This window comes from Eumetopias jubatus, unplaced genomic scaffold (assembly GCF_037043125.1).
Source record: "Eumetopias jubatus isolate StellerSeaLion01/CBP00866 unplaced genomic scaffold, mEumJub1_p1.0 scaffold_10, whole genome shotgun sequence".
NCBI classification, from domain to species: domain Eukaryota; kingdom Metazoa; phylum Chordata; class Mammalia; order Carnivora; family Otariidae; genus Eumetopias; species Eumetopias jubatus.
The window spans coordinates 53,823,403-53,893,920 of NW_028274816.1; the positions used below are offsets into that span (position 1 = coordinate 53,823,403).

At 37.5% G+C, this 70,518-nt stretch overlaps 2 protein-coding genes across 5 annotated transcripts in view; one reads left to right on the forward strand and one right to left on the reverse strand.

Moving 5' to 3' along the window:
- The first annotated feature begins 14,154 nt into the window (after window positions 1-14,154).
- ZNF283 (zinc finger protein 283) lies at window positions 14,155-38,544 on the forward strand. 3 transcript variants are annotated; one of them, XM_088027644.1, is made up of 5 exons: window positions 14,155-15,069; window positions 22,285-22,372; window positions 24,168-24,294; window positions 32,967-34,325; window positions 37,581-38,544. In XM_088027644.1, the coding sequence occupies exons 1-5, from the start codon at window positions 14,963-14,965 to the stop codon at window positions 37,586-37,588; spliced, it is 1,689 nt and encodes a 562-aa protein (XP_087883770.1). In that variant the 5' UTR covers window positions 14,155-14,962; the 3' UTR covers window positions 37,589-38,544. The 3 variants fall into 3 exon arrangements, with proteins under 3 accessions (XP_087883770.1, XP_087883769.1, XP_087883768.1); XM_088027643.1 differs by having other exon boundaries at window positions 38,412-38,544; XM_088027642.1 differs by having other exon boundaries at window positions 32,967-38,544.
- Window positions 38,545-52,980: 14,436 nt separating this feature from the next.
- Window positions 52,981-70,518, reverse strand: part of ZNF404 (zinc finger protein 404) — a 21,394-nt gene continuing 3,856 nt past the window's right edge. The window contains exons 3-6 of one of the 2 annotated variants that reach the window (XM_028088072.2): window positions 63,954-64,029; window positions 63,670-63,745; window positions 61,319-61,445; window positions 52,981-55,024 (exon numbers count right to left, since the gene is read on the reverse strand). In XM_028088072.2, coding sequence (XP_027943873.2) covers window positions 53,502-55,024; window positions 61,319-61,352 — 1,557 coding nt within the window. In that variant the 5' untranslated portion in view covers window positions 61,353-61,445; window positions 63,670-63,745; window positions 63,954-64,029 and the 3' untranslated portion in view covers window positions 52,981-53,501. The remainder of the gene's footprint in view (window positions 55,025-61,318; window positions 61,446-63,669; window positions 63,746-63,953; window positions 64,030-70,518) is intronic. The other variant, XM_028088071.2, reaches the window with a different exon arrangement.

The following is a 70,518-nucleotide window of genomic DNA, read 5'->3' on the forward strand; positions in this document are numbered from 1 at the left end:
TAAAGACCAAAGATCTCAAAATAATGTCTGTATTTAAGTTATTTCAAATAAATAAATAATACTTTATTTTTAAATCCATTCCCTCACCCTATGTCTTTTTATTGGCATGTTCAGTCCATTTACAATCAAAGTAATTATTAATAGGTATGTACTTATTGCCATTTTGTTACTTGTTTTATGGTTATTTTTGTAGTTCTCTGATCCTTTCTTCTCTTGCTCTCTTCTCTCATGGTTTGCTGGCTTTCTTTAGTGATATACTTGGATTCCTTTCTCTTTATTTTTTTGCATATCTATTACTGGTTTTTGATTTGTGGTTACCATTGGGTTTATATATAACATCTTATGCATATAGCAGTCTGTACTGATGGTTGCCTAAGTTTGAACCCATTCCTTACTCCACACCCTCCTCCATTTTAAGTATATGGTATCATACTTTACATTCTTTTATTTTGTGAATCTCTTAACTGATATTTATAGATATACTTAATTTTACTGCTTTTGTGCTTTCTACTTTTCTTACTCCTGCTTATGGTCTTTCCTTTCCACTCAAAGAGCCCCTCTAACATTTCTTGTAGGGCTGGTTTAGTGGTTATGAATTCCTTTAACTTTTATTTGTCTGGGAAACTCTACCTCTCCTGTTCTGAATGATAACCTCACTGGATAGAATATTCTTGGTTGAAGCTTTATTTTCTTTTATTACTTTGACTATATCACACCACTCCCTTCTAGCCTGCAGTTTCTGCTGAAAAATCAGCTGATCACCTTCTGGGGTTTCCCTTTATGTAACTGTTTTCTTTTCTCTTGCTGTTTTAAAAATTCTCTATCACTACTTTTGCATTTTTAATTACTGTGTATCTTGGTGTGAACCTCCTTGGGTTGATTTTGTTGGCTCTTTGTGCCTCCTAGATCTGGATTTGTTTCCTTTCTCAGATTTGGGAAGTTTTCAGCTATTATTTCTTCAAATAATTTTTCTGCCCCTTTTCCTCTCTCTCCTCCTTCTAGGATCCCTAAAATGTGAATGCTATCATGCTTGATGTTGTTGCTGAGTCCCTTAGTCTATTTTCATTTGTTATTATTATATTTTCTCTCTCCTGTTTAGCCTGATTGCTTTCCATTTCCCTGTCCTTAAGTTGCTGATCCATTCTTCTGCTTCCTCTAGTCTACTATTTATTCCATCTCATGCATTTTTAATCTGTTATTGAGTTCTTCATCTCTAATTGGTTCTTTTGTTTTAAAAAAAGATTTTATTTATTTATTTGAGAGAGAGAGCATGAGCGGAGAGAGGGGCAGAGGGAGAGGGAGAAGCAGACAGCAGACTTTCTGCTGAGCAGGAGCCTGATGCAGGGCTCAATCCCAGGACCCTGAGATCATGACCCAAGCTAAAGGCAGATGCTTAACTGACTGAGCCACCAGGCGCCTCTCTAATTAATTCTTTTTTATTTTGAAGGTCTCACCGAGGTCCTCCACTCTTTTCTCAAGTCCAGTAAGTATCTTTATGATCATTACTTTAAATTCTCTATCAGGTATATTACTTACCTCTGCTTTGTTTAGCTCTCTTGCTATGATTTTGTCCTGTTTTTTCATTTGGAACACATTCCTGTATTTCCTCACTTTGTCTAATTCGCTGTGTCCATTTCTATGTGTTAGGAAAGTCAGCTATGTCTCCTGCTCTTGAAAGTAGTGGCTATATGAAGAAGAGTTCCTGTAGTGCCCTGCAGTGCAATGTTCCTGTTCACCAGAAACTGACACTTCAAGGGTATCTCCTATGTGTGTTGCATGCATCCTGCTCTTGTGGCTGAGCTGCATTTGCCTTCAGTCCAGTCATTTGCAATGGCTCTCTTTGCCTGCTGTGGGCAGGGTTTGGTGTCTGTGTTGTTAGCAGACCAGTCTGGGGTTGCCTTGGCCTTGAGTTGAATCAGACCAGGTGACTGACACAGATGCAGTAGTACTGAACTGCAGGGCACTTTCCCTGTGTGGTGCCCTGAGAAGCTTTCATTGGTAGGAGGGGCCTGCAATCAGACCTGATGTCTGTCCCCAGCCCACTGCTGGGGCTCAAGTCAGACTATTGTGTATAGTTATATCCCCCTCTCTCTGGGGCAGGAGTCACTTTGGAGTGGTGCTAGCCCATTGGGACTGCTTGCACACTGCCAGGCTCTTGGCACTGCTTTGGATGGCCTCCAGCCAAGGCATATCAGAGGAGGCAGGGTCCTCCAGAGAATGCAGGGGAGGGGTGCACAGTGATAGCAAGCTCTGTGCTGGCCTGGGTGCCTCAGTCGGTTAAGCATCCAACGCTTGATTTTGGCTCAGGTCATGATGTCAGGGTTGTGAGATTGAGCCCTGCATTGGGCTCTATGCTCTGTGTGGAGTCTGCTTGAGATTCTCTCTCCCTCACCCTCTGCCCCCCACCCTGCTCGCACTTTCTCTCTAAACAAACAAACAAATAAATATATTTTTTTAAAGATCAAAATAAAGGGTTGAGTAAAAACCCCAGGTATAAAGGAAAACTAATATCTAGGAAATAAATTACTTAATATAGCAAGAGAGTTTATTTAATAAATAGTGTTAGTTGAACTGACTAGCACTATGTACGTTGGGGGTAGACACCAATTTTATTCTTTACATATAGATACATTTAAAATGGATGAAATAATTAAATGACTCAGTGAGTCATGTAAATGTATACTTAAATCTTGATATAGGCATGGAGTTTCTTTTTGGCAGGATGCTCTGCATTGCACCCTATTTAGAAGTACAAATTTCCAGGCACCTGGGTGGCTTAGTCGGTTAAACATCTGCTTTTTCAGCTCAGGTCATGATCCCAGGGTCCTGGGATTGAGTACCACATTGGGCTCCCTGCTCTGCAGGGAGTCTGCTTCTCCCTCTGCCCCTCCTCCCACTAGTTTTCTCAATCTCTCTCTCTCTCTCAAATAAATAAATAGTCTTTTAAAAAATAGAAGTACAAATTTCCATTTGTCCTATGTGATGCTAAGTTGCATCATTTGATTAGAGTGGTCCTTGCCAGGTTTCTCCACTTTACTCTTTTTCTCTTGAAATTATTAAGTATTTTGGAAGGAGATAATTTGAGACTCTGTAAATACCCTACTCTTCATTAAAACTGCATCCTCTGTTTTGGTATCTATTGATGATTATTGCCTGAAAAAATTATTACCACAGTGAGTGTCAAATTGTGATTTTTTTTTTGAAGTTTCTCATCCTTTCTACATTTATTAGTTTGGAATTCTGCTGTAAAGAAAAGTGTTACAATTGGTGGTATAATATAATGATATAATATAAATAAATTATGTTTATTTATAGTAACATAGGCTCATGGGTTCTTATTTTGTTCAGTGTCCTATAATACACTATTATCATTATTACAAATGGTCCCAGGTGAGATTAGTGAGAGCACCTTCAAGCTGGCTTCTCTTGGAGTGTACACTATACTCCTTGAACACCTCCTTCTTTACTGACACAAGATGTTCCAGGCTCATCTTGTGCTTTTCATTGTCAAGCTCTGGAAATAGCCATTTCTCTATGAGTAGAGAATGATATTTTTTTTAAAAGATTTTATTTATTTATTCATGAGAGACAAAGAGAGAGAGAGGCAGAGGGAGAAGCAGGCTCCCAAGGAGCAGGGAGCCTGATGTGGGACTCGATCCCAGGACCCTGGGATCATGACGTGAGCCAAAGGCAGACAGACGCTCAACCATCTGAGCCGCCCAGGCGCCCTGAGTAGAGAATGATATTGAGAAACTAAGATCTAGGTGCCTCTGCTCATTACTGTAGGTGGAGGTGGGTGGCACTAGTTCAAGAGGTAAGAAATATATGTATATACATATGCACCATATATACATGGTAGAAACTATGAGTTCATACCAAAACTTCCAATTCTAATACATTATAGGGTTTGTTCTAGCTTTCCTCTCTTTCATATTTGTAGCTCCTTTCTCATTCCTTGAGAAATCTGGCTCCCACTATCTCCAATATGTTTACCTATTTGGTAAGTTCTCCTCTAAGTGACTGCTATGCCACTTCTACCTCCCATAGCAACACCTGTCTTATCCACTCAATCACCAGCCTGGGCTGCCTTCCCTCCTCCCTACTCAGATGCTGTTTTTACTTTACATGGGCACTGATCCTGCACTGAGCTGGGTCATCATCGGCCATGTCCCTTCCACCCTTTTCTACCAGATCCAACTAATGGATTTTGGACTGAGAAAGGGAGGACTATTTGATATTAATAATTTACTGTTATTTATGTATGTGTGAGGAAATAGCAATGAAGTTATATTTTTTGAAAAGAATTTAGGAGATCCTGAAATATGTATGAGTGAAATATGTTGGATTTTCTTCAAAACAATAAGGGATTGGGAGAAGTGGGTGGAGGGTAGAGGTAAAGCCAAATTGCTTATAAACATAATTATTGATGCTGGTGGCAGGTACATGAGGGCTCATTATAATTTTCCATAACAAAATATATTTTTAAAAAGCCAATAAACAAATTCCCCTCCTACCATATAGTCCTCAAACTTGTTGTGGCTTTTCTTTTATTTTTTTTCTTCCATTTGAAATACAACGTTCTAGCAAATCTATGAGAAAAATATACTTTGGAATATTGTTTTGGGTGTAGTTTTAGAAAGAATTGAATGGCTCTAAATTTGAGTGTTTACACACAGGTTCAGGGCAATTCTTTCATTAATCTAAGTCTTTTAAAAAGTTTCTTTCAAAAACAATATATTTTCTGGGCCTCCTGTTCTCTGCAGCTTCCTGGCCTCTGGGGCTTCCATTCCAATTAATCCAGGGCTTCTCTGTGTGGTAGCTTCTGCTTGGCTTGTAATTCCTGCAGCCTCTTCATGTTGCCTTGCTACCTTGTGGCTCTTACAGTCTGATCACTTCTGCTGCCTCACGGATCTTGTCTGTTCAAGCCTTCTGCTGCTTTGTGGATCTCAGATTCAGGGTTTTTCCTCATGGTTTCTGTTCCTCATGGCTCCTGCTACATTGTGGCTCTTGTTGCTTCATGGCTTGTGTCTTTTTGGCCCATTGTTGTCTTGATGCTTTATGGCTTCTGCTGCCTTGTGGTCCTGCATTCTCATGATATGAGGCCCCCGAAGGCCAAAGACAAGCAAGAGAGCAGCAGAAAAAAAAAGTAGTCCGTAGTATTAGGAAGGGTATAAATATAGGCAGAAAGTTGAGTCACCACTTTGGGAAGCACTAGAATAGGGAGCAACAGATGCCTGCAGCTGAGGGGGTGACAAGATAAGCCAGGCTCTAGAGCTGCTTTGGATCATGAACCACTTTTAAGTTTCTGTTCTTCCATGAGGCTGCCTGTGTAGCTGATTTTGTCCTCCTTCTTTACCTGTGAATGCTTCAATAAATCTCCATCCCCCAAAATGAAGAAATAAATAAAAACAATATATTTTATTTTCTTAATAGAATTTCTATTAGTTTCTTATTTTTGCTTTAGGTATTTTCTATTGCAACTGTGTGTAACAAATTAACTTTTCCCCCTAACAGTTTGCTGCTGGTAGCAGAAACATTCAATTTTGTTACTTAATGTCTGACTGCCACTGAATTCTTTTTTTTTTAATTGTGTATTTATTTTATTTTTTTTAAAGATTTTATTTATTTATTTGAGAGAGAGAGAATGAGAGACAGAGAGCATGAGAGGGAAGAGGGTCAGAGGGAGAAGCAGAACCCCCACTGAGCAGGGAGCCCGATGTGGGACTCGATCCCGGGACTCCAGGATCATGACCTGAGCTGAAGGCAGTCGCTTAACCAACTGAGCCACCCAGGCGCCCTGCCACTGAATTCTTAATAATTCTAGTTGTTTTACTTGGTATCCTTGTTTCCTTTTAAGATTTTATTTATTTGAGAGAGCAAGAGAGCACAAGCAGGGAGAGTGGCAGAGGGAGAGGGAGAAGCGGACTCCCCGCTGAGCAAGAAGCCCGATGTGGGACTCGATCCCAGGACCCTGGGATCATGACCTGAGCCGAAGGCAGACGCTTAACCAACTGAGCAACCCAGGTGCCCCTGTGTCCTTGTTTCTCAGAAAAACAAGAATATCAGAGGCATAATAAGCATGACTTTTCTTCCTTGATGAAGAAACATTTACCACTTTTATTGTGAGTCCTTATATGTGGGAGCTTATTAAACATTCAGGCAGGGTCAGAGTTACATCAGCAAGATGGTGGAATAGTAAGTTCCAGCCCTTGTACCCCCATAGAAACATTACTTAACAATGATATTTGGACCAAAATAGCCTAATGAGAATTCCAGAATGCAGTTAAGAAGTTGCAGAACCCCAGGCAAGCACAAAGTTGAGAACCATTACATTAAAATCTGTAGGAAGAGCAGCGTCACTTTACCCATGTCAGCCCCTCCTCCAAGCTTGCACAGATCAGCACCTAAGAGAGAACCCCTGGCTTAAAAATTCTCCCTAGAGGAGAAAGAGGAGTTAAGCATGCATGCAACATTCTGGCTTTTTGGAGGACTGCCCAAGGTACTGGTTTCTGTCTTGTCTCACTCAGAGTGCTGATGGAATTGGCATAGTTTGGATACCTGTGGACCACTGAGAACAGAGAAAATTGGGGAGAAGCTTGCTGTTGCTGGCATAGCTCGGTGTGATCAGAAAGTGTACAATTTGAGGACTCTTCCTTGGTAGGGAGGGAGAAGAGTGGAACATGGATCCTGTTTTCTGGTTCTTCAGAGGGCTGCCCAAGGGACTGGTTTCTGTCCAGCTTCATTCTCAAGCACTTACAGAACCAGCATAGTTTGAATCCTTGAGGGCTGCTGAGAACAAAGAAGACAGGTGCGGAACAGCTTGCTGCAGTCAGTATGCTTTGGTTTGATCCAGAGGAGCATAACCTGAGGCTTCTCCCTTGGAAGGGAGGGAGAGAAGTGGAGCATGCATCCAGCTCCATGCAATCCAGCCTTTGGTGGATTGGTATTTGTCTACCTCAGGGCAAGATTGGACGGACTGGTATTTGTCTTACCTTAGGGCACAAATGGGGAGCCAGCATAATTGGGATGCCTCCTGGCCATTGGGAACAAGGGAGAGAGGATAGCTTGCTGCTATAGAACCAGACAATTTGCAGTACCACAAACATATACCAGAGTGTGTAATACACTCCTATAAAAGAAACTGGCAAGCCTCTCTAATTGAGAAATTGCACACATAGCCCTAGAGAAGTTGCACCCCTCCAAAAAAAGGTTTCAGAGGCCTCCAGAATCTCTTACCAGGCTTATTGGCAAGGGTCTTCTATATGAAGCCTGTCCGTAAAGACCAGAAAAAGTGGTTGTCTTTTGAAATGCATAGATCTTAACACAAAGTTATGACACATATAAAGAAATAAGCATGGCTCAAACACAGGAGCAAAATAAGCCTCCAGAAATTGATCCTAAAGTAGTGGAAGTATATGACTTACCTAAAAAATAATTCAAAATAACCATCATAAAGACGCTTTACATGCTCAAGAAAATGATGCACAAAATGAGGATATCAACAAAGAGACAGAAATTATAAAAAAAAAACAAACAGAAATTTTGGGAGTAAAGAATACAATAATTGAACTGAAAAATTCACAAGAGGGATTCAATAGCTGACTTGATCAAGCAGAATAATCAATGAGTTCAAAGATCACTTAAAATTATCCACTCAGAGGAATAAAAAGAAAAATGAAAAAAGAGTGAAGAAAGTCTAAGGGACTTACGGATACCTTAAAGTGGACCAATATATGCATTATGGGAGTACCCAGAAAAAAGGAAAGAGAAGGGGGCAGAAAACTTATTTAAAGAAATAATGGCTAAAAACTCCCCAAGCTGGGGAAAGGAAATAGATAGCAGATTCAAGAAGCCCTATTCAAATAGGATAAATCCAGAGAAATCCACACTGAGACACATTATAGTGGAGCCTTGAACCATGTGGGGATTGCGAGCACTGATCCCATCTTTTCAACAGTCAAAAAATTCATGTATAACTTGATTTTCCTTTAAACTTAATAGCATATTGACCAGAAGCATTACTGATAACATAAACAGTGGATTAATACATATGTTGTATGTTATCTATATTATGTACTATATTCTTACAATAAACTAGAGAAAAGAAAATGTTATTAAGAAAATTATAAGGAGTTTATAATTCCTGGGTGGCTCAGTCAGTTGAGCATCTGACTCTTGATTTTGGCTCAGGTCATGGTCTTGGGGTGGTGGGATTGAGCCCTATGTTGGGCTCTGCCCTCAGCGGAGAGTCTGCTTGGTGTTCTCTCTCTCCCTCTCCCCCTGCTTGTGCACCCTCTTTAAAATAAATAAATCTTTAAAAAATTATAAGGAAGACAGAATACATGGACAGTACTGTAGTGTATTTATAAAAAAAAATCTGTGTATAAGTTGACCTGTACAGTTCAAACCCATGTTGTTCAGGGGTCAATTGTATAATCAAATTGTCAAAACTCAAAGAAAAAGAGAATTTTGAAAGCAGCAAGAGAAAAGCAGCTTGTCATGCATATGGAAAACCCCATAAGACTCTCAGCAGATGCTTTGCAGACCAGAAGGGAGTGGGATAATATATTCAACATGCTGAAAGAAAAAAATGCCAATCAAGAACTAATATATCTGGCAAAGGCATCCCTCAAAAATGAAGGAGAAATAAAAACTTTCCCAGAAAAACAAAAGCTGAGGGACTTCATCACTGCTAGATCCACCTTACAAGGAATGCTAAAGGGAATCTTTCGAGTTGAAATGAAAGGATGCTAAATAGTAATAGAAAAGCATATGAGGTGTGCCTCGCTGGCTCCGTTGGTGAGCACGTGATTCTTGATCTTGGGGTTGTGAGTTCAAGCCCCTCATTGGGTGTAGAGATTACTTTAAAAAAAGGAAAAGGAAATGAAAGTATAAAGCTCACTGTTAAGTACACAGACAGATACAGAATATTATAAAAGTGTAACAGTGGTGCATAAATCACTTTTAATTCTGGGTATAGAAGTTAAAAGACAGAAATATAAGAAACTGTAACTACTAAAGTATGTTAATAGATGCACAATATAAAAAGACACAATTCATGACATCAATAACATAAAATGTGAGGGGAGAGAAGTAAAAGTGTTGAGTATTTCTATGCAACTGAAATTAAGTAAGTGTCAGCTTAATATGGATGGTTATAACCACAAGATGTTTTATGTAAGCATCACAATAACCAAAAGGCAATACTGATAGAAGATACACAAAAGAAAATTTGAAAGGAATCAAAGCATGACACTACAAAAAAAAAAAAATCACTGAAGCACAAAGGAAGACAGTAAGAGAGGAAAAGAGGGAGAAAAGAGACACAGGAAATATAGAAAACAATTAACAAAATGCTAACAGTAAGTCCTTCCCTATCAATAATTATTTTAGATATAAATGCATTAAACTCCCCAATCAAAATATACAGAGTGGCTGAATGTATAAACATAATCCAACTATATGCTGTCTATAAGAGAGTCACTTTAGATTTAAGGACACATATAGGCTGAAAGTGAAGTATGGAAAAAGACATTCCATGCAAATGGTAGCCAAAAGAAAGCAGGGGTGGCCATAATCAGACAAAATAGACTTTAAGTCAAAAATTCAAGCAGGACATAAAAATATAAAGTGAAAACACCTGAAAGCCTGCTATCTTGTGATAATTCTTGGTATTTTTTTTTTAAAGATTTTATTTATTTATTTGAGAGAGAGAATGAGAGATAGAAAGCACGAGAAGGAAGAGGGTCAGAGGGAGAAGCAGACTCCCTGCTGAGCAGGGAGCCCGATGCAGGACTCGATCCCGGGACTCCAGGATCATGACCTGAGCCGAAGGCAGTCGCTTAACCAACTGAGCCACCCAGGCGCCCATTCTTGGTATTTTTTAAACCATCTTTTAACATATATACATGTAAATAACAGAGATGTATTTTATACTTTTAACAAGATCTTCATTGGTTGCCTATCAGTTTCTCCTTTGTACATACACCTTCACAAGTTCCTACAGTCCCCCAATGTAGAACATATTAAAAATCTGGTGTATAGGGGCACCTGTGTGGCTCAGTCATTAAGCGTCTGCCTTCAGTTCAGGTCATGATCCCAGGGTCCTGGGATTGAGCCCCACATCGGGCTCCCTGCTCAGTGGGAAGCCTGCCTCTCCCTCTCCCACTCCCCCTGCTTGTGTTCCCTCTCTCGCTGTGTCTCTCTGTCAAATAAATAAATAAAATCTTAAAAAAAAAAATCTGGTGTATATATCCCACATCTTCCTCCATGTTCATACAGTCACATTTATATAAATACACACAGTTATATATTCAATTCTTATATTAATTTTTTTAAATTTCATCACAGATAAACTAATACTTATAACTGATGAGGAATATATCAAAATAACAGTAAACAATTGTGTAAATATAACCCAGTTTAAGAAATACAATACATGAAATAATTTTTGTTGTTGTTAGAACAACTCAGCAAAATAAAATTCCAGTTTATTGTTGGACAGCATTGTTCCACACATACATCAAACGGGTCAAAGAAAATAAACAGAAACTTCATAGGCAAAAAAGGAAAAAAAGGAAACCTTTTACCTTTGGCCTTTTTAACCATCTCATAGAAACCAACTACTTATGGTACAGCTAAGTACATACACACCAAAAAATTAGTGGAGGGCTTAGAATAAGATTTTTTGTTGTTGTTTTGCCTTTTTTTTTTTTACAAGGTTTTATTTTCTTCTTTGAGATTATAATGAATATGGTCACACCATAAGTAAAGTCAGAAGTAGGGTGGAGAACGCTCAGAAGGCTAGTTTGGTCATCCGAGATCACTAAAAATGGTTGATCCCTAGCAGTATGTAAAAATATATAAATATAAAATACAAATTTCCCCTTTTGAAATACTTTTAAGAAAAAAAGCAGGGCCTTGGAATTGTTGGTTCTTTTCTTCTTCCCTGTTTGCAGACTCCTGTTGTGATTGTGGGTGGGGGGGGTGGAGTGAGTGTATCATCTGTAGGTGGCGCAGCCCACATGGGGCGTGGGTAGGTGGGACTCTCCACTTGAAAGTGATCATGTTTATTTATTTATTTTTTAAGACTTTTTATTTATTTATTTGACAGAGAAAGAGATAGCAAAAGCAGGAACACAAGCAGGGGGAGTGGGAGAGGGAGAAGCAGGCTTCCCGCGGAGCAGGGAGCCTGATATGGGCTCGATTCCAGCACCCTGGGATCATGACCTGAGCTGAAGGCAGACAGTTGACTGAGCCACCCAGGCGCCCTGAAAGTGACCATGTTTAGAGTCTGAGATGGGAAGTGGGTGGGCGGGGTGAATAGATCATGGTAGCCTTTGTTGTTGTTAAGTTTAACTTTTTCTTTTTTGCTGTCCAATCATCCTCAGAGGTCTTGTTTCTTGGTGTCGACATCATCATCCTCATCATCTTCAGCTGCCTGTGTGCATAGCTGCCTAAGCCTCCCCATCTTCCTCTCCATCTTCTTCCTCCTCTTCCTCCTGCCCCTTTACCTCTTCTTCATCCACCTTGTTGGTCTCCTGCTCCCCATTTTCTTCAGGAGCTTTCCCATTAGCAGGTGCATCTCTGCCATTCTCTGCGTCCTCCACAATTCTGTTAAGTCCTTGGTGGTAATCTCGGAGCTGGTGTCCACGGCTGCCTCTGACATGACCTGGCACACCGGCGATCCAATGCAGTGGATTAAAAAGCAAGCAAGAGTTGGAGGGCTCTGGCGATGAAGCTGCCGGAGTCTGTGGTGGTGGAGGAGGTGTGTGGCAGAGGTGATTACCGCGAACCCGGAGCTGGACACGGGAACAATGCAAAGACGGCAGTTCAGAGCAGCCAGTGGGGTCATGAGATAACTTTGAATCCCCTTGCAAACTTATCTTTTCATGTTTCCTCCTCTCCGAACTTACCACATTCCTGAATTTTATTTACCATATCCTTGTTTTCCATTATCTTCCACTTAAGCACAAAGTATCATTTATTTTGCTTCTTTCTAAAATCTTATGAATGGAACACACTCTATATTTCTATGGCTCTTGCTCATCATGTTAGAGTCAGTAACTTTCACTGCTGTGTACTATGCCAATGTAAAAGTAGTCCACACTTAATTATCCAGCCTTTTCTTTATTATGTTATGTTAATCACCATACATTACATCATTAGTTTTGGATGTAGTGTTCCATGATTCATTGTTTGCGTATAACACCCAGTGCTCCACGCAGAACGTGCCCTCTTTAACACCCATCACCAGGCTAACCCATCCCCCACCCCCTCCCCTCTAGAACCCTCCGTTTGTTTCTCAGAGTCCATCGTCTCTCATTCCATCCTACTTTTGATGGGCATGTTTCATTTCTAGATTTGTTACTGCAATGATATGAGCAAAACCAATGTAACTGTGTTTTATGACACAGAAAGCATTCACGGATTTTTAGCTGTGATGAAGCCAGTTAGGATGAAACAAAAGACAGACATTTGGAGGAGAAACAACAAAAAAAGGTCAGAAAAAAAACATTCCCCCCGCCCGGAACATTTGGTAGGTTGTTCTGAAATTGTGATAGACAAGGAATTTTATCTTCTTCCCTCATACTACATCCATTAGCTCTTCATATATTTTTATCTACCATTTCAGGTCTGAAGAAAAAGTGTCAGAAATGTCAGAAGAAATACAAATATTTAGTTTCAAAATTGCCAACTGCAAAAGAGGAATCAGGCACTGTTCAGGAAATGGTATCCTGGTATTTGTTTACTCAGAATATGACAAAATGTAATTATCACTTTTTGAATAAGACAAGTAGTGTTTTTTTTTAAAGATATTATTTATTTATTTGACAGAGAGAGACACAGTGAGAGAGGGAACTCCCCAAGCAGGGGGAGTGGGAGAGGGAGAAGCAGGCCTCCCGCAGAGCAGGGAGCCCAATGTGGGGCTCAATCCCAGGACCCTGGGATCATGACCTGAGCTGAAGGCAGACACTTAACTGACTGAGCCACCCAGGCATCCCTATTTCTTCTTTCTTTTAAAATGTTGATTTGCATTCTTTCCGATAAACAGCATTGATTCATTATAAAATATCATAAAATCATTTGGTAAATAAATTGCAAATATTTTTCTGCATCTCAAATTTGATGCTCCAAGATGTAATAACACTATTTTATAGATAATGAAACTGTGGAAATAATGAAACTCACTATCCTAACACAGTCACAATTATTCAGGCATATATAGTGATTGGCAGTCATATAATCAAACTAACAACTCACTGTTTTTCGATCTCAGCTGGACAGTGATCCACTTTCATAATCATCATAGTATGCACACAAAAGAAAAGTCTATAAAAAAAATCTCACAGATATTAAGTCGTTCTCGGTTACTGATATTAACACACAATGTCACACATCTCGTCTCTCAGTCCAAAGAGACCTTTGCATATGATCACAATATCAATCCATGACCACGTATTGTTGCTTTTCAACAGTGGTATGTAATTTCTAACACAAACCGCCTTACACCTAAGGAAACAAAGATTCACACTAGCACAAACTATCCCATGAAGGTAAACAACTCCACTCAAGGTCCCACTCACCGAATTGGACCCACAAACTCACCCAGAGGAAGACACACCCATCTGTTCAACTGCCAGACCCTGCTCCAGTCTCTTGTAATCTAGATAAGCTCGTGGCCTAGCTCATTCCCACGGACCTTAATTGAGATGTTCCGCCTCACTGAAGCCTAAGTCCCTGGTCACCGCCCCCGTCCCCACCCCCCGCCGCCCTCCGCCCCCCGCCCCCTTCCCGTCTCCCCCTCCTCTGGAGTCCAGAATGCGTTCCTCAGCCTTCCTTGAGAAGCATTCATCAAAGACCACAACCATTCATCAGAGATGTTGTTTGACAACAACATAAAAGATGACTGAGCTGCGAGGTTCGCCGAGCCGGGACCTACCCCCCGCAGCAAAGACCAGAACGAACTCGAGGTTGACTTTGGAAAAAGCGCCTTTGCTACGCGTGGCCGAATTGCATGCTGGGAGCAGTCTAAGGGTCCAGGGTCCCAGCTTCCGGGGATTTGCCCGCCATGGACTACATTTCCCAGAAGTCCCCGGGCACAGGTCTTTTTCGGGGCGGGGCGAGTTTGCCAGCGGAGACCTCTTTGGATGGCCAGATTCCCAGCCTCCCAGGACGTTCAGGCTCTTATTTCCCATAAGCCTGTGGGTCCGTTTCCGGTGTCCTGAAGGTTTTTGGGCTCGGCGAGTTGAGGTGATCGCGTCGGAGGAAGTAATCAGCGCCGGGTCAGAACCGGCAGCGAGGCTGGGGGTGACTTCGGGAGGCGCCCGAGTTGAGGAGGCCCAGGTCGCGGACTGAGCATGTCGCGTTCGGAGCCTCCAGCCTGTGTGCGCGCGAGCGGCTGAGAAGGATGGGTGTGTGACAGCCGGCGTGGCCAGGCCGGGGTGTGTCTCCGTAATGGTGTTTGCGATTGGCAATGTGTGATGGGGTGATGAGGTGCGTGGCCTTGTGGTTTTGCTTTGGCCGTTTGTGCTCCAAGTTCCCTCTAGACTTTCTTTGGGCCTGCCAAAATTAAGTGACCGCAAGAGAAGGAGCCCTACGCGAAGCCCTAGAGTGAACGTTTCACGCAAGAAGGCATAGGTCCAGTCTTGGGATGAGCATTTTATATCCGCAGGTGTCCTCAGGACTTGCTCCTAGGAAGACGTGATGGGGAGGTCCCAGAGGTAAGATTCCTAGGAGGGGCGCGTCTAGGAACTCCTTCGGAGCCAGCTACCTGTTTCGGGGCCGCTGCAACCAGACCTCTGTCCCCAACAATTGCTGTCAACTCAGAGATAGAGTCCAGCCTTCCTTTCAGTCCCATTTGATTTTGTGTGGATGGAGGCAGATATGGCTCTAGACAGCGTTTTGGTTTTCCGTTTTTGTTTCTGTTTTGTTTTTTTAAGTTAGGTCTGTGCTCCAAGAAATGTTGGTGTCTCATGATTCTTTTTTGCCCCCTACTGCTGCCGGGTTTTTAAGAAGGACCCTGAGGAGGAGGAAAGAATTGCTGCATATTTTGAAATCAAGGTTCAGGTGAGTGTGTGTTTCTTTCTTTCTTTTTTTTTTTTCCAGACAATTACTTTTGTTTTTAGATCATGGGAATATTTGCTTTCCTTGACCTGCAATATTACTGGTAGTGTCTATCCTGGGTTTTCCTTCTGGTGAATGACCCACCCTACTCATGTATCTCGCTTCTTAGTGACCCTCTATTGCCCCTATTCTCAATCAGTAGCTAGCTGTTCAAATGGCAAATTATTCAAATCCTTCAGTGCATTCTCCTTTTCTGAGTATGTGATGATGTAGAAATACACCTCCTAGAGATTAGTGTTAGAGTTTTATTTTAGGCTATGATTACTTGAGGAGGTTGGTATTTGAGTGGTATCATGTGCAAACTATTTTCTGTCTTCTCCACAGTCATGATTTTTAAATCAAGGCAAGGTAGAAGGATTGTTTCCGTTAATAAATGACAACGTTGTGAGGCTTTTAGGGTGTGGGAATGTGGTTGGTCTTTGAGCATAGGGGTTTGCAGTTTGCACCAACAAGGACAGAACCTTTCAGATAATCTTTAGGTAGAAATCTGTAACATTGCTAAACATGAGTTATTTCAGGTCCCACTTTGTGAGTGTTGTAGAAGCGGTACTGTGTTATGGCTAAGAGTAAGGCTCTGGACCTAGAGCATCTGTATTCAAATCCTGGCTCCACCTGTTACTAGCTCTGTGAGCTTAGGTGACTCAGGCTGTCTGTGTCATTATGAAGGCAAATTAAGGCAAAATAATGCCTACCTCATGGGGGTTATAAAGATATAAAATGAGTCAATGTGTGTGAAGTTCCTTACAACGGGGCCTGCCCCATGATACAGACTTAGTGAATATTAAGATTTGCTGTCACATGGTGATTCTGGATCATTTCACATCAACTTTTTATGATTGAAACTTGAGAGAAACATGAAGATGATTGTGATGGGTGCTTGCAAGTTTAAGAAAGTGACCAGATGCTCAAATGGTCTAGTACAGGAAATCTTAACCTGAGGTCTTGTTCCGTTTATGAGCTGCCAGGTGATCGCAAACCCCTTGAAATTGAGGCAGAATTTTTGTAAATATTTGTAAATTTATTTTTTTAAGGGGGCAAAATGTCTATAATTTCATGAGATTGTCAAGTGTGCATGACCCAGAAAAGGTCTAGCTTCATTGGTCTGGAATTAAGATTTAATAGCTGGGAAGGAACTTTTACAAAATTAGCGTCCAGTGATATGGAAACAGTTAAGTAAATGGCAGTATATCCTGTAATGGAATAATGTGCACCTAATAAAAATTATGCCTATAAAGAATCAAAAGGAAAAATGTAAATAATAAAATATTAAGTACTAGTTGTAGTAATGAACAAAAGTCCCCAAGATTATGATGAGTTATATAAGAATCCCATTCAGTGAAAGAAAGTCTTGAAAGACATTTTTCAGGAATTGTATCCAAAATGTTTTTTAATTGACTCTTCAGTGAAGAAGTGGAGAGGTGTAGCCACACTTGTTGAGCATCTCTTCTGTACCAGATATTGTTCTGTTTATGTGCGTATATTTCCTTCCTCCGACTTTGAAGGTGACTTACATAATTGGTGTTCATTGTGGGGGAATTTTTTTTTTTAAGATTATTTATTTATTTATTTATTTGACAGAGACAGAGGCGGTGAGAGAGGGAGCACAAGCAGGGGGAGTACGAGAGGGAGAAGCAGGCTTCCCGCCGAGCAGGGAGCCCGATGTAGGGCTCGACCCCAGGACCCTGGGATCATGACCTGAGCCAAAGGCAGACGCTTAACGACTGAGCCACCGAGGCGCCCCTTCTTTTTTTTTTTAAGATTTCTTTATTTTTGTGAAAGAGTGGCGGGGGCGAGCTTGAGCTGGGGGGAGGGGCAGAGGGAGAAGCAGACTCCCCGCTGAGCAGGGAGCCCGATGCAGGACTTGATCCCAAAGGCAGATGCTTAACCGACTAAGCCACCCAGGTGCCCATTACAGGGGAATCTTGACAGTGAAAGTGTCTCAGTGTCGTGGTGAGCTTACAGCTACAGACGTTCAACAGCTAGTAGGTGCACTTTGTTTCCGGCACGCTGATGTTCAGTGTTGGGTCTGTTTTTTCAGTTTTCTTAATGGCTGAAAGATGCCCCTTCCCGATCATTCAATTTTTTTTTTTAAGATTTTATTTATTTATTTGAGAGAGAGCATGAGAGCGGGGAGGGTCAGAGGGAGAAGCAGACTCCCCGCTGAGCAGGGAGACCGATGCGGGACTCAATCCCAGAGCTCCAGGATCATGACCTGAGCTGAAGGCAGCCAACTGAGCCACCCAGGCACCCATCAATTTTTTACATTTGGGAATATCTTTGCATTTCTGATGATGAAATTAATATAGGTTTGTTGCAAAAAACGCAACAATCTAGGAAGCATATAGAGAAGGAAGTTAAAATTACATCCTCTAAAGTTAATCATTCTTAATACTTTGGTGTGTTTCTGTTTAAATTTTTTTGTGCATGAGCCTATGTGTCTGGTTTTGTTTCTGCAGAATAAGATAACAGTAATTGGTGATACAATTGAGTTGAAGACTCTCTAGCTCTTATTTTGAAGAAGAAATCCAACCCAGATGTGGGTTTTATTTTAGTCTTGAATATGTAGAAAGAAGAGGGAAGTGTCAGTGATTTCTTATTTAAAAACCTGAAGTATTAACAACTTTTAGGCATATAGAAACACCATTTAAAAATTAGTTATAAGGGCGACAAAGACTTTCAGAATTAGATTATTTTAAAGGTTCCTTCCATAGAAAATAATGATAATTTTCCAGTGTATATGTTCTGTCTTATGAAAATCTATTTCATAGGGGCGCCTGGGTGGCTCAGTGGGTTAAGCGTCTGCCTTCGGCTCAGGTCATGATCCCTGGGTCCTGGGATCGAGTCCCGCATCGGGCTCCCTGCTCAGCAGGAAGCCTGCTTCTCCCTCTCCCTCTGCCACTTTTTCTCTCTATCAAATAAATAAATAAAAATCTTATTCCAGAAGGTAGAATAAGAAGGTTATGGTGATAAATATTCAAATAAACCACCAATTGCACAGAACAAGATCACATCTCTGGTTAATGTTCTCTTAACCAACTGAGCCACCCAGGCGCCCTCTGGTTAACGTTCTCTTGACATCTAATTGGGTAATATTTTCTGAGCCTGCTTTATGATGCTGAGTCCTATCTCTGTTTGCTGCTTCTGGGAGGAGGGGATATCTCCTGTATGTCTTTCTGAGACCCTGTTTTGCTTATGTTATTTGGGAAGAATAGCAAGCTCAAGGCTGGGCTGTGAAACTTTAACTTTGTAAGAAAATAGACCTGAAAAGTACAGATTTTATTATGAAAAAATGGAAAGGGGTGTTAACTTTCCTTAGAATAAGGGACAATAATCTTTTGCATCTTCAATAATGGCTAGTTGTTGTACACCTGCTGTTGTTATTTTTGTTGTTGTTGTTGTTTTAACTAATCTCTGCACCGAACGTGGGGCTCAAACTCATAACCCTGAGATCGAGAGCCACATGCTCCTGTGAAGGAGCCAGCCAGGCGCCCCTGTTGTACACCAGTATTTTTTGTGGATTTTCTCACATAATCTTCAATGCAGCCCTCTGTGGTAGATAATGTTCCTATTCGTCTTTTTTTTTTTTTTTTAAGATTTTTATTTATTTATTTAACAGAGATAGAGAGCACAAGTAGGCAGAGTGGTAGGCAGAGGGAGAGGGAGAAGCAGGCTCTCCGCCGAGCAAGGAGCCCCATGCGGGGCTCGATCCCAGGACCCTGGGATCATGACCTGAGCCGAAGGCAGACACTTAACTGACTGAGCCACCCAGGTGCCCACCTATTTGTCTTTTATTGGCAAGGAAATAGAAGTGTTGAGAAACTGGTCACTGTCAAGCCCAGATTCACATCTTGAAAGTCCAACACCAGAGTTTTTATCTTAATTTCAGATACACTTCCCACATTGTGTATACTTTACAATCCTGCCTGCCTCCCTAAGGAATTGATTACATGTGTTTTTCTTCATCAGTTAATATGGTCTAATACAATCAAACTAATGAGGACATAGCAGGCCACAATCTAGCAAATCATTTGCTTACTGTTAGGTAGTTTCTGATTCTTTATCATAAATGATTTTTGGTTGAATTTTTCTTTAATTTTATTATGTTATGTTAGTCACCATACAATACATCATTAGTTTTTGATGTGGTGATCCACGATCCATTGTTTTCATATAACACCCAGTGCTCCATGCAGTACGTGCCCTCCTTAATACCCATCACTGGGCTAACCAACCCCCCCGCCCTCTAAAACCCTGTTTGTTTCTCAGAGTCCATAGTCTCTCATGGCTCATCTCTCCCTCCAATTCCCCCCGCCATTTTTCCCTTCCTTCTCCTAATGTCCTTCCTGCTATTCCTTAGGTTCCACAAATAAGTGAAACCATATGATAATTGCTTTCTCCGCTTGACTTACTTCACTTAGCATAATCTCCTCCAGTCCCATCCATGTTGATGTAAAAGTTGGGTATTCATCCTTTCTGATGGCTGAGTAATATTCCATTGTATATACGGACCACATCTTCTTTATCCATTCATCTGTTGAAGGGCATCTCGGCTCTTTCCACAGTTTGGCTATTGTGGACATTGCTGCTATGAACATTGGGGTGCATATGGCCCTTCTTTTCACTACATCTGTGTCTTTGGGGTAAATACCCAGGAGTGCAATTGCTGGGTCATAGGGTAGCTCTATTTTTAATTTTTTGAGGAGCCTCCACACTCTTTTCCAAAGTGGCTGTACCAACTTGCATTCCCACCAACAGTGTAAGAGGGTTCCCCTTTCTCCACAACCTCTCCAACATTGGTTGTTTCTTGCCTTGTCAATTTTTACCATTCTAACTGGTGTAAGGTGGTATCTCAATATGGTTTTGATTTGAATTTCCCTGATGGCTAATGATGATGAACATTTTTTCATTTGTCTGTTAGCCATTTGTATGTCTCCTTTTGAGAAGTGTCTGTTCATGTCTTCTGCCCAGTTTTTTACTTGATTATTTGTTTTTTGGGTGTTGAGTTTGAGAAGATCTTTATAGATCTTGGATACCAGCCCTTTATCTGTAGTGTCTTTTTGCAAATATTTTCTCCCATTCTATGGGTTGCCTCTTTGTTTTGTTGACTGTTTTCTTTGCTGTGCAGAAGCTTTTTATCTTGATCAAGTCCCAAAAGTTCATTTTTGCTTTTGTTTCACTAGCTTTTGGAGATGTATCTTGAAAGAAGTTGCTGTGGGTGATGTCAAACAGGTTACTGCCTATGTTCTTCTCTAGGATTTTGATGGATTCCTGTCTCACATTGAGATCTTTCATCCATTTTGAGTTTATTTTTGTGTATGGTGTTAGAGAATGGTCGAGTTTCATTCTTCTGCATGTGGCTGTCCAATTTTCCCAGCACCATTTATTGAAGAGACTTTTTTCCATTGCATGTTTTTTCCAGCTTTGTCGAAGATTATTTGACCATAGAGTTGAGGGTCCATATCTGGGTTCTCTATTCTGTTCCATTGGTCTATATGTCCTAAAATTTGTATGGAATCAGAAAAGACCCCGAATCGCCAAGGAAATTTTGAAAAAGAAAAACAAAGCCGGGGGCATCACGCTGCCCAATTTCAAGCTATATTACAAAGCTGTGATCAAGACAGCATGGTACTGGCACAAAATATTCTTTTTTTTTCTAAGATTTATTTTAGAGAGAGAGCATGAGGGGGAGGGCAGAGGGAGAGGGAGAGAGAATCTCCACACTCTGCTGAGTGTGGAGCCTGAGGTGGAGCTCAGCCCCATGACCATGAGATCATGACCTGAGCTGAAACCAAGAGTCAGACAATTAACCGACTGTGCCACCCAGGTGCCCCTGGGTGAATATTCGTGTATGTACATCTATACTTCTTTAACCGTTTAAGGATACGTTTCCATAAGGGAATTCTGGGTAAAAATTTGCCCCAATTTTAAGAGCCTGAGATAGTACTTGGGAGGTAATACAATAATTGAAAGACATGGTTGTTACCATTAAGACAAAGAAGACTAAATATACATAGGAATAACTAGGCTGCCAGCAACAAAGGCCAATAAGCAATTCAGGCAACCTGTCTTAGGAACTCATAGGAAGGTAATTATAGGAAATACTGTTGGGTCATGACCAGCTTTTTGGAGGCAAATGGAATTTGTCCTGAGTTTTATACCTTAGAGGTTTTATCCTACTAATGTTCATTGCTAAGTGAGACTGACAGAATCAGGTGATTCAGCAGTTATCGGTAGAGTATCGTCTAAAAAGACAGGTCAGATGCAAAATAAACCCATGTGTCAGAAGACGTGAAAAGAAACAGGCTTGCGATCTCATCAGTATATCCATGACATTTCTTGGGGAATTTTAGCCATTTTTTTCTAAGCAGGACATGAGTGTATATAGAAATTATATAGTTAGTATAATGCATGGCCCTTGTTACAACAACTCTACAAATACTTAAACAAAAAGAACATTATTACCACAATAAAAACTTTATTGTATATACGTGTATAACTTCCTAAACACTTTTTTCATCTATTGACATCTGATTGTCAATCTTTTCTATATTGATATACACATATACTTTATAAATATAATCACACTATACATCCTGTAGGCTATATTTTTTCCTTTTTTTATGTTCAGTTAGCCAACATATAATACATCATTAGTTTTTGATGTAGTAAGCTATATATTCTATTGACAGTGTATCTTGATTATTTTCCCCAACTTAGCATAGTTTTATAGCATTTCATTGCATGGATGTTCTGAATGCATTAAGAGGTCAGCTTTTGGGGCTCAGGCAATTGTGCATCCTGTCCACTCCTGTGTCTTGACCAACTTTCTTCAGCCCCAAGCCTGTGAAGGATGTTCTGGCTCAGACCATGTGCCTCTTTCTCAGCCCTGAGAAGTGGCGGTGGTAGGAGGAGGATCTGGTCTGGGCAGCACTCAGTAGTCCAACCTTCGGCCCATGTCAGCATTCCCAGAATTAGGCACTGCCAGGAACCTTCCGCCTGAAGGACATTTGGGTTTTAGGTGAGAGTTCAGCTTCCACAGATGGTTGTGGGGGTATGAAGGAGAAACAGGAATGGAAGAGATAAAAGTTTATGTTAGCTTACATCAGGATGGGATCACTTAAGCACACCTAGTCTAAAGCTTTTTTTTTCCTTCCCCAGCTCTGGCTTTTCTGGATTCTGTGCTTCACCAGTCGAGGAACCCTATGGATTATTAATTAGTTCTTGCAGTTCTAGAACCATGACTGATGTAAGTTGTTATTTCTCTGTCCTTGAGATACTGTGATTTTTAGGTCATATGAATCTTCTCCTTAATTGTCCTAAAGCTTTCTGCATGACAGAACCCTAGTCCTGAACCTGCTTCTCAGTTCCTGTTCCAGTAAAGAACAGTGCCAAATAGCCCAGTGTCCTCACGTGCCTTTCCAATCAGTGTCATATCATTGAACACATCATCCAGCATCTGTGTGCTCCGTCTTCTATCAAAAGCAGTGAAGGGATAGGAGTCTTTTGAGGGAAATGCTTGAGCTCCTGTCAAAGAATAACTCAAAGAAATATAATTAACAATTAGCACATTTGCACTCGTATACGAGGAAAACCAAGAGTAGATTGATTTCATCTATCAAGGCACAAACAGGATTTCTATAAGGGAAGGAGAAAAGAGAGAATGAAAGACTATAGACATTTTGAAAACAACAGTTACTCCTTTTTCAGATTAAGGTGCTGATTGGCAGGTATCTAGGAAGGAAACCAGTCAGGATATAATGCCCTTAGACAGCTGGATGGTCACCCAAGAGAACGCTTTCCGTTGCTTGTGCGTTCTCCAGAAGAGCTTTGGTGTTTACTTAGGACATATCCACAGCAGGCTGTCTTGGGTAGTGCCCTTTGTTATCACCTCTGTCTTTTTTCCACTAGGGCTGTACGAGTTCCCTTATCAGAATTTCTTATTCTTGTGTCAGGTCTGTGAGGTGATGATTCAGTGATGAGGGTCTCCTTTGACCACACAGGCAAACTTGGAACTTCTTCACAAACCTGAGTTTCCCAGAGAAGATGGAATTTGGGTTTTCTTGGGCCCAGCCTCAGTTTCTGTGAGGCTTTGCAAGGCTTTTAGGATGAGGGGCCTTGTGAGTGGGTCTTTCCAGGGAAAGTGGTTCCCTAATCGATGAATACCAGTGTTAAGTTCATTTGGTTATTGACTAGGATGCGCAGATACTGGGTGATATCTGTGTCATATACATTGTGCCCTTTCAATGGCCTCCAACTCAGGAAGGAGGAAAAGTGTTAGGTGAGGGGTGGTTGATGGTAACAAGTGAGAAGGTGATCTGGATTTCTAAATACTGGATGATAATAGATTCCTAGAATGAAGAAAATAGAATTTTTGTCCAACCTAACTGTATAAATATAGTAGAGATATTAACCTCATGTATCTATATGATGACCTGAATTGCAGCCAATAAAAACATCTTATGTATTCATCATTATAAGAGAAAAGACTTACTATGTAATCTAACAGTGATTTACTTGAGGCTTTACAGTAATCCTTAATTTAATAGAAATCATTTTTCTCAAATAGAGATTTTATAGTGCATGTGGGAAAAAGTTTTATTTGTTTTTTTGTATTCCTTGAAAGTCGGTGCAGCAGGTCACATTAATGAAGAATTTATGAGGCAGGCACATAGCAGGTTGTGTGTATGTATACACACTCATCAACAGCCTTCCCCCACCCCCACTATTTGTATTTAATAGAAGAGAAACTGGGATTATTTTATAGATTACCAGACAGGTCTAGTTACTTCCCAATATCCTAGAAGTTTTTTTCTGTTGGAGCAAGATTCTTCTAGAACACGTAGACACTCTGCTTTAGCCATACAGATTTCTTTACTCTTCCCTACCTGTACATATCACAGGCTTTCAGCCTACTTGATTGTTATATTTTCCTCTTCTTGCAGTTTATCCTTCACAATCCTTTTTTTCTCCTCTTGGAAATATTTTCTTAAATCCTGAAATTTCTTAAATTTCACAAGTAATGTATGGGTTTTTGGTTTTAGGGCTTGGTGACTTTCAGGGATGTGGCCATCGACTTCTCTCAGGAGGAGTGGGAGTGCCTGGACCCTGCTCAGAGGGACTTGTACGTGGATGTGATGTTGGAGAACTATAGTAACTTGGTCTCATTGGGTAAGGTCATCTGCCTGAAATATTTTAGTCTTTCTCTGCACCATTGGCTTTTGCTATGGGAATGATAGGGCTGTCTTTGAAGAAACCAGGTGAATCTCTTCTCCCTGTGCTCAAAGGCATGTTTTGATATTTGTTGGATTAGAAATGGGTTCATCGAGCTCCTTCCTCTTCCCATACCTTCACACCTTCCTCTGGCTTTTCCTGCAGTGGCCTCTCTTCTTTAATTACTGAGGAGCTGGATTTGCATTATGGGGCATTTAATTCATAACCATTGTCAAAGAAACCAGGTTTCATACTATGTTTAACTTTAGCATATCTAGAGATGATCTGTGACCTTGCTATTCAAAGTGTGGTTGTTTTGAGAAACCGTAGGAAGACCAGAGCAGAGTTAGTGAAGGAGATGACACCAGGAAGTTAGTGAAGGAGCTAGATAAGGCCCAGGTGATAGGCAGTTTTGTTGGTTTGGAGGAGGAATGTGGATTGTTTTCTCAGTGATTAGAAGCCTTCATTTGGTTTATGTGGGGTTTTAGCTTTTTTTATTGGTAAGTATTACATACTTTTTTAAAAAAGATTTTATGTATTTATTTGAGAGAGAGAGAGAACGAGCATGAGGGGGGGGGGAAGGGTCAGAGGGAGAAGCACACTCCCTCCTGAGCAGCGAGCCCTATGTGGGACTCGATCCTGGGACTCCAGGATCATGACCTGAGTGGAAGGCAGTTGCCTAACCAACTGAGCCACCCGGGCGCCTGTTAAGTATTACATACTTAACATCAGCTTCTTCTGGGGCTTGTTACGTCCTACCCTAGACCCTCAGAAGAGAGTCTGCAGTTACACAAGATCCCCAGGTGATTGTTATACACATTAAAGAAACATTGCTCTTTGTTATTTTTTGACCAAAATGCGGGGAGTACAGCTAGAAACAGGGTCTTGATGTACTGTGACTTTGCAAAGAGCCTCTCCATTTTATGTAGAGGAGGATTGGATAAACAGAATTCATTTTATACTAAGTGAACAAATTGCTTTTCAACATATTTGAGGTTAAAAGTTGCAATCTGAACTTTGCATTTTACGAAGTTAAATTCAACACTGAGTTAAATATTAAAAATGTCTCATGAAACTTCTTTTTCTGTTAGCAAAATAACAACAGTAATAATACTAATCCTAATACTTAACACTGTGCTTACTATAAACCAGGCTGTGTTTTAAGCAGAGCAAATACTTTAGCTTATTTAACTTTAACAACATCCCTATGAGGCAGGTAATGTTTTTGTCAAACCCTTTTTATAGATGAGAATACAGACACACATACATTGTAAGTGACTTCCCAGGGTCACACAGCTAGTGGGAGAAGTAGCAGCAACTGAGCCTGTAAGGAGCTCTGGCTCATGAGTCTGTGTTTTCAACCACTGTTTTCTATTTGCTCCAAAGAGAAGGCGCCTGAATGAATCTACAAGATCATTTTCCTACTGATGTGATCTCATGCTTTTCATTTCCATCATACTTCTCTTCTGTGAAGTCTTTATCAATATTATTTTTACTTTTTATTGCAAATTTAACCAAATGTTTTGAGCTCATCATTAAAAAAAAAAGTCTATACCATTTAGCATTTCTTTTCTTGCAAGCAGACACTCCATTTCTCAGTTGGATGTGACATTATGGGAGCAAGGACAAGAGTCCTGGATGGTTGTGAGGGGAGGGCCAAGAAATTGGAACCCAGGAAGGCAAAGGCAGGAGGGAACCATCACTGCAGGGAACCAACCTCACAGGTCACACAGGAGGAGAAGAAACAGGTGGGATGGTGTTTGGAAAACTCCCTACGAAGGACCAAGGCCTCTGGAGGGAGGAAACTGAGATCTCATTTTGGGCTGCCAAACAAACTTTCATCTGATCTCATTTCTTACTCTTTGATTTTCTTCTCGTATTACCTTCCCATTTCAGCAAGGAAGGCATTCTCTTTTGTTTCTGGTGCAACCATTCTACTTCTATGTCGGATTCAGCTGCTTTCCAGCTCTTTCACATTTCTGCATGTGTATGAATGAATAAATGCATTCATTCATAAGTTATGCAAGTATTTTGACTGCCTGCTTCTGGCCAGGCATTGTACTGGGCACTGTCAATACAGTCATGTGCAACATTGATAACTTGCCCATTCTCAAATGCAGTTTTATGTAGTCAGAAAGAAACTGAAAATAAGTTAGTAAATAAGTACATAAATAATGTCATATAATGAAACATATTGGTTAAAGAAGGTAAAGAGCATAAGAGAATAGAAAATGATAGAAATTGACAGGCCTAAGTTAGATAAGATGGTCAGGGAAAGCTTTCTTGAATAGAAACATGAAAACTGGGATCAAATTTTATGACTATTTGGGGGAGGAATATATCTGTCACAGTGAACAGTAAATGCAAAGGCTCAGTGGTTGCAAAGAAACTGTTGGAATTGTAAGAAGGACAGGGCAGAGTTAGTAAAGGATCGTAAAGAAATTAGGTTGGTGATGGGTGGCTCAGTCAGTTGGGCGTCTGCCTTCGGCTCAGGTCACAATCCCAGGGTCCTGGGATCGAGCCCCGCGTCGGACTCCCTGCTCGGCGGGAAGCCTGCTTCTCCCTCTCTCACTCCCCTGCTTGTGTTCCCTCTCTCGCTGTGTCTCTCTGTCAAATAAATAAATAAAATCTTAAAAAAAAAAAAAAAGAAATTAGGTTGGTAACATAGGTGAGGGCTCAGTAATACAGTTTTTTTGTTGTTGTTTTAGGGTTTTGGGTTATGTAGCCTTTCAGTCTGAAAGAGTTCATACATCTTTCCTTGACTTGAATTCCTGGCTGCTTTTGAAGATTATAGGCCAGTTATTTTGTAGAGTGTCCCTCATTTGCGTTTGTCTGCACTTTTCTTCATGATTAGACTTAGATTTATGTATCTTTGGCAGTAATATCACAGAATTGATGCTGTGTTCTTGCATTCTGTCAGGTAATACAAATGGTTTGTCATTACTGATGATACTTTGAGCACTTGATTAGGTTAGTGTCTGCGGGCTTCCTCTTTGTAAAAAAATTTTTTTTAAAAAGATTTATTTATTTATTTATTTGACAGAGAGAGAGAGAGAGAGAGCACAAGTAGGCAGAGCAGCAGGCAGAGAGAGAGAGAGGGAGAAGCAGGCTCTCCACTGAGCAGGGACCCTGACGTGGGGCCCAATCCCAGAACCCTGGGATCATGACCTGCGCCAAAGGCAGACTCCTAACCGACTGAGCCACCCAGGGGCCCCTCCTCCTTGTAAAATTAATAATTTTTCCTTTAATGGGTATTTTTTGAGGAGGAACTTGGAAACTATTAAATGTATCCCTCCAAATTTTCAATTTATTCATATATTTGATCTTTAGTTGGTGGGTTGTAAGCTCTTCTTATTTATTTTGAAGTTCAAAATATTTGAGCTTGTCCCAGATTTGATCTATGGGAACCCTCTCCTGAGGCTTCTGTGTCCTTTGGCACAACTCTGTTACTCATTGAGCATCTCCTTATCTTTTGACACAACAGCATGTTGGCTCATCTTGTACTTACCCTGCTCCAGTCCTAAAGTCAACCATTTCTTCAAGGTGTCCTGGTTCCTTTTAGTCGAGAATGGTAGTTAGAAGCCAATATTTTCATACTAGGGTTGCTCATTGCTGTTGGGAGATGGGTGCTCCCAGGTCTCTGAGTGGTCAGAGCTAGGGAATATACTTATATACATACATACGTGTGTACACACACATTTACATCTGTGTATTGAAAACCATGAGATGACACCCACCTCCCCTCCAGCAACCCTCAGTTTGTTTCTTATAGTTAGCGTCTCTTATCGGTCACCTCCCCCTCTGTTTTTATCTTATTTTATTTTTCCTTCCCTTCCTCTATGTTTATCTGTTTTGTTTCTTAAATTCCACATATGAGTGAAATCATGTAGTATTTGTCTTTTTCTGACTATTTCACTTAGCATATTATCCTCTAGTTCCATCCATGTCATTGGAAATGGCAAGATTACATTCTTTTTGTAGGCTGTGTAATATTTCATTGTGTGTGTGTGTGTGTGTGTGTGTGTGTGTGTGTGTACACACATACGCCACATCTTCTTTATCCATTCATCTGTCAATGGACACTGGGCTCTTCCCATATTTTGGTTATTATGGACATTGCTACTATAAACATTGGGGTGTATGTGCCCCTTCAAATCACTATGTTTGTATCCTTTGGATAAATACCTAGTAGCGCAATTGGTGGGTCATAGTGTAGTTCTGTTTTTAACTTTTTGAGGAAACTCCATACTGTTTTCCAGAGTGGCTGCACCAGTTTGCATTCCTACCAACTTACTTTCTATATTTCTAACTCCCTTCTCTGACAGTGAAAAATTTGGCTTCCATTTTCCTTAATATGTTTTTTGCTCAAACGCTCTGTATGTAGCCAATCTTCCATTACCAGTACCACCACTTTGATCATGTGATTGACCTTCTCATCCTCCTTGGGCTGTGACCTCCATGCCAGGTCACAGACACTTGTCTTTAACCTTCTTGCACATGGGACAACTCTTTTATACTGACACCCTCCTCACAGAGGGTAACAGTAGTGGTTGACTTTCAGTTTCCTACTCTGGGCTTCATTTTATTAAGTCTTGACCCTTGAGTATGCATTTTAAAAAATATTCATTGTGGTGAAATGGGAAGTATTCATTAAGCTCTTCTGTTGTATACCTAAAGTGTGATGGTTGCCTTGAGGAAAACCAGTTTTGCAGTTGTTTGAATTGTGAGTCAAACTAGGTGTCCTTTCCCCAGAATACCACTTTGTTCTTGAAAGAATGCCCAACAGACAAACTTTTATTGTTCAGACTTAGGTAGTTGGAAAAATGTTCTTATAAGCACGCCTTTGAAGACAAATAACAGTATTTGTTGCCAATGATTAATTCAGACTTTCAAGTAAAAATTAGAATTGTGTGAAACAGCTACCATTTTGAGCTTTAAAACTTCCCAACACATAAACATTTTTTTGATGCGATAGATGGTAATATTAACATATGATTTTTAATATATTGTGTAATGAAATATGTCAACATTTCAAAGATCTGCATAACTCAGTGAACCACTATTTTTCATATGACCAGTGCATGATATTACAAAATTATGCCTGGATAAAAGATCATTCATAGTGCAGTGGATTTTAAGGTAACATAATATGAAAAGTTCACGGGTATAGTTGGATATTTCACATTGCAGCTAACCTTTGAGAGACTATCCCTTCTCAAGTTTTACTACACTATCAAAGAGTAACATATTTATAGTATCAAAAAATAACAATTACATATATGTGGGAGGCTAGATTTTCTTCATATACTTCAATCAGAATAGCGTATTGCCACAGAGTGAATACAGAAGCAGATATGAGAATCCAGTTCTCTTCTATTAAGCCATATATTAAAGAGATTCACAAAAAATTAAAATAATACTTATTTTTTGTTATTTTGGGAAATATAATTTTCACAAATCTGTTATTTGTGTTAACAGGCAATGATTTATTATTTTCAAGTGAATTAATAAATATCTTTAATTTCTCAGTTTTAATTTCTAATATGGTATATCAAAAACTATAACTCACACAAAAGTTCTTTTTAGTCCTCAATAATTTTTTAATATTTAAAAAGAAGTTAAAACTATATTCCTTTACTAGCATTGTTAAGCCTTACTTACCAAGTAATTATAATACAAGTTCTTGCATGGCAATTCAGATTGGTTGAGCTAAATTCAAGTTTACTGAACTATTTATTGATGCTAGACTGCACAAAAGTGCACTCCTTTTAGTTTACATTTGACCATCTCAAAGTAGTTGTAATATTAGATTGGTCAGTTTAAATACCTTGGCTTCCTTTTGGATATACACACGGTCCTTATACCCAAATGTTAATATATACAAAGCAATAAGACATTGTTAAGTAAAACAATAGTTACTGTAGTTTAGCTATGACCAACTGGCCGTGACTAAAATTACTTCCCACAGATACATCCACAGTACTTCTCTACCCTTTAGTAAATCAACTAAAATGTTGTAAAATCACCATTAGATAAAAATACTAACCTTATGTATTTTGTATTTGAAATAAATTTATGCATGAGCAAGCAAAGAATTCATCAATAATTTTTAAGAATATAAGGATTCTGAAACCAACAAGTTTGAGAACTACTGCTCCAGATGATGGGTCTTTCTTTTTTTTTTTTTTTAAGATTTTATTTATTTATTTGACACAGACACAGCGAGAGGGGGAACACAAGCAGGGGGAGTCGGAGAGGGAGAAGCAGGCTTCCCGCAGAGCAGGGATCCCGATGCAGGACTCGATCCCAGGACCCTGGGATCATGACCTGAGCCGAAGGCAGACGCTTAACGACTGAGCGACCCAGGCGCCCCTGATGTGTCTTCAATACATGGTCTCTGTGAGGACTCAGATGAATGCCTTTTTTTTTTTTAATAAATTTTATTTATTTATTTGACAGAGAAGGAACACAAGCAGGGGGAGTGGGAGAGGGAGAAGCAGAATTCCCGCGGAGCAGGGAGCCCGATGCGGGGCTCGATCCCAGGACCCTGGGACCATGACCTGAGCCGAAGGCAGACGCCCAACAACTGAGCCACCCAGGCGCCCCCAGATGAATGCCTTTTTCCACTCAGGCTGTGTTACTCCAACTACCTTGTGGAGAGTCACTGTATAGATACATAAATTAATATTTGGTTATAGATCCAAGGGAGGGAATCCCTGCATAGATTTCTGGGACTCTGTTACATGGCTCCTTTATTTACTTAACCTTGAACTACAAATTCCAGCTACCTTAGCAGCCCTGAACTCAGATCCTTTGCCCAGTGAGACAACTGCTCTCTATTTGGAGAGCATTTCCCTGTATCTTGTTTTGGAGGATGCAACCAGGCATAAAGGGTGAATATAAAGTTCTCCTGATAATCTTCTCTAAAAGTTTCTCAGCCCTGTGTCTAGTATCCTATTTTATAGCTTTTGGTTGTTTGTGGTTTGAGAGTTAAGTCTAATACCGGATTTTTCTTCACAGCTGGGGCTGGAAATCTCTCACCTTCATTTTGAAGAAATTTTTTGCTTTATATAAAACTCTAGATTTTCTAGCTTTCTTCCTTCAGCCATTGAAGATATCATTCCATTGTCTGGTAGCTTCCATGGTTACAGATGTGAAGTCAGTGGTAATGTTTAGTTGTTCCCCTAACTTTAATGTCCCCCCTTCCCCGCCTCCTTTTACTATTTTTACTTTATCTTCAGTTTTCAACTGTTTGATTATGTTCTCAATTGTTGCTTTTCTTTGTATTTATCCTGCTTGCAGTTTGCCTATTCATACATTTCGAGAACATTTCAACAATCTTTTCAAGTACTTACTTGGTTTTGTCCTCTTTCTAGAATGCTGTTGCCTGAAGTTGGATTGTTTGATATTGTTGCACAGATCTGACACTGTTCTTTTTTTTTTCCCCTTCTTTTTTCTCTTTGTGCTTCTGTTTGGGTTTTTTAGTTGTAGAATTTCCGTTTTACAATTTTAGAGTTTCCATTTCTTTGCTGAAATTTCCCGGCTGCTCACTGTCCATCTTTTCTTCTAGAATCTATAAAATACAATTGATTGGCCTTGCCTGTTGATTCTAATATCTGTGTCATCTGTTCTTTGTCTCTTTGGTGGGTTTTTTTGGGGGGGGTGATTATATGTTGTACTTTCCCTGTTCCTCACCTACCTCATAATTTTTTATTATGTGCCAGACATTTTGAAGAACAGTAAAGAATAGATGGTTCCCTGCCCATAAAAGTATATGCTCCTTTCTCAGTTATTTAGGGTGAGGGGATGATAACTCAGATCCCACCAAGCATGGAGCTGAGCTGGGACTGAATCATAGCTTTTATTAGTTTCAGTTTATTTCTGGCTTCAAATTAGATGTAAAAATCTTTCTTTGCCATAAACTTCCCACATGACCATGTGCTTATCTCTTTGATTGTATCAGGATTTGAGTGAAGTGGAGGTTGTATTACAGTTTTAGTTGGTTTTGTTTCACATGTTTCATCTCCAGTAGAGCCTTGGAACTTAGTAACTGCTTGGCTTGCAGAATTTTGTCTGCTTTCTATCCCAACACCAATCACTCAGAAAAATCCCTGTGAAGAAGTATTATGTAGTTTAATGTTTTATTTTATTTTGTTTTGTTTAAGTATAGTTGACCTACAATATTAGTTTCAGGTGTGCTAGATTTTGTTTTTGAGTTTGGGGATTTTCTAGATTCGAGTTCATCATGCCAGCCTACACAATCGTTAAAAGTTCAGCTGAACCACACTTGGGCACATAAGGGCTTGATTGATGGAAGGGCACATTTGGTTCAAGGGGTCATCCATATGGGGAGATAAGGAACTTGTTAAAGTGATCTTTGTGGAATCCTCCAGAAAGCTGTTAGATCAGAGCATTAAGATCATAAAAGCTGAAAAGTCAAAGCTGAGATTGTTGTTCAACAGGGTAGAGACATGATGCTTAGCAGTGAGCTTAATAAATCTCCCAATTCACTTATGGGTATTATTTCCAATTTGTCTTGTATTTCTCTGTTGAGGTTTTTTTTTTTTTTTTTCCTGGTAAAATTTTCTGGGAAAGGAAATAAAATCTGTGGTTTTCTTGTTTTCTTTCAGATTTGGAGTCAACATATGAGACCAAAAATACAATTTCAGAAAAAGACATTTTTGAAATAAATTTTTCCCAATGGGAGATGAAGGAAAGAAGTAAAACTCTTGGCCTTGAGGCATCCATTTTCGAAAATAATTCTAAGTGCAAAAGCAAATTTGAGGGACCACAGGGACATCAAGAGGGATACTTTAGTCAAATGATAATTAGCTATGGAAAAATGCCCACTTATAGAAAAAGTAAATCTTTTAGTGCACATCAAAGAATTCATAATAGAGAGAAACGCTATGTTTGTAAGGAATGTGGGAAGGCGTGTAGTCATGGCTCAAAACTTGTTCAACATGAGCGAACTCATACAGCTGAAAAACACTTTGAATGTAAAGAATGTGGGAAGGACTTTTTTAGTGCCTATCAGCTCACTGTGCATCAGAGATTTCATACTGGTGAGAAACCCTACGGATGTAAGGAATGTGGGAAGACCTTTAGTTGGGGATCTAGTCTTGTTAAACATGAAAGAATCCATACTGGTGAGAAACCCTATGAATGTAAAGAATGTGGCAAGGCCTTCAGTCGTGGCTATCACCTCACTCAACATCAGAAAATTCATATTGGTGTGAAATCTTACGAATGTAAGGAATGTGGGAAGGCCTTTTTTTGGGGCTCAAGCCTTGCTAAACATGAGATAATTCATACAGGTGAGAAACCTTATAAATGTAAAGAATGTGGGAAGGCCTTCAGTCGTGGCTATCAACTTACTCAACATCAAAAAATCCATACTGGCAAGAAGCCTTATGAATGTAAAGTATGTGGAAAGGCTTTTTGTTGGGGTTATCAGCTTACTCGACATCAGATATTTCATACTGGCAAGAAACCCTATGAATGTAAGGAATGTGGGAAGACCTTTAATTGTGGCTCAAGTCTTGTTCAACATGAGAGAATCCATACTGGTGAGAAACCCTATGAATGTAAAGAATGTGGGAAGGCCTTCAGTCGTGGCTATCACCTCACTCAACATCAGAAAATCCATACTGGTGAGAAACCTTTTGAATGTAAGGAGTGTGGGAAGGCCTTTAGTTGGGGTTCAAGCCTTGTTAAACATGAGAGAGTCCATACTGGTGAGAAATCCTATGAATGTAAAGAATGTGGGAAGGCCTTCGGTAGTGGCTATCAACTTACTCGACATCAGATATTTCATACTGGCGAGAAACCCTATGAATGTAAAGAATGTGGGAAGGCCTTTAATTGTGGCTCAAGTCTTGTTCAACATGAGAGAATCCATACTGGTGAGAAACCCTATGAATGTAAAGAATGTGGGAAGGCCTTCAGTCGTGGCTATCACCTCACTCAACATCAGAAAATCCATACTGGTGAGAAACCTTTTAAATGTAAGGAATGTGGGAAGGCCTTTAGTTGGGGTTCAAGCCTTGTTAAACATGAGAGAATCCATACTGGTGGGAAATCCTATGAATGTAAAGAATGTGGGAAGGCCTTTGGTAGTGGCTATCAGCTTAGTGTTCATCAGAGATTTCATACTGGTGAGAACCCTTATCAGTGTACGGAATTTGGGAAGACCTTTGTTTATGACTCAAACCTTGTTCAACATGAGAGAACTCCTAGTAATGATAAGCCTTATGAATATAAAGGTTGTGGGGAAGCCTTTATATGGACAACTTATTCAAATGAGACAGTTGATACTGGTGAAACTTTATGATTGAAGAGATGAAAGAAAATTTTTTATGTGTATAAACAACGTGAGGAATCTTGAGAAAGCTTATGAATGTAGGGAATGTGCAAAAGCCTTATCTGTGTGTGGACAATTTACTTGATATCAGAAAATTCATACTAGTGAGAAATACTTTGAATATAAGGAATATGAAAAGGCCCTTAGAATTTTATACAATTTTATTGAATATCAGTTTATACTGATGTGAAATCATTTAAATGTAAGATGTGTGAAGATCTTTATTCATGGCACAAAAGTCTGGTAAACATTGGGGAATTTGTACTCATTAGAAACACTTTAAGGAATGTAGAAAGAACGAAAACCTAATTCAGTTTTTGCTGTGTGCATTAGAGAACTCATACTGCTGTGAAATTTTATGAATTTAAGGAATGTGATAAATATCTTAGGCTATATCATAGAATGAATGCAAATGAGAAACCCTTTAAATTGGGATGTAGGAAGGCCTTTAGACAAGAACTACTAAAACTGTTGTCTAGAGACTTGTGCCAGTCCACAAAATTGTCACCTGTCCATCATGAGATGAATGTGGAAAATAAGAGTAAGTGTTGGGAAACTTATAGCAATTTCATATTGCCATAACATTATTATTGTGTTTATAAAAATATCAATCAGCTCATGAATGATTAGAATTTAAAAAGTTTGCCCTTTCCAAGAAATAATTTGAGAGACAACATTCAGTTTTAGAAACATGAGACAAGTCACAATATAATTTAATTGGAATAAATGCTTCACTTGTCACCTCTGTGATTAGAATAGCAGAATATTCACACTAAAGGAAGATTTGACTAATGTGTGAGTCACAACTTCCTTATGCCTATAATAGCATAATTTATAATAAGTAGTGTTCATTTAATGAAGGTATAGAAGCCTGCTGACACTATTCAACCTTTGTTAAACTTCAGTGAATTCATCCTAGAGAATAACCTTGTCAATGTAACAAATATAGGAAATCTCTCACACATGGCACAAGCCATACTTAACTGTCCTCACCATTCCACCTTCTTACTACCTATGGGATGTTGGGAAAAATGCTTATCTCCTTTGGGCATCGTCTTTAAAATGTTGGTGATGGTAACTAATAGTCCTGTTTCAGAGATTGCATGGATTTAGTATGCATCAGATCCTTGGAAGAGTTATCTTATATGTATCCTATGCTCAATACATGTTTGCTATTGTTCTTAATATCTTCATCATTAGTATTACTAGTAGCGAATTCTTAGGAAAAGAATGCTCATTGGTGTAATGGATTTAGAAGAGCTTCCATAACCACTCATCCATTTGAATTTGATAGTTCTCATTATGGATAAAATCTAGAGAAACACAAACTTGAGAGGATTTTTATTCAGAGTTTATCCCTTAAGCTGCATAAAAAATGAAGGCTGAAAAGAAATGTGGACTTAGTGTTAAAGATGTTGGGACTATACCTATTGAAGAACCAGGGAGAGGTGTGAAACAATTTGCCTGTGATGAATAAAAACAGAGAAGTAGCCAGTGATTAAGATTCTCTGCTCACATTTTGACATAAATTACAAATTAAAAAAACAAAAAATTGTCCGTTTGGGAATTCTTTCCCCAAATTTTATTATTACAAATTTCAGACACTTAGAAAAATTTAAAGAACAGTATAATAAACATCCATGTACTCTATTTAGAATCAATAATTATTAACATTTGATCATATTTGCTTTCTTTCTGAAATTATGGGTATGTATGTGTACGTATACTTACCATTATCTTATGACATAGAAGTGATACTTAATTCCTGAATATAGTAGCATGCATCTTTTAAGAATAAGAACAGCCTTTAATACCATGGTCACACAAGAAAATTATCAGTAATTCTGTAATATTCTTTTATATTCACTTCATATGTCCCAATACTCCCAAGGTATCCTATTGCTATTTATTTTCTAACCAGCATCTTTTCTATATTCATGTATTGCATTTGGTTATCATGTCTCTAGATTTTAATCTTGAAGAGACTTGGAAAGCTGTTTTACAGAATGCCATGCATTCTAGATTGGTTTCTTCCCTCATGGTGAGCTTTAATTTGTGTCTCTATCCTTTGTATCTCTCATAAAGTCGAGTTAGAGCCAGAGACTTGAACATTTTTGGCCAGAATACACCATATTTGGTGATACATACTTCATATTGCAATACACCAGAAACACATAATACCCATTTTTCTCACTACTGCCAATGCTAAGTTTGGTCATTTGCTTAAGATGGCGACTGCTAGAGCTCTCCATTATAAAGGACTAGAGATCTCCATTATACAACTAGTAAGACTGGTGAACCTTTCAACTACTTTTGAAAATGTAGTCCTATCATATGTATGAAGTTCTGAATTAAAGATAAAATGGAAACAATTACAGATTGTTCAAAAAAGAATGATAGTTAAATTGTGTATCAGAAGTTGTAGAATGTGCCTGAGGCTCTATTCAGTGGAAAATACCTTTTAGTGTGTCTTGGAGGAAACCAAGATGCATCTGGCCAGAGGGAGGGCCAGAACTATGCTCTGTTTTCCCGTATCTACACCATCCCTGTCACACTGAACTAAGAAGCTAGAAAAATAACAAACCCTAAGCCAATATACAGAAGCAATTTATGTAACTAAAATTGTCCCAGAACTTCTGAAATTATGTCTCAAAAATTACCAGTACTGAATAGTACTTGAGAAACAGTGGGATTCTCTGGTTAATGAAGCCTATGAAGTAGAAACTACTAAATCCCCCTCTCAAGGAAGAATCAAAAGCACCTAGTCAACTTAGAAAACTAAAGAGTATTCTATTGAGTGAAATTGTTTGACTTCATTTAAACTGGTGATCTCAAACTTTACCATGGAAATACTGATTCCCATTACCTATTTCCATCTTAGGGATATGAAACTGCATTGGGAATGCTGCCATAACTAGGAGGCCCTAAAGTTGGATATTTCAGTCACTAAGTCTGCTTGTTATGATGGAATGGTAGTTAGCATCATGCTCTCAAAGGATTGCCTTCTAATGTTTTCTTTTATTTGTGAGTAAAAATCTTTGTTGTATCTAAGTCAAAAGGGCTCCTGTTATCTCATGTCATTTCATCATCTCTTCCTGCAACTGTATAGTATTTAATTTGTTAATTGTGATAATTTCTATTGACAGATTGTTTGATTTTCTCCCATTCCTGGATATACCCAGGTTAATTATTGGTATATGTATGTATTCTGGTGCATTGCTAGATTTCATTTGCTACTATTTTATTTAGAATTTTTACATCTCATGAGTGAGGTTATATAAAAGTTATATTTTTGAGGTATTTTTGTTTTTGTATTGCAGTTACCTGTTCTTTAAAACCGTAGACTGTATTGGGTGGTTTTGTTTTGAATTGGAGATCTTATAATCACTTTTCTAGTTCCATCTGTTGATTTTCTTATCTTTGAAATTCTACTTTGGACACAACAAATTCAGAGTGCCCAGCACAATTCTTTTCAGGAACCTTTGCAGCCATGTAGTACCAGCTAAGATTCACATAAAAGGAGCATTACAACATTGAAAATCCTTCATTATGTCTTCTTGGGAATACTATGTTGGGAAATCAGAGCTCCTTATCAGACTGTTAATAATCGTACCTGTGCATATTTTTCTCCATATACTGAAAGTGGAGTTGCTTGGGTTTGGTCATGGGTATGCCTATGTTCAACTTTAGTAAGTTTAATTTTTCTAAATAGGTTCCAAAAATTCCAACTGGCACTCCCACCAACAGTGTATGAATGTTCTGCTTTCTCCATATCCTTGATAATATTTGGCATCATCAATTAAAAAGAAAAGTGTTTGCTACTCTGGTAGGTATCATGGTTTACATTTCCATTCTTTTCTGATTATTTATTCGCTATTTGGATATTCTTGCAATACTTGTCCACTCCTTCCTCCTGACATTGGATGTATTAGGTGTGTCCGGTTTCACAAAGCATTTGTAAAACTTGTAGGACAGCATTTACCGCCTCGGCAGTGACTGTGTGTGTGTGTGTGTGTGTTCCCCCACCAGACATGAGCTGGTTGGTGGCTGTGATGGAATCAGTTTTATCTCTGCATCTGTAACTCCCAGTATGAACCATGACCCTTAGTTATTTGATACAGTTAGGATACACTCAGCAAAAATCAAAATACCAAACTAGCGTAAGCAATGAGGAAGTATATTGAGTCATATAACAGGCTTTTTTGGAGGGTGAGGAGAGAAGAGGTTCCAGAGATTTTTGATTCATAAGCAAAATGAAATATTCAGAGACTCAGATTCTCTTCTGTTTTTCACTTTGTCTTCCCCAGTGTTGGCTGGGGTACCATGAAGGCTGACAGATTTCTAGACATTTTATACAGGCATGACAATACTGAGGGAAAAGAGTAGGAGAGATCATTTTCTGTGACTCCTAAGGGCAAAGAACATTTCCCATTAGTTAACAGTATGTCTGCTCTTAAACCTAATTGTTAACTTGGGTCATAGGTAATTTCTGAAATAATCGCTGGTATACTTTAAATTAATTACAAACTCAAAGTTTTTATTTAAATGTAGTAGGCTCATAAATTTTACTATCTTTTTATGCATGTATGAAGAAAGAACCAGTGATCCTTTATTTTAACAACAAAAATTTTTACATGTGTATATTTCATAAAACATAGATGACAGTTTAAATTAAATGCATATATTAAGACCATTAAGTATAATTACAGACTAATCAGAGGTTAGTGTTTATTTCAAAAAGATAGCAAAAATTCTGAAGTAGTAAATTCAGTATTAGAACATTTACTAGGAGTTTTTTATTTTCCGATTTTTTTTTTTTTGTAACTATGAGGGACAGGGGAAATATTAATGGTTTAACCTTGTAAAATTTTTTCACTCTCCCAGAGTCAGAGAAGCCTACGTTTTTAAGTTTAATTCCTGGAATTCTGTTAGCTTCAAGGATGAGAAGGCCAAAATGAACAATGTGGAAATGAAACAAAGGTGTGATTAGAATTTGGGGGAATATATTTACTAAGTTTATTTTTATAGTACACAAACATAGGGCTAAGTTCAAAAGAAATGAGTGTTATTCTCTCCCCTTTTCTCAAGCTATACAATGACTCTTTAGGGACAGCTACATTTTTCAGCATCTTCTGTATTCTTGGGCAGATAGTCTATGTAAATTAGGAGAATTTATTGCCTCATAGTAGACATTCAAGATTTGAAAATATTCCATTAATGCATCATAATTCAGTGACATCCATACACCATTATGGATTTCACCAATAAAAATTTTGATTCAGTTTACTTCTACTATTCCTGAGTGTTTACTGTGGAGAAGTGGGTCTGCATTATCCTTGGCCACAATTTTTTAATATGATCCATTCTAACCGGTTGCCTTCTATGCCTGATGCTCAAGAGATCTGGCCTCCTCTACCACCATCCCTATGGGGGTTTTCTTCACTTCTCTCCGATATTGAATTTTTACTTTTCTATTCATTTAGCTGGTGGAAAACCTCTAGTTGCTTTCTTGGAAGGGGTGATTTTGAAATAATTCATGTGGTTGAAAAAATTACCCTTCTGTTTCTAGTATCTCCTTATTTGGGCCATATTGTGTTAAATTATTTATGCCTAGGTATAAGTGATTGCTTTAAAAAATTTTTTTTAAAGATTTTATTTATTTATTTTAGACAGAGTGAGTGGAGGGGAGGGGCACAGGGAGAGGGAGAGCGTCTCAAGCAGACTCCACGCTCAGCATGGAGCCCAGAGCCCAATGCAGGGCTTGATCTCAAGACCCTAAGATTATGACCTGGGCCGAAACCAAGAGTCAGGCGTTTAACTGACTGATCCACCCAGGTGCCCCTAAGTTACTGCTTTTAAAAGTCCAGCCCCTGAGGTAAATGCCTGATGTCAGTGATAGACCAAACTTGGACCAATAGATTCCATTATCTGCTAGGCATTGGTACTCCATACTGAGTATAGTGCAGGAGTTGGCAAATTTTTTCTGTAAAGGGCCTGACAGTCAATATCCTAGAGTCTGTGAGCTACAGGGTGTCTATCACAGCTACTGAGCTCTGAGGTGGTATCTTGAAAGAAGCCATAGATAAAATGTAAGTGATTGAGTGTGGCTGTGTTCCAGTGACATTTGACATGACATTTGAATCTCATAATTTTCTTTTTTTTTTTTGAATCTCATAATTTTCAACTACCACAAAGGACTGTCCTTTGATTTCTTCCAACATTTACAAATGTAAAAGTCCCCCTCCGCCCCCCACCCCGCCAAACTGTAAAAACCATTCTTATTCTTTGCTGATGGGCCAGAGCCACACAAAAAAAGGCAGTGGGCCAGATTTAGCCCATAGGACAAAGTTTTCTTTCCTTTTTTAAAAAGGTTTTATTTATTTATTTGACAGAGACACAGCGGGAGAGGGAACACAGCAGGGGGAGTGGGAGAGGGAGAAGCAGGCTTCCCGCAGAGCGGGGAGCCCGACGTGGGGCTCAATCCCAGGACCCTGGGACCATGACCTCAGCCAAAGGCAGACGCTTAACCCACTGAGCCACCCAGGCGCCCTCCCAAAGTTTTCCGACTCCTGTTAGAGATGAATAACTGAAGAGTCAACAGTCATGCTGTAATGGGCATTTTATTTGACCCATGGAGATGGACATAGGAAAATCCAAATATAAATAAAGTTACACAGTATGATGAACGATAATGAAAAAGAAGAGGATTTTGAGAACCAGTGATGGATGATCTTGATTTAAATAGAGATATAAGGAAGGCCTGTAAGGGAATAAATAAGCAGCAGTTTGAAAGGTGAGAGTGAACCTTATGGCAAAGACGGAGAAGAGAATCGTCTGTATTGCGAAAGCCCCAAGAGAAGAAAGTGCTTGAGACTTTGAGAGGAACTGGAAGAGGTTCAGAGGTGTGGGAACCTCACTGCTGTGTGTTCACCTCATCTCCCCTTCATGAAAGCTTAGTTCTGATTTAAATGTTTAAATGTCATTTGGCTGGACCCCCTTTCTTAGGAGTTCCCTAGACAGTTTATGTGGGTCCCTTCAGTAAATGGCATAATTGCTGAGCCCTTGGATGCCTAAAATTCTTTCTTTTGCTCATGTGTTAGTCCGGGCTTTCCAGAGAAACAAAACCAACAGGATGGCTGGCTGGCTGGCTGGCTGGATAGATAGAGATAGATAGATGATAGAATCTATAGAGCTCTGCATCTATCTATCTATCTATCTATCTATCTATCATCTATCTCTATCATCTATCTATCATCTATAGAACCAATAGGATATATAGGGAGAGGGAAAGGGGCAGGAGAGACAGAGAAAGAGAGGACATGGGGGCCAGCAAGTCCCAAGATCTGCATTTGACAAGCTGGAGACCCAGGAGAGTCAATGGTATAGTGCGAGTTGGAGTTTGAAGGCCTGAGAACCAAGAGAGCTGATGGTGTTAAGTTCCAGTTGGAGACTGAGTCAGAACGGAGGAGGAGACTGATGTCCCAGCTTCAAGATAAACACAGAAAGCTTTCTTATTTAGCCTTTTCATTTTATTCAGGCCTTCCATGGATTGGGTGAGGACTGCTCACATAGGGGAGGGCAATCAGTCCCCTGATTCAAATGTTAATCTCATACGAAACACTCTCACAGACTCACCCAGAAATGGTGTTTAACCAAATACCTGAACACCTGTGGACCAGTCAAATTGGCAAATAAAATTAACCATCACAGCTCTCACTCGATAGGGGGATTTTGGCTAAAGCAGTAGATGCTGTTGGTGTTCAACTCAATCATTGTCAGTTTTTTCCAGCAACAACATGCCTTATCCCAAGGAGGGTGACTTAGTAAATTATGTTTATGCTTAACATGTGCCTGGTACAGTGCTAAAAGTTTCACATAATGAACTTTTTTTTTTTTTTTTCCGAGAGAGAGCACGAGTGTGGGAGGGAGACAGAGAAACTCTTACGCAGGCTTCACGCCAGCACAGAGCCTGATGCAGGCCGGATCTCTCAACCCTCAGATCATGACCTGAACCAAAATCAAGAGTCAGATGCTTAATTGACTAAGCCACCCAGGTGCCCCATAATTAACCAATTTAAATCTAGCAGCAAACCCCTGCCCGTGTGGTAATAATGTTGCCATTATAACAATGAGCAAAAATAGAGCTTATGAATATTAAGCAACTTGCCCAAGGCCCACCATTTCCAAGTGGGATGATATGGATTTGAGCCATATTGGTTGTGTTTCAGGGCCTTTAGGGCTGAACCACTCTTTATTATACAAATATTAAAAGGAATTATCTTCTTAAGGATGATGAAACTTGAATTTCAAATTTTTATCAACTAGTTAGAATTAGCCAGTGCCTAATATTAAATGTACCTTTAAAAATACTGTTTATATTACACATTTATATTTTACAGCACATCTATAACTTTACAAAGTTGGGGAGACCTATTTTTATATGTAACCCATTTTTTCTCATGTCTTGAGATCTCTTATCAGTCATTATACCTCTACATAATTATTATTAACACCTGCCCAGAATTCCATTTTTTGGAATAGAATACTTTATTTGCCTATTCAGAATTATTGTTTCCAAAGTTTGCTTATAATATAAATAATCCTATGGAAAATATAACTTGTCACTTTAGTTTAACCATTACCATGAAGTATATTCTTTTAAATGGGTTGCATTCAAGAACATATTTGTTTTAAATAAGGGCATAAAATACCATCTAGGAAAGTTGTATATGAGTTCTTTTACACCAAATTCATTTGGAATTAATAGTGCATGAAAATTATGGTACCATGGATATGATTTTTATAAAAATTTGCTAGTTTTTAGGCCAATGTGGAATATTTAATGACATATCTATATATCTCATAAATTTAGATATATTTTCTTTTTTAAAAAATATTTTATTTATTTATTTGACAGCGAGAGGAGGAACACAAGCAGGGGGAGTGGGAGAGGGAGAAGCAGGCTTCCGGCTGAGCAGGAAGCCGGATATGGGACTCGATCCCAGGACCCTGGGATCATGACCTGAGCCGAAGGCAGATGCCTAACGACTGAGCCACCCAGGCGTCCCTAGATATATTTTCATGTACACATTTATTTTTATTAAATCTCCATTTATATCCTTAGCTCATTCTTTTTCACATCAGTGTGTTCATCTGTGTATTGATATATAAAAACTGCTTATTGGGGCACCTAGTTGGCTCAGTCAGTAGAGCACATGACTCGATCTTTGGGCTGTGAGTTCGAGCCCCATGTTGGGTATAGAGATTACTTAAAAATTAATCTTTTAAAACCTGCTTATTAATTCAGTCAAACATTTTGTTTCTCATACGTAGAACAAAAAATTTGTGCTTAATTTGCTTTTAACTTGGCAAGGGGGTATTGAGACAGGAGTGTTGTTTTCACAGATAAACCTGTTTATTATTTACTTCATGATTTCACTTGGCTATCATGCACTCAAGATTAAGAATTATAATAGTCTTCATTTCTATTTTATAAATAGGTAGTTTTCTTCATTATTTTTCTTATTGTAATATATGTTAACATAATGTTTACCATTTTAACAATTTTTAAGTGCACAATTCAGTAGCACCAAGTACATTTACACCGTGCAAGCACTACCACTATCCGTCTCCAGAACTTTTCACCATCCCAAACCAAAATTCTGTATCTTAAATAACTCCCCATTGCCACAGCCTCTGCTCCCCCAAACTCCTGGTAACTACTATTCTACTTTCTGTCTCTATGGATTTGACTTTTCTAGGTACCCTATCCCTATATAAGTGGAATCATACAATATTGTCATTTTGTGTCTGGTTTATTTCACTTAGTGTGATGTTTTCAAGATTCATCCGTGTTGTAGCATATATCAAAATTTTTCCTTTCTTAAGGCTGAATAGCATTCCACAATATATATACATATATGATAACATATATATATACACATATATATATCACATTTAGTTTATCCATTCATCTATTGTAGACACTGGGTTTTTACTACCTTTGGCTATTGTGATATAATGTGAACATTGGAGTACAAATATCTGTTGAAATCCCCGCTTTCAATTTTTTGGGTATATACGTAGAAGTGGAATTGTTGGGTTAAATGATAATTCCATATTTAAAATTTTGAGGGTTGGGGCGCCTGGGTGGCTCAGTCGTTAAGCGTCTGCCTTCGGCTCAGGTCATGGTCCCAGGGTCCTGGGATCAAGCCCCACATCAGGCTCCCTGCTCGGTGGGAAGCCTCCTTCTCCCTCTCCCTCTCCCCCTGCTTGCGTTCCCTCTCTCTGTGTGTCTCTGTCAAATAAAAAATCTTTAAAATTTTGAGGGTTACCATATTGTTTTCCATAGCAACTATGCCATTTTACATTTCTACAGGCTGCACAAAGGTTGTCATTTCTCCACATCCTCACCAACACTTGTTATTTCTTCCTTTCTTTCTTTCTTTTTAAATAGCCATCCTAGTGGGTGTGAAGTGGTATCTATTTGTGGTTTTGATTTGCCCAATTTCCCTAATGATTAATATTGATCATCTTTTCATGTGCTTATTGGCCATTTGCATAGCTTCTTGGGAGAAATACCAATTCATTTGCTCATTTTTTAAAAAGATGTATTTATTTTAGAGCAGGAGCATGGGGTGGGGGGGCAGAGGGAAAGGGTGAGAGAGTCTCAAGCAGACTCGGCACTGAGCACAGAGCCTGACACGGCTTGATCCCACAACCCTGAGATCACGACCCAAGCTGAAACCAAGAATCGGATGTTCAACCGAGCCACCCAGGCACCCCCATTTGCTCATTTTTTAATTGGGCTGTTTGTTGTTTTGTTGCTGAGTTGTAGGAATTCTTTATATATTCTGGATATTAATCTCTTGTCAGATAGATAATTTGAAATATTTCCTCCATTGCTGAGGGCCATTTTCACTTTGTTTATAGTGACTGCTGATATACAAAGGTTTTTAATTTTGATGAAGTCCAACTCATCTGTTTTTGGTTTCCTGTGCTTTTAGTGTTATATCCGAGAAATCACTACCAAATCCAATTTCATGAAGTTCCTCCCCCCACCCCCATGTTTTACTCTAAGAGTTCTATAAGCTCTTCCTTTTAGGTCTTTGATCCATTTTGAGTTAGTTTTTTTTAAATTTTTTTATGATGTGAGTTAGGGCCCAGCTTCATTCTTTTGCATGTGGGTATTCAGTTTTCCCAGCACCATTTGTTGAAGAAACTGTTTTTTCCCCATAAAATGGTCTTGGCCTCCTTGTCAAAAATCAATTGACAATATAGTGTATGGGTTTATTTATGGTCTCTCAATTCTATTGATCTGTGTGTCTATCACTTATGTCAGTAACAGTTTTGATTATCATAGCTTTGTTATAAGTTGTGGAATCAGGATGTTTGAGTTTTCTAACTTGGTCAGGTTTTAAAAATAATCCATAGGCACTTCAGCATGAATTCAGTGCATGTTAAGTGCATGGCTTTTATAATACGCTCATAAGATCAATATATTCATCATGCAATTTTTATCTGCTTGAAGAATCATTTACTGAGCGATGTGTTAAAATCTCCCACTATGTGTTTGAATTTGTTGCTCCTTGTAGCTTCTAGCATCACTTTCATCTCCAGGTCCATTCATTTTGTAACATCCCAGGTAGCCCCAGCATTATTGACTTTTCAGTTTCTGTTTTCACTTTTGCCCCCAGTGCAGATTTCTTTAATATTCTTAGATACTCTGCTATATAAGCACTCGATAGAATATCTGTCAGCATTTGAAATAATTTTTCTATTTTACTGAGCATTTTTAGTTAATTTGTAGGATTTTTCTGCTCCAAATAGAAGTCTTCACATTATTTCATGAAGTCCTGCCAGATTCTGTTTGTTTTTGGTGCCTACCTACCTCAGCCTCCTTTACTATTATTTCATAGCACTTAGTTGTACTGCATTATAAGTATCATATTACTGGTCTACCTTTCTAACTCAACAGGCAGGTATATTTCAGATTCATCTCTGTGTCCTCAGTACAAGGGCTATCTCTGTAGGTTAAAAGAAGGTTCTTGGTTCCAGCATCCTGATGGGAAATGAAATCACAAAGTGTCAGAGGTCATGATTGGAACGTACACAAATGAAGTGAATAGTATGCTCATGGAAGAAGGACTTGAAATATTTGTTTCTGCACTAGGTGGAAGAAGGGTCAATCACATGTCTACAGGGGATAATTTGAGTCTGAGAATTCACAGGAGTACTTACTTATTCCAGGTCCCAGGGCAAAAACTTTCATTCTTACAGTGTCAAGGACATAAACTGTGTATCTGGTTCTCTCTATCAGAATCAAGCTCAGGACAGATTAAGGATAGACATCCTGGTCTAGACCTTAATCCTCAGACTTCTCTCTGTGGGTCTAGTTTCAATTCTACCTTTTTAAGAGAAATTGTAACACCCCTCTGCAAACTTTAAATGAATCAGTATGGCATCTCTGATAGGCTGGAGTACTATTTCCACTCTTGAAAGAACCTAGGGTTCCCAAGGTTGGAGGTAGCAGTTCAGATTTATTAAGCCCAAGTTTCAGAATGGAATTATTGTAAATTGGCTAGTTAGGAGATACAAAACATGACTGTTCATTCATGGATTGTAGCTGCTCTTTCTCTACCTGCCTCAAAGCAGTTTTCTATCTCAATTTCACAAAGATAGACATGAACAATCAGTTTAAAAGCCAAGTATAGCAGGCTTTGATAATTCCAGTAACTTCTGCTAATGCTCATTGCTTATGTTTCCCAAGCATAGAAGCATTTATTTTAAGCTCCTGTCTTGCAATATTCTGTTTTTTATTATGTTCAGTTAGCCGCTGTATAGTACATCATTAGTTTTTGATGTAGTATTCAATGATTCATTAGTTGTGTATAACACCCAGTGCTCATAATATTCTATAAATTAACTTGGCTCCTCTTCCCCAAGGGATGGTCTTAAATAACAGCCTCTAATGACTTTTCTTCCAAAGCTCATGTAGTCTTTCAAAATGTCATTTGGCACTATTTGAATTCTTCTAGAAAAGCAGAAAAGTATGTCCTAGAAGGGAAATAAAAATGTCTCCCCCTTGCAGGTATTCTGAATTTTTGATGAGGTGGGAATGAATACTTAACATGGGAATATTCATGTAAAAATCTCTGCTCTGTTTTTGATTGAGATGAGATAGGAACATGTGATGACTGTTCTTAGTATACAGTAACGAGGATGAATCAGTAAAGATAGTTTGGCTGTACAAATGACCCAGAATGACTGGTTCAACCAGGAAAATTTTTCTGTCACATTAAAATTCTGGAGGTGACAGTCTAAGCCAGGTGTGGCTGTGCTCCAAAGTCCTCCAAACCATCTTATCCAAATCCAGGCAGTAGAATGGAGGCATGGAGGAAGTAAGAAAGGGAGATAACCAGGTGTGTTTAAGGTAGGTTCCTTCAAACTGCCACACAATTTCGATTATCTCCAGTTGGACATAACAGAAGAGCCATGGACCAATAAGGTGGGGGAATCACCATCCTAGTGGTGCACACAAGGAAATAAAGAAGTGATTGTTCTTTTATTATGGAAGAAAGGGAGATTGATATGGGGGGGTAATTAACAGATGCCCTAATTCAAATACCAACCATGGAACCCAACTTCCTGGATGCCAGTATTGAACAAAAGTTCTAATAGGCTGGAATTAAATGATTGAAATGGGGGTTTACCGGTACACTTGCAGTATTTGAGAATCTTTCTGGAATTTGTGGTCTCTCACATCCCATCATGTCCTGCTGATTCTACTTAATGTATGAAAAATACTTGATTTTTTCCTACCATCACAGCTGTAGTGAATCTTCCTTATGTCCAGTCTGGATTATTGCAATGCCTAGTAATATTGGACAGATACCTTGTATTCAGTTTTTTCTGATGCTCATCTCATTCCCACCCTTCATCTAATATAGTCTATATGGCCACCAAATTGAACTTTCTAAGACACGAGTCTAGTGTGACTGAGAAACTCATTTAAATTTCATCTAATTTTAATTAATTTAAATATTAAAAAAGCAGTGTAAAATATTTTACCATTACTGACAACTTTATTGTTTTGGTAGGACTACATTTCACTTCAACCATTGCATTGCATTGATCTTATTTTGGTATTATAGTGTGCATGTCGTGTATATATTGTTTCTGGGGTTAGACATACACATATCACTGACCTAGCTGATGTCAAGCAGTTGATGTGTTTATTTGGATATTTTATGAAAGCAACATGAGTTACAGTGATATGAAGGAAATAATAATTGGTAATTAAATATACTTATTACTTTAATTACAATTAAATTATTCTAGGTTAAATAAGTGTGTACTGATTTTAAAACTTAAAATGAATACATATTAATGATGCATAGTCAAGTAGAGGCCAGTACTGTGGCCAGAACAGTAAAAAAATAAGAGACTGGAAGAAGTACTGTGAATTTCACAACAAATGCCAATTACAATTTGCTGTGAATAGAGCAAAATAAAAGAGCTGTTAGATAATGTACAAAAATTGAGTTAAAGTAGAGAATATTGTGAGACATTTGCAAAAATACATAACACATTTGATGAGAATTTTCCTTTTGATAACCAAAAAGGAATAGATAAAATTAGTTGCCTGAAATCATAATTAAATGGGAACCAAAATTTTAAATAACTTTGAAACATAATCTGAGCTTATAACTTTGTGTAGCTATAAAGTGGCTTTGTGTGTTACATACACAAAAAATCAAATTTTAAGTGGAAATATGGGAAGATAAGTTATTACTGTAGTTATGGAAGTTTTGTTAGGATATTATGAAAAAAGAAAAATTATAGTGTATAAAAAGTAAAAAAAAATTAAGCCACCAGTCAACTGCCTATAAGAGATCTAACAATATCAAAGATTAATTCAAAATTAGTAAAGCTACATATATTCTTCTCTAGCTTTAAGTGAGTTATACAATATGAAATACTGCCCACTTAATACTCTGCATACATTTTGCCTCAAAAGACTTCCAAATCAAATAGAAATGTTGTCAATTTGCAGCCTACAAAATCAGAGTCATAGCATAGATATTTTAAAATAGTTTATATATGTCAAAAAAGAATTTCCACTAGATATGAAAAAAATAATTTCTATTATGATTAAACAGCTATGCTAAGTTAAAAATATGAATTCTGTGAATTTTATTTTTTTAAATTCTTTTTTTTTTTAATTTTATTATGTTAGTCACCATACAATACATCATTAGTTTTTGATGTGGTGATCCACGATCCATTGTTTTTGTATAACACCCAGTGCTCCATGCAGTACGTGCCATAAATTTTAAAGAGCTTTATGTCTCCCTAATTGATTTGCTCCACAGTATGAAAAGTATGATGGTTTAGTATATATGGGTAAATATGAATCACTGTCACTTTATGGAACTGTTGAAAGAAATAGAAAACAATGAATTTATTTATGTTCTTTGCCAATGCTCATTGGTTCAATGGTTGAAGAGTTTTACAGATCTTTTACAAAGATTTACTGTATTTTGAACTCTAAGGCTTTCTTTAAAAAAATACTTGGCAAATATTTCATAATCAAGACCCCCAAAATGACAGTGTAATTTGTTTTCTCACCAGTACCACACTACATATAAACAAAGAAAATCTGGAACGCCAAGGAAAGGAAAAGCTGTTTTTGTGACCTAACTAAAAGGGTAGGAATATTTCTTGAAACTGATACTTTTCATAAGTTAAAAATAATTTTACTTATTTTTCTATCATGAATCAATATATGAAAGATTTTCACTGGAAGCAAAAGCATTGCCAAAATATACAATGAAGAAACAGGAAATCTTAGTAAAGAAATAGAAACTATATAAAAAAACACGAAGTTAGAACTGAAAAGTGCCATATCTCAAACATTTGATAAGCTTAACAGCATAATTGAGATGACAAGAAAAAGAATCAGTAAATTTGAAGATAGAGCAATAGAAATTATCCAATCTGAAAAAGAGAAAAAAGGTTGGAGAGAGTCACTAACAGAGCCAGTGACCTGTGGGACAACATCAAAAGATTTAACACAAGTACCTGGCATCCCAGAAGGAGGAGAAGCAAGGGCAGAAAAAAATATCCGAATATGGACAAAATTTTCTGAAATTTGGGGAAAAGTATAAGTGTGCAGATTTCAGAGGCTCAGAGAACCCCAAACAGGAGTAACATAAAACCACACTTAGACCAGCATTCTCAAATAGATGAAAACCAAAGGAAATGAAAAATCTTGAAAGCATGCAGAGAGAAATGACATATACAGAGGAAAAATAATTCAAATGACTTATCATCATAACCCATGGAGGACAGAAATCAATGTCTATCTTTTGAAAAATACACACAAACCCCAGAATTCTATAGCAAGAAAAACAATCCTTCAAAAACAAAGGCATTTGGTAAAAGAAATTGATAATTCACCACTGGCAAATGTGCACTCCAAGAAATGCTAAGTTAAGTTCTTCAAGCTGAAGGAAAGTGATACCAGATGGAAATTCAGACAATTGGGAATTGGTAATTGGGAAATCAGGAAGAGCATGGGAAAGGGTAAATATATGGGTAAATATAAAATATGAGGGCTTGGGGGGGGTCTTGATTTCTTTTTTAAAAATTTTCTTAAAATTATGTTCAGTTAGCCACTGTATAGTATATCATTAGTTTTTGATGTAGTGTTCAGTGATTCATTCATTGTGTATAACACCCAGTGCTCATCACAACACTTGCTCTCCTTAGTATCTATCACCCTGGAGAAGATATTTGCAAATGACATTATAGATAAAGGGCTGATATCCAAGATCTATAAAGAACTTCTCAAACACAGTCCTCAAAAAACAAAAACCCCAGTCAAAAAGTGGGCAGAAGACATGAATAGACACTTCTGCAAAGAAGACATACAAATGGCTAACAGACACATGAAAAAATGCTCAATATCACTAGCCATCAGGGAAATACAAATCAAAACCACAATAAGATACCACTTTACACTGGTTAAAATGGCAAAAATTTGGGAAACAGGAAATGTTGGAACAAATGTTGGCAAGGATGTGGAGAAAGGGGAACCCTCTTACACTGTTGATGGGAATGCAAGCTGGTACAGCCACTCTGGAAAACAGTATGGAGGTTCCTCAAGATGTTAATTTCTTTAAAATAATAACCTGTTTAAATTTCTGAGTGGAGTGCCAATGTGACTTTACATGGATTACTAATGGCAAAGAAAAAAATATACCAATACAATGGAGGGAACTCGTCATTACATGAATCAAGAGATCAAACATAGTTTCACTTGTATGCCACCTGATATTTTATATTAAATACACTACTATCTATGAAGTAGTCTTATAAAAAATGTTTAGTCTGAAAAGCCTCTAGACATAACCTTCAGTTCACAATAAATACAAAGGATAGAGGAACAAGTTAAGCCCACCTTGAGAAAAAGGACAAATATGGAATCACATTATACAGGTTACTTCTGAGTCTTCAAAAAATGTAAGGAGGTGGAGGGCAAATTCTTGACCAATTCTTATTAGACCCAATAAGCTGCAGTCATATAAAATATATGAGCTTAGTTTGGTTTTTGGCTTTTAAAAAGCTGGCACTTTTAGAAGATATTCTTTAGCCAATCCAAGAAATTTGTAAATGGGCTGAATATTATAGAACAATATAGGATTATTATTAGTGTTTTTTAGGTAACAATGGTTTAATGGTCATCTAGAAGATTACCCTTAATTCTAAGAGCTGTATGTTGACTTATTAGAGGTGACGTGATATCTAAAACATTCACTGAAAAACACAGCAAAATGATATATGTAAAATATATTCAATATATATGATGTATATATGCATATATTAAAAACTTAACAATTTGGTAGCCAAAGACCTAGGTTGACTTGGAAAGGTTTTCCTTGAGTTTTTGAAAGTTTTCAAATTTACATAAAAGGTACAACAGTGTTACAATGAAGTTTGTTTGCCCTCTACCTAGATTCAATATATCTGCTATTTCTCTCTCATAAATATGAACATGTTCATAGGTCTTTGGCTACCAAATTGTTAAGTTTTTAATTTATTTCAATTGTAGGGCATGTGGAATGTATGTTATCTGTATTACAGAATTTATTGTAAGAAACTTTCTTCAAACTCCTCTCCAGTTTTTCAACAGCTGAACTCACAATATCCAATAAGGGCACAGCATTTCTTTTTTTTTTAATCTTTTTTTAAAAAGATTTTATTTATTTATTTGACAGAGAGATAGACAGAAGAGCACAAGCAGAGGGAATGGCAGAGAGTGAGGGAGAAGCAGGCTCTGCACTGAGCAGGGAGCCTGATGTGGGACTCGATCCCAGGACCCTGGGATCATGACCTGAGCCAAAGGCAGACGCTTAACCATCTGAGCCACCCAGGTGCCTAGGCACAGCGTTTCTTATTATTAATCTTCAGGGAGTTGAGCTTTGAATAAAAAAGTGTCTTGTTTAGTATATTCTATGGGATTTTGTCCAGAATTAATTATCTGAAGAAAATATGGATGAACACTGATGCATTTAAAAAATATGCATTATAGGGTCTTCCTTCCACATGAATTTATGTATAGTAATAATGGTGATTATCATTAAAGAACCACAGTACTTAGTAAGCAAATACTATGTGCCAGATGCCCCTCTAAGCATTTAAATTTTGTGTTAAATAATCTTTACCATAACATCATTAGGCGGTAGAATAGTGATAATGGTAAAAGGATGTGCCAAAGCTAAATGCTTTCTGACTCTCATTACATCAGGAGTTTCTCACCACTATGAAATCTTTGATGTTGAGTAAGTTGATAGCAACGAGTAAAGGCCTTTCCACATTCCTTACATTTGTGTGGTTTCACACCAGTATGAATTCTCTGATGTTGAGTAAGTCGATCACTACGATTAAAGGCCTTACCACATTCTTTACATTCATAGGGTTTTTCACCAGTATGAATTCTCTTATGTTGAGAAAGACCTGAGATAGAACGAAAGGCCTTCTTACATTCTTTACATATATATGGTTTCAAACCAGTGTGAATTGTCTGATGATAAATCAGTTGAGAATTAAGTCTGAAGGTTTTTCCACATTCCTTACATTCAAAGGGTTTTTCCCCTGCATGAATTGACTGATGTGTTTTAAGGTCTCCAACACGACTGAAGGCTTTCCCACATTGTTTACATTCATATGGTTTCAAATCAGTATGAATTATCTGATGTTGAATAAGGTACGAATGAAGCTTAAATGTCTTCCCACATTCTTTGCATTCATGTGGCTTCTCGCCAGTATGAATTCTTTGATGTTGTGTAAGTTGAGAGCCTCTACAGAAGGCCTTCCCGCAGTCCTTACAATCATAGAGTTTCTCACTACTATGAATTCTCTTATGTTTAAGAAGGCTTGAACCCCTACTAAAGGCCTTCCCACATTCCTTACATTCATGCGGCTTCTCGCCAGTATGACTTCTCTGATGTTCAATAAGTAGATAGCTGCGAACAAAGGCCTTTCCACATTGTTTACATTTATATGGTTTCTCACCAGAATGAATTTTCTTATGTTGATAAAGACTTGAACGATGACCAAAGGCCTTCCCACATTCCTTGCATATATAGGGTTTCACACCATGATGAATTTTCTGATGTAGGCACATATGTCGGTACAATCTAAAAGTTTCCCCACATTCCTTACATTCATAGGGTTTCAAACCAATATGAATTTTTTGATGTTCAGTAAGGTGAGAATAACGTCTAAAAGACTTCCCACATTGCTTGCATTCGTAGGGTTTTACACCAGTATGAATGATCTGATGTTGAATAAGCTGTGAATAAAACCTAAAGGCTTTCTCACATCCATTACATTCATAGGGTTTTAAATCAGTGTGAATTTTTTTATGTCTAATAAAATGCTGGAGAACTATAAAGGCTTTTCCACATTCCTTACATTCATAGGGTCTCACACCATTATGGCCTCTCAAATGCTCGGTAAGGTGTGAATATTTTCTAAAGCCCCACCTACATTCCTTACATTCATAGGATTTCTCTCTAGTGTGAATTCTCTGATGTAGAGGAAGAGATATATGTTTTATAAATGTCATTTGACTAAAACATCCCATGTTAGGCCCCTGTTCTCTCCCAAATTCAATTCTGCACTGTGGGTCATTTCTGAAAATAAACCTCATAAGGTTGAAGGTTTTACTTCTTTTCATTGTCTCCTGATGGTATGAATTTACTTCATAACTGCTTTTTTCTGAAGATAACTTGTTGGTCCCAGTTGTAAAATCAAAGTCTGAAAGAAAACAAGAAAATAAACAAATACTATTTTCCTGTACTGGGGATGAGGAGGGGCCTTCTAGAATAAAAATAGTGATAAATTGAGAAGTATATTCACTAGAAGTAAAAGGGTCATAAAATCCTAAAATACTGTCATGAAATTTTTAAAAGGCAAGAAGGCCTCAGAAAATTATGAACGTTCATATTGAGAACTATAAAGTTTGTGAGTAGGCAAAGAGAAAAAGTCAGTAGTTCTCATATTTAGTGTGGATCAAAATTATAGAGGGAGCTTCTTATATACACTACCTTTTAGATATCTGCTGAGACTGAGTGAATCAGAATCTAGAGGAGTAGGTTCTGGTCATCTACATTTCTAACATTAATCTATCAGATGGCTTTATGTAATTTTTTCAATGGCTTGTCTTTATTTTAGGATAAAATCCTAAACACATAATCATAAGTAAAAAGGATCTGTCTTTTACACAAATTCATCTCAAGCCCTTGGCATCTTTTGTTCCATATATACTATCCAAATGCATCTCTTCAGCTACTAAAACATATATAACCTTTCCCATTTCCTGGGGCTCCGCACAGGTGCTCCACCTTTCAGAAAATCCTTTTACCTAGTGCCTTTAAATTATCATCTTGCAGATTAGAAATCACATCTTCAGAAAGGCTGCCTCTGCTAACTCTTAAGTAAATTCACATCCTTTATTCTCTATTCCAACACCTAATTTTTTTTAAAGATTTTATTTATTTATTCGAGAGAGAGAGAATGAGAGATATAGAGCATGAGAGGGAAGAGGGTCAGAGGGAGAAGCAGACTCCCTGCCGAGCAGGAAGCCCGATGTGGGACTCGATCCCAGGACTCCAGGATCATGACCAGAGCCGAAGGCAGTCGCTTAACCAACTGAGACACCCAGGTGCCCCCCAACACCTAATTTTTGTCTTCAAAATACTTTTTTCTATTACATATTTATTTTCTCATTTGTTTTACTACTTATTTTCTTACTGTAAAACTCAAAAGTTCTTCTAACTACTACTGCAAAACAAGTCCTTACCACAAGGTAAATATTAATTGTAGGATAAAATACTGAATTTTAAAAATGAACTTGGATGAAAGTAAAAGTAAATAAGAATGAAAATTAAGGTTACTGGGGAAGGCAGCTGAGTAAAATATCCATTTAGTTCTGAAAATTATGCAACAGTTATCCACCATCTCTCTCTGACTAATCTCTTACCTTATTACAGTACAATATGTTTTCTGTCATTTACCTTACAAGTGAGAAATATGCACATCCAAACTAGCTCAGTCAAAAATATAAATGGAAATAGGTGACACCTGATCATTCTCCAATTGCTTATCACCTTATATTGATATACATGTCTCTACCCCATTGTTCCATCTTCCCTGTGCCTAGTCACGATCGTTTTTCTGCTTTATCTCAATCAAGATAATCAGATGGTGTATTACTTTCATCAGCATTGTTTTAATATTCATCCATCCTACTGATGCTCACTACGTTTTGTTTCTCTAATGACTTTCCCAAATTCTCCTTTCCATTCCTTTACAGCCAAGTCCAATCATTCTTGAATTTCACAGAAATGTATTTCAGGAATTGCAATAGTTAATATTATTTCAAAAGGCTTAGGAAAATCTAAGAAATTAAACTTGAGGATGTTGGGAAAAAATAAAGTAACTAAGTGCTATGGGAACAGACTTTGGGAAACCAAATGCCTGGGACTCTTCAACAAGGAAATGTTGAATATAGGCTAAAGTTGGCTATCTGGATAGTGGAGCAGCCTGAAGAACTCTAATGTGCTAAATGGGTCAAGTATGAGTTGAAGGCAAGTGGGATTCTCCTTTGAATGAAGTACAATATGTTCAAAAAGTTGAAGTAAAGCAAACAATATTCTCTGAACTAATGAGAAATGACTAGCAATCCCCAAAAGCCAAAACACTTTATATTGATAAATAAAAATCAACAACTACTGTTAGCAAATGATAAATACAAACTGAAAGCATGGAACTTCTTGAAAACAATGATAATAAAGATACAATACATCAGAATCTATGGCCTTTAACTGTAGTGCTGCAAACTCATAGACTAAAAGGCTTACATCTAATGAAAAACTAAAGAATTAAAATGAATGAATTAAATATTAAATCAAAAATTAGAAAAAGAATGATAGTCTGCTGAAGGAAAACAGAAAAAGGGAAATCAATATAATAAAAACAAATTTTAAGTAAAATTGTACAATTAACACATGCAAACAAACCAGTAGCCTACCTATTCAAGGAACAAAAGATAGGAGGAAAATCTAAACACAATGATAGTAGGGAAACAGTCATCAATAAGGAAATAAAAAATGTTTAAGAAACCCATACAAGATAACTATGCAAATAAATTTGAGATGTACATGAAATGATGAATTTTTTGAAAATATAATTTATAAAAACTCACCCCAGTTAAATTTACTGACTTGCTTCTAACAAATAAAATATGAAAAGGGGAAAAAATAATAACTTCTCAATGAAGAAAACCAGCAGACACCACTTCATACAAGTTTTTAAGGTTAGCACCCCACTGATAAATCATGTTGATATCATGTGCCCCTAATATACAATAAGAAGGGCACTTCTCTGGTATTCTTCCCACAAATCCATAATCTCAGTTTAATAATAAGAAAACACCAAACACACCAAAATTTGGAGGCACTCTACTAACCAAACAGTATCTTCAAAAGTATCAAGGTCAAGAAAGAGAAGGAAAAACAGAAACTGTCACATTTGGAGGAAACTAAGGACACAGGATGACTAAAAGTAATGTGGTATCCTGGATTGGATCCTGAAACAGAAAAAAAGACATTAGTGCCAAAACTGGTGAAATCTAAATAAAATATTTATAGTATTGTAAAATGTTAATTTGATAGTTTTCACAAATGTACCATGGTTGTGTAAGATGTTATCATTATGGGAATTATATACTGGAACTCTTTGTACCACATTTGTAAATCTTCTGTGAATCTAAAATTATTTTAAAATAAAAGTAAGACCATAACAGAAACAGATTCCAGAAGAGATGGAAAATCTAAACAGACCAATTTCCACAGAATAATTTTAAAAATTGTATATTTATCCCACAAAAAGGTGATTACAATTAGCTTCCCTGTTGTCCAGGTTTCAGTTCCTGTAAACTATTTCCCACTGATGTTAATGAGGGTGCCTTAGAGAAATAGCTAATTCCTAGTCCAGGGCAGGGAAGATAAAGGTGAATCTAAGACCTCTTGTACTAAAGTGCAAAGAAGCTTTCAAAGACAGAGTTAATAATTTGTGCTTTTGGTCATGTAACATTAAGAGGGATCAAATTTGCCTTCCTACCTTAAACAACTAGAAAACCAAACAAAATATGTGAAACAACATCTTTCAAATATTGGAAAATAGATAGTACAGGATAGAAATTTCCCGAGGGAGGGGAAACAAATGAAGTGTGCCCCACAAGTACCACAGCTCACTGTCTAAAGAGGATTTCTAGAAAGAAGCACATGGAGGACAAACTAAGTGCAGCTGTACCCCCAAGTTGAGAAGACAGAGTAGAGAATTAAGGGAAAGAAATAAGTGCAGAATTTGCAAGGCAGAGTACTAGAGAGGAGGGAGCTGCACAGAGAGATCTCTGGAGATCTGTAGAGGAATCCCCTTGATACTGGGGCTGAATGTGAATCTGGGCATCTGTATGAGGACACTAATGAGAACAAAGAATGTACTACTAGATAGGAGTAGGCAGAACATCCCCTAGAAGTCACAAAGGGCAGGGGATAGTTCTTGTTTCCACCAACCACAGTGGAAAGGCCCCATACCACACAAGGCATCAAACATAGTCCCCAGAAGGATATTGCCTCAGTAGTGGGGCCAAGTTAGCCCTAGACTAAAAGCTGTTCTGGACCCACCCTAACAAAGCCTAAAAGCAAACCATGAAAGGACCAACAGATTCCAAATTATGTAACTACATCCAAGAACAAAGCCCAAATATGTAAAAGAATATTAGAAAATCCAACATCCCGACACAGTAAACTTCACAATGTCTGGCATCTAATAAAAAATTATTAGGCATGTAAAATAGCAGGAAAGTATGACCCTTACTAGGAGAAAATTAAAAGAAACACAACAAGGAATGATACAGATAATATAATTAGTAGAGGATATTGAAAGAGCTGTTTTTACTTTTATTTTTAAAATATTTTATTTATTTATTTGAGAGAGAGGGAGAGTGAGAGAGAACATAAGCAGGGGGAGAGGCAGTTGGAGAGGGAGAGGCAGACTTCCCTGCTGAGCAGGAAGCCAGATGTGGGGCTTGATCCCAGGACCCTGGGATCATGACCTGAGCCAAAGGCAGACGCTTAACCGACTGAGCCACCCAGGTGCCCTGTTTTGTTTTTTTTCTTGAGTGGCATTTTTTTGTAGATAAATTTCTAATAATTTATTTCATTTGATTTCTCAAAGTTTTTGGCAAAATGTTTTTCAAAATACCATATTTTCAAGGCTTCATGGTTTGTAATGTGGTGCCTTTTTTCCTTACATAAATTTTTTTTCTTGATTCATGTTGATAGAGCTGCACCACTTTTATTCATTCTTTGAGAGAACCAAATTTATAGTTGTGACTTGCTCTTTTGTATGTTTGGTTTTTATTTCATTAATTTCTGTTCTTTCCTTTATTATTTCCTTTCTTCTACTTTCTTTAAGTCTGTTGTGCTCTTCTTTTCCTGGCATATCAAATGGATGATCAGCTTATTAATTTTCAATATTTCTTCTGGAATCAAAAGATCCATTGGGAGAGGAAGCTTGAAATCAAAACAGATAAACAATAAGAGCCATGAAGAAGTGGTGAATTGGCCCTGAGGATCTACCACTTTTCTCCTGCAGAAACTTACTTATTCTGAGTATAGCTAGCAGTAAAGGCAAAGTGATTAAAAAAAAAAGGTAACTAAGAAATATCAAAACTGAAAATCAGCACCAACCCAGCTCAATCACTGATTATATTATAGTGATCAGCCTGCCACTCTATTGATTAATAGAGGAAAATGTAAATACTCTGGTGGAAGATACCATCACCGGAAACCATTCAGTTCTTTTTTTTTTTTTTAAGTATTTATTTATTTGAGAGACAGAGAGAGAGAAGGAGAGGAAGCAGGGGGAGAAACAGGAGGAAAGGGACAAGGAGACTCTGTGCCAAATGCAGAGCCCAATCGAGCGGGGCTCAGTCCCACAACCCCGAGATCATGACCTGAGCTGAAACCAAGAGTCAGATGCCCAACTGACTGAGCCACCCAGGTGCCCCCCGTTCAGTTCTTTTGTACACAATATCCAGCATACAATCACAGTTACTAGTAACGTGAAGAGGAATTACCATATGATGAATAACAAGAGCAAAGAAGAAATATAAGCATAGCCCACAGATGAAAAAACAGTAATGAAAGAAAGTAAATAAAGAATGAAGAATTTATATAAAATTAGATGTTATAAGACAAATTGAATTTCTAGAACTGAAAAAGACAACATAGGATATGAAAAACCCATCTTTAAGAGCAGACTTATCATAGCAGAATACAGGTAAGTGAGCTGAAATACAGGTCAAGAGAAAATAATAGAGAGAAAAGGAGATATATACATGATAGAACTGTGAGATACACTCAAAAGATCTAACATAGGTATAACTGGAGTCCCAGAAGAGAGGAAAGAATGGTCAAGTATTTTTCAAAAGCTGAATGAAGACTTTCACTTCTCAATAGAAACTATAAAATCACCACAAGCCAACATTTCCACTGCTATAAGTATAAAAATAATACTAAAAAGATAATGTTCTTGATTCATTCTACACTGTAAAAATTACCAAGTTTCATTTGTAGCAAAGAGAAAACCAGGACCCCATGTTACCTGTTTTCCATGTAGGTGGACCAGCAATTAAAATGGAATATTTGTAGATATTCTGAACATACACATAATATGAAATTTGTTTTCTTTGCCATTGGTTATTCAGAAAAAATCCTAGAATTCAAACGTTTATTCTAGAAAAAGAAGGAATTGCAGGATGGGGCAGAGGGAGGTAGGCAGGTAAATAAAAGAAAAGATTCAGGTGCTGAATGGAGATGCCCATTTCCATCTAACAAAACTCAAACTAGGCCTCTGAGAATATGGGGAATATGAATATGGAGAAATTTATCTAGTTTCTCGGCACAGAGCATAAAATATACAGTGGAGAAAGCAGCTATTCCAGATAGCAGATTCTATATCACTTCAGGCAGATGTCCTTACCCAGTGAGACCAAGTTAGTATAATTCTCCAACATCACATCTCTGTACAAATCCCTCTGATCGGAATTTAGGCATTCCCACTCCTCCTGAGAGAAGTCTATGGCAACATCACTAAATGTCAACGGCACCTGAAAAGACAAACCCATGTATTATTCATAACAGTAAAGAAAAAATGTTCAAGATAGAATGACTGAATTGCAGTAAGGGGGTAATATAGAAAAACAAATAAGCTGAAGTTACAAGATCATGACATGATTAGATGAGAATAAATACATTAGCTTCCGAAGTAGAGTACCAACAGTCTTGAAGAATCCTGTTGGAGTGCAAAAAATTCCTTTAAAAATAAAGGAAAACTTAAATACCTAAATGTATGAAAATGAATAAAGCAAACAGACTTTCCCAATTAAATGAAACAGTATATATAAGAACATTACCTACTATGTACCTGAATCACATACTATTAGTAAATACAAGTTCTTATGTCTTTTCTCTTCAAGGACTATGTAAAAAGAATTGTTCATTTTTTCTCCAAATTGAATTATAAAATCTCTTACAGCTAAGATGGAGTAACATGGATTGGATTTACCCTCCCATGTGAAGTAACAAAAAAACATAGACAAATCGTATGAAACAATGGTTTTTGAGGCAGAAAATATTGGGTAGTGATCCCTGACAGACAAGTAACAAATGAAATGAGCCTTATGATTGCTGTAGCTTACTGCTAGGAGACAGTACACAATTATTAGAATGGCTAAAATTTAATAAGACTGACCATTTTAAGTGTTGCTGGAGATGTGAAAAAAAAAATGGAACTCTCACACACTGATGGTGGGACTGTAAAATGGTAAATCATTTTGAAAAGTAGTTTATTGATTTCTTAAGAAGTTAAACACCCATATCCCCCAGTCATTCCACTCCTAGTGTTTATCCAAGAGAAATGAAAACATATGTCCACACAAAGGTTTGTGCATGAAGCAGCTTTACTCCTAATAGCCAAAAAGTGGAAAGAACTCAAAAATCCATCAACAGAGGAATGGATAGACAAATCTTTGTATATACTGAGAATAGAATACTAATCAGCAATTAAATGGATGAACTACTAATATATGCAACAATATGAATGAATCTTAAGATAAATATGCTGAATGAAATAAGATTAAAAAAGAACACATGATGTATGATTCCGTTTATATAAAATTCTAGAAAATGTGAATTAACCTATAGTGGCAGAAAGCAGAACAGCAGTTGCCTGGGGATGAAGGGCAAGTTTGGGGGCAGGTAGGAGGGGGCAACTATAAAGGGGCATGAGAAAAAATTTGGAATGATGGATATGTTCATTATCTTGGTTGTGGTAATAGTTTCACAGGTATATACATAAGTCAAAATTTATCAAATTCTACACTTTAAATATGAGCAACTTATCGTCAATTATATTTCAATAAATCTGCTTTAAAAAGACAAAATACATACACTTAATTATATGTCAATTATACTTCAAAAAGCTGATAAAGTTTCTATCTGAGGAAATGGAGTTTGTATAAAATTAAGTAATTTTATCAAAGCATAATATATGTCAGATTATGCATCATAAGCAGTTCCTTTATTCTCACAAGTTAATGTTTTCATTTAGTCCCTCTTAAAGACATCAGATTTAATCTTCCTTAAAGTATTAAGGTATTATTAATAATATTATTAAAGTAATATTAAATTTTAAAGTATTATACTATTACGATATTTAGGTTGGACACAAATTCTAACCTCTTCCCCACTGTTCAATATCATCTACCACTTGTAGTTCTAGATGATCTTCCTTTCTACAATCCCTTACTGAACTACTGTTCCTAGTTAGAACACACTAATGTAGGATGATCAGAAAAACACTGATTTACTCAAGACCAGCAATTTCTCTTTCAATACAAAATTCTCAGTGATTTCTGTAGCCAGGGCCCTGATATCTGTCTGTCTGTCTGTCTGTCTCTCTCTCTCTGCAGGCACCAATAACATTTCTACCCAAACCTAAAAGCTTTCAAAGCTGAGTTCTCATTTCACACCTGAGTCTGAGACCATTCATAACCCCAAACTCCCTTATCTTCCTGGAAAACTAAGGAGAAAGTTTTCTCTCCTGTGGTCAGATAGGGCCACCATTTATTTTCCTTTCTTTTTGGGGGGAGGGGAGGCAGAGGGAGAGAGAGAATCTTAAGCAGGCTCCATGCCCAGCACGGAGCCCAACATGGGGCTCGATCTCACGACTCTTAGATCATGACCTGAGCCACAATCAAGAGTCAGATGCTTAGCCAACTGAGCCACCCAGGTGCCCCAGGACCATCATCTCTATAAAATGAAACCACAAACCTGACAAAGGAAGCTCAAATATTTCCTTCAAGGTACTTCACTCGTGCACTGCTCCAACACTGCTCTTGAGAAAAGACTGAACACATAGAAGATGAATAATTGAAAATCAGTTAGAAAAAAAGGGAGTAAATGAGGAGGACACCATCCGTCTCTGTGAGGGGAGAAACCATGAAATAGGGTCAGAGATACAGCTTTCCTAGGTAGGAGGTATGGGGATAAAGAATGAAAGTTTTACCTGAGTTAAAAATCATAGTATTTCAGGAGGGAGACAGACATCCACTTACCTGGGCCATGGTTTTCAAACTGCTGATCTTCCTCAGGTTTCCTCTATTAGAGAAGCTGATTTCAGAGAAGCCAGAGCTGGGAGAGGAAAAAGAGGCCTTGAGATCTAGTGTATCTCAGAACTCCAAAAATTATCTAAGGTAATATAACCTTTCTTCGTTCTTCTTTATTCCTGCTTCCCACTGTCCTTGCCCACTCTCTACCCTCCCAAACACATGAACACATGTCAGGGGATATGGGAAGTCTAGACAAACCCAAGCCCTTCCCCATATCTACAGATACAAGCCACATAAGAGTGGATACAGAACAGAGGCACTCTTGCACCCAAGCTAGATCCAGACACCCACAATGCTTTATTTCTCATACTTATCAAGCCAACTGAACCCAGCCTGGGTTGTTCAGTGATACTGAATAGATCCTCATCCAGGCCTATCTTACAGGGTAAAGGCCAAGCCACACAACACAAACTGCAACAACCTTCATGTCTTTGGGATGGACTTGGACATGAAATCTTTTGCACCAGATAAAAGACAGAAAACAGTAGAGACCAACCTGGAAATCTTGACCACTGTAAAACTACCTGCCCATATGAAGCCTTTCCCCTAAGCCAGAACTATGATTCCCAAGATCCTCTGGGCTAACCAGCCTGGATTTCCCGATCAGGATCTACTTTGCTGGCGTGAATCATTCCCTGTGCCTCAGCAACCAACCCACCCAGTACCCACTAGAGAGGAGTGAATTCATTCTTACTGAAACCATATAGCAGCACATAGATTTTTTGCAACCTTCTATGTGATAGGTAGTCTATACACATTGACATTTAATTCCACAATGTAGTTATTATCTCAGTTCAACAGATGAAAAAAATGAAAGTTCAAAGAATTAAAGACATATCCCCATATCACAAACAATAAGTAGAAGTGATGTGTTTTGAATCGCATTTCTATAGTTATAAGGCCAATATTTCTCCAACTATTGCCTTTTAAACCCAGATTTTTTGTTCCCTTGTGTGAAACCTAAGAACAGGTAATTAGGACATCACCTATCAAAAGATTTACTAAAGAGATGTTTTTCAGTAATAAGGTACTATCATTTATAGGTAGTCAATTTTCAGATTTTAAAGGTTGATGATGCACCACATATAGTAAGGTGTAGGGAGAGGAGCATTGTTATGGTGTCCGGTAGACTTGTGAAAACCTAGGGCATTTGAGACATGTAAGCAGAATTATGCATAAGAATTTAACCATGAAAGGCGATTTCTGAATCTCCATCCAAAGGAAATAACTGTAAAATGTGCCTAGAGATGTAGAAAGGAATAGGATAGATTACTAGTGAAAATTTTTAAAAAACTGGAGAGAAATTTAAAGATACTCAATCTAAAGGTTCTTAGATGGGTGGTTAATTAAACAAACTATAGTGCATTCATACAATGGAAAATGAAGCAGACTTTGAAAATGATTGTACAGATCACCGGTCCTCAATAGTGGAACATTCAGCAATGTCTGAAGACATATTTGGTCGTCAAAATGTGGGAAGAGGTGCCATTGTTTCTATCAGGTAGAGAACCAGGGATGCTGCTAAACATCCTAGAATGCACAGGAAAGCCCCCCACAACAAAGAATTATCTAGCCAAAAATATCAACGGCACTAAGGTTGAAAAACCCTGAAGTAAACTCATTAAAGAAAGATAACATAATCCAGAATCTGTATATTATCCACAATGCCACCTTACAATAACAAATATTAAACATGCAAAGAAACAGGAAAAAGTTTACTGATAATCAAGAAAAAAAAATCTCAGTAGAGGGTGGGAGGATGGGTTAGCCTGGTGATGGGTGTTAAAGAGGGCACGTTCTGCGTGGAGCCGGGGTGTTATACGCAAATAATGAATCATGGAACACTACATCAGAAACTAATGATGTGATGTGTGGTGACGAACATAACGTAAAAAAAAATCTCAGTAGAAACAGACTCAGAAATGACCTATGTAGTGGACAAGGACTTGAAAACGTTATGATTAAGATGCCAAAAAAAGTAGAGGAAAACATGGGCAAAATGGGGTGCAAAATGGGTTCAGTTGGTAGAGCACGCTACCACTGATCTCAGGATTGTAAGTTAAAGCCCCATGTTGGGTGTAGAGCTTACTTAAAAAGGGGGGGTGCCTGGCTGGCTCAGTCAGAATACAAAATGAAGCATATCAATAGAGATTTAGCTTAAAGATTCACATGAACACTTTATAATTTAAAATATAATATTGAAAATTAAGAATGCATTGGGTAGTCAATGTAAAGTCAAATTAACAATAATCTTATGCAGAGAGAAAAAAAAAGGAAAGAACAGAGCAAAATAGAAAAGAAATATAGGAGACAGTCAAACCATGAAATTGAAAACCTAAAAATATAGGACAGAAAATTTATTTGAAAAAATAATGGACAAAAACATCACAAATCTCATGAAATGTTTGGATACATAAATTAAAAAACTCATCAAAGCTAACCAGATAAAATAAGGAAATCCCTACCTAGGCACAGCGTGGCCAAACTGTTGAAAAACAAAGTTTACAAATATATCATAATAGTATGTATTTTTAAAAAGCCCGGTGATGGGTATTAAGGAGGGCACGTATTGCAGGACCACTGGGTGTTACACACAAACAATGAATCCTGGAACACTACATCAGAAACTAATGATGTACTGTATGGTGACTAACATAATAAGATAAGATAAATAAAATAAAATAATAAAATATAAAATAAAATAGGGTATCAGTTATAAGAAAAAGTTCATGTCTCAATAGAAACTACAGTGGCCTGAAGAATGGAATTATATCTTTAAAGTATTGAAAGAAAAAAATGACAACTGTTAGTTTTATACCGGAGAAAATATCTTTCATAAATGAAAGTGAAAGATCTTTTCTAACAAAAGCTTAGAGAATTTCTTATTAACAGACCTACAATATGAGAAATACTAAAGGACAGCAGTCAGACTAAAGGCAAATAATCCCAGGTGGAAGCATGTGCAAAAAGCTATGACAGTAAATATATGACTAATATGACTAAACAAATGGACTGTTTAAAGGAACAAAAATAATAATTCTTGTGGGGCTTGTAATATAGGAAGAAGAAATGACAATACTAGCATAAATAGAGTTAAACTATTAAAATGTTCTTATATTAGTTGATATGTAGTAAAAGCCCTAATTTAAGGGAGACTGTCTCAAAGATGCATTCTATAATAACTCAGTTAACTACTAAAAATTATACAAAGATGTACAACCAGAAAAACCTACTAGAAGAGATAAAATGAAATAATAAAAATACCTGATTAATACAAAAGAAGACAGGAAAAGAGGAATAAAGAAATAAAGAATGAACAGGACAAACAAAATATATTGCAAGATGACAGATTTAAACCAAATTTTATCAGTAATTGTAGTAAAATGTAAATGTACTAAACATTGCAATTAAAATCTAAGATTGTCAGATTAGATTAAGAAGAAAAACAGGATCAATTATGCTGCCTATAAGAAATATACTTTAAACACAAAGACAAATATATTAGAGAGTAATAAGAAAAATGCTAGTATTAGTGTATTAATAACAGATACAATAGGTTTCAATGCAAGAAGTATTAAAAGTAATAGAGACGTTCATACAATTCAAGAAGAATATGATGGTAGTCCTACATTTCTTATGTACCTAGTAACATAGCTTTAAAATACATAAAGCAAAAGTCAACAAAATTAAAGGCTAGACAAAGTTATAATTGAAGTTTGAGAGTTTAGTACTCTCCACTGGTAACCAGTAACAGGAAGAGAAAAAAAAAATCAACAGGGCCATAGAAGTTTGAACAGGATTAATCAAATTGACCTAATTGAACATTATACTCCCAAACTATAGACTATACATTCTTTTCAAATGCTCACAATATATTTATCAGAACATTCTGGGCCATAAAACAAGTATCTATAGATTTCAAATAATTAATATCAAAAAGAATGCATATATTCTGAAGCCCTTGGAATTAATTTAGAACTTAAAAACAGGTATTTCTCAAATGTTTCCAAATATAAAAAGTTCACTTCTAAATAAGTATAGGTACAAACAATGAATCATGGAACGCTATATCAAAAACTAATGATGCACCGGTGACTAACATAGCATAATAATAAAAAAATAAATAAAAAGTAAATCAAAGGAAAAAAATAAGTATAGGTCAAAAACCAAATCATAATATGGAAACCAGAAAATATTTTGAGCTGAATGATCATGAAAGTATGACATAACAAGTCTTGTGAGATGTAATCCAACCAATGCTTACAAAGACATTTTAACTTTATATATGTTTTTGTTTTGTTTTTTATAAATGCTGCAGATAAATGCCATTCATTGTTTAATCTCCATCATAGTTGTTTGGTGTACTACAGATATATTGACATAGCAAGTAAATTAGTAGTGAAATTATGATGGAAATCCTTTGTCAAATTATGTCCATGCTAAATAAATCTGGAATTTATTTTTTCCCAGTGGATAGCATGAGCATTTTTAAAAAATTTTTTATTGTTATGTTAATCACCATACATTACATCATTGGCTTTTGATGTAGTGTTCCATGATTCATTGTTTGTGTATAACATCCAGTGCTCCATGCAGAGCATGCCCTCTTTAATACCCGTCGCCAGGCTAACCCATCCTCCCACCCCCTCCCCTCTAGAACCCTCTGTTTTTCAGAGTCCATCGTCTCTCATGGTTCGTCTAGCGTGAGCATTTGTAATAATTGTCCTCTTATTTTCTTCTTTCTTTTAAATGCTTTGACCTACTTCATCCAAACATAAATGTATGTATTATCAAAGTGGAAAGGTTAAAAATCAATGATCTACCTTTGGAAGATAGACAAAGAAAAGCACCAGGAAATTAACATTGGTACAATACTACTCTACAGAAAGTAGAGCACACTAAAAGAAACCAGTCACATAAAAAACCCAGATATACAACAAAGAAAAATCAATAAAGCCAAAAACTATTTCATTGATGAGATAAAATTGATAAATCTCTCACTAGGCTAGTCAAGAAAATAAATGCCAATATCAGGAATATGAAAGGAGACAGCACTACATATATTACAGACATTACATTGGTAACAAATTTCATGAACAACTTTATGAAAATAAACTTGAAAATATAGATGAAATTTTAAAATTCCTTGAAAACACAATTTAATTGAACCGATATGAAAAATGGAAAATCTGAATATTGTTATATTTACTAAAGAAATAAAATCTTTATTAAGGACTTTCCCATAAAGTGTCAGGTCCAGAGGCTTCAGTGGCAAATTCTCCCAAACAATTAAGGAACTAAAAATACAAGTCAAACTCAGTATCTTCTAGAAAATAGAAAAAATGGACCATGTCATGAGGCATAACTGTGGTATCAAAACCTGACAGGGACATTAATTACAAGAAAAGAAAATTACAATACATCTCTCATGAACATAGATGTAAGCATATTAAGCCAAAGATTAGCAAGGATATTACACCAAATATTATAGGTGATATAGAGGGCAAGAGAAATTTAGTCTAGAAATATAAAGGTCATTTAATTTCCAAAAAATCAATCAACATAACCTTCCAACCTTAAATAAAAAAAATGGAGAAAGCCATTCATACATTTCATTAGATACGGAAACTTTGATAATATTCAACCACAGTTCATGATAAAAATTCTCAGCAAACTAGGAAAAGAAGGGAACTTCTTTAATTTGATAAAGGGGATCTACAGAGTAAAACTACAACTATAATTATATGAGAGGTGAAATATGGATCACTGTCCTTCTGAGTTCAGGAACAAGGCAAGTTTGTCCATTTTTACCACTTCTACTAAATTTTGTACTGTAAGACCAATCCAATACCATAAGGGAAAAAAGTGAAATGAAAGGTATGAAGGTTAGAAAAAAAAAGAAGTAAAACTATCTTTATTTGCAGATAACATGATTTGGAAAAAAATTTCAGTTCTACAATCTGTTAGAATAAGTGAATTTATTAGCAAGATTATTGAATAAAAGGTCAAAGTATAAAACAATTACTTGTATTAAAGCAAAGTTATTGGAAAATGAAATTTTAAAATCCCAACAGTTTATAAAAAAATCTAAAAAGTACAGCGTTTTGGAATAAACCTAACAAAAGGACAAGACTTAGACTGAAAACACCAGACCATTAAGGGACTAAAGAAGAATTAAACAAATGGAAACAGTCTATGTTTATGAATTGGAAGACTCAATTTTAACTATCAATTCTCTCTAAATTGATCTATTGATTTGATGCATCTCCAACAATATCAGCAGGGTTTTTTTTTTTGAGAAAATTAAAATTAACTTGTTCTTATAATTATATGGAAATGCAAAGAACCCAGAAGAGTCAGGGCAATTGTGAAGAACAAAGTTGTCAAAATCACATTAGATATCAAGATGTGATATAAAGCTACTGTAATTAAAACAGTGATACTGACATAGGATTGACAAACAGACCAATAGAATAGAGAGTCCAGAAAGAGACTTGCACATATATAGTCA

Coding starts and splice junctions, on each gene's coding strand:
- ZNF283 (XM_088027642.1), top strand. CDS start 14,963: ATGTTGGTGTCTCATGATTCTTTTTTGCCCCCTACTGCTGCCGGGTTT. Junction 15,070..22,284: donor ATTTTGAAATCAAGGTTCAG/GTGAGTGTGTGT, acceptor TTCCTTCCCCAG/CTCTGGCTTTTCTGGATTCT. Junction 22,373..24,167: donor GTTCTAGAACCATGACTGAT/GTAAGTTGTTAT, acceptor TTTTGGTTTTAG/GGCTTGGTGACTTTCAGGGA.